This window comes from Coccinella septempunctata, chromosome 8 (genome assembly GCF_907165205.1).
Source record: "Coccinella septempunctata chromosome 8, icCocSept1.1, whole genome shotgun sequence".
NCBI lineage: Eukaryota > Metazoa > Arthropoda > Insecta > Coleoptera > Coccinellidae > Coccinella > Coccinella septempunctata.
The window spans coordinates 13,581,845-13,653,933 of NC_058196.1; the positions used below are offsets into that span (position 1 = coordinate 13,581,845).

The 72,089-nt window shown below is 40.6% G+C and overlaps 5 protein-coding genes and 1 non-coding gene across 6 annotated transcripts; 4 read left to right on the top strand and 2 right to left on the bottom strand.

Annotated features, from left to right (window-relative positions):
- The first annotated feature begins 12,592 nt into the window (after nt 1–12,592).
- On the top strand, nt 12,593–13,292 carry LOC123318330 (serine/threonine-protein kinase 4-like). The gene is made up of 3 exons (XM_044904940.1): nt 12,593–12,632; nt 12,702–13,019; nt 13,111–13,292. The coding sequence occupies exons 1-3, from the start codon at nt 12,593–12,595 to the stop codon at nt 13,290–13,292; spliced, it is 540 nt and encodes a 179-aa protein (XP_044760875.1).
- A 5,923-nt stretch (nt 13,293–19,215) lies between these two features.
- On the top strand, nt 19,216–21,356 carry LOC123318331 (uncharacterized protein K02A2.6-like). The gene is made up of 3 exons (XM_044904941.1): nt 19,216–20,401; nt 20,488–21,057; nt 21,124–21,356. The coding sequence occupies exons 1-3, from the start codon at nt 19,216–19,218 to the stop codon at nt 21,354–21,356; spliced, it is 1,989 nt and encodes a 662-aa protein (XP_044760876.1).
- A 1,970-nt stretch (nt 21,357–23,326) lies between these two features.
- On the top strand, nt 23,327–24,805 carry LOC123318332. Its single transcript, XM_044904942.1, has one exon. The coding sequence runs from the start codon at nt 23,327–23,329 to the stop codon at nt 24,803–24,805; it is 1,479 nt and encodes a 492-aa protein (XP_044760877.1).
- Nucleotides 24,806–25,224: 419 nt separating this feature from the next.
- LOC123318333 lies at nt 25,225–26,455 on the bottom strand. The gene is made up of 2 exons (XM_044904943.1): nt 26,423–26,455; nt 25,225–26,362 (listed from the first exon to the last, which is right to left on the bottom strand). Coding segments are annotated over exons 1-2 (1,140 nt in total). The 5' UTR covers nt 26,425–26,455.
- A 6,762-nt stretch (nt 26,456–33,217) lies between these two features.
- LOC123319360 lies at nt 33,218–34,781 on the top strand. Its single transcript, XM_044906278.1, has 2 exons — nt 33,218–33,250; nt 33,312–34,781. Coding segments are annotated over exons 1-2 (1,344 nt in total). The 5' UTR covers nt 33,218–33,248; the 3' UTR covers nt 34,654–34,781.
- An 18,977-nt stretch (nt 34,782–53,758) lies between these two features.
- On the bottom strand, nt 53,759–53,862 carry LOC123319643. Its single transcript, XR_006538596.1, has one exon. It is a non-coding gene; the product is annotated as a U6 spliceosomal RNA (small nuclear RNA).
- Between the last annotated feature and the right edge of the window lie 18,227 nt (nt 53,863–72,089).

The window sequence follows — 72,089 nt, forward strand, 5'->3', positions numbered from 1 at the left end:
GGATCGTAAAATGGATAAAAATATATACACATGGAGGAGCCAAAGTGAACATTTTCGTGGGAGGACCCAAACATAGTAAAATGCGAAGAAATTTTTTTTTTTCTTGACCAGTATTTGGGCGGATTCACATTCGAACCTTGCCAAATAACCAATATACGCAGAGAAATCTGATATATATTCATGGGTTCTGGTAGAGGACTTATTGCTGGATCATATGGTGAGGACCTATAGATGCCGGGATGTAAATATATATATATATATATATATATATATATATATATATATATATATATATATATATATATATATATATATATATATATATATATATATATATATATATATATATATATATATATATATATATATAGATAACATTTTTCCGTTCTGCAATTGTTAATGCCACATCTAATTAGGTTCTTCAAATCCAGCTTGGCAAGGAATTTCTTACCATCCAACTGAGGGTAGGTCTAAGACAGTGGCCGCATTCAGCGGACGAAACCGTTGGGCAACTGTTACTAAACACTATCGGAATCGTTCGGTGGCACATGCGCTACAAACTCAACACTTTCTGGAGCGGAAGCCATTTTTTGGAGCGCATTTGATTTGTGCTAGGTAGCAGTAGCGTAAAGAGCAGGCTGGACCAGCTAATTCCAAAACAAGTTGACCTTTAAATTACTCCCCATAATCTAATTTGCAATTATAATGTCCTCTTTTATGTTCACGTTAAAGTAGATAAGTGGTGATTACACGATATACCTGGTAATTCTTCTCAAAAAACTGAAATCGAACCACCTTATTTACCACACTACTTGAGTTCAAGAAAAATCTTTTTTTGGATGAACAAATCAAAAAACAACCAAAATAACCCTTACGTAAGAATATATCTGTCGAAAACTAACAATTGACAGAAAATAAAAACGGCTTTTCAGCGAACATGTTCCTGCGTGTTCCTCACCGCTACCGCTACCGAAATGTACCAGTAGCGCCTTGCGCTTCGTCTGCTGAATGCGACCAGTGTATAATCGCAAGGCGTGTAAAACCGACTCACAGCCTGAATCATTCCGACCGATTAGTCTGATTTTATTCGTAATGAAAACCTTGGCAAAGGTACTGGACGAACACATCATAGAGGTAATTCTGCGAGAATGTCCCCTGAATGCTCAACAGCATACATACCAGAAAGGCAAATCTACGGATCTTGCCCTCAACAACCTTGTCTCTCTCAATTCCAGAGAGGCTTAGGAGCTGCCTTTTTAGATATTGAGGGTGCCTTTAACGCTGTCCTCACTGAGTCCTTAATGAAGGCTGCAAAGGTTATTGGTATTCCTCTTACCATATCAAACTGGATCAGCAACAATGCTGCATAAGTACGCCCTGCAGTGAAACTCATAGATTTAAAGCAGTCCGAGGGTCCTGTAGGTTAGCACTCTGTCACCTCTTCTGGTTGACGATCTAATTGCTCCCATCATTGACATATACGTACAAGCGAATGATATAGTTGTTTTGCTGACGATGTAACTATCTCATCTGTCCAGAGAACGGCATGCCTCATTATCGCTCTTATTCAAACGCATCCATGTACATACTATTAGACCTCCCTTCTCTTCGCCTTCTTGTTGACGGATAGGCGAGACTAGTAATCACAGGCTTCATCATCAAACCGGAAATGATCCTAATAAACTCATTTTTGTGCCCAACCAGCTCTTATCCCGATTGAAGGCTGACGAGGTTATGGGCATGAGAACTGACCAGATAGTCGCAAGAACCAGCAGGGACGGAACCTTCAGTGCTCTGATTTCAAGCAGAGACGAATGTTTCTGTCATAAGGAACTCTATTTACAAGGACCTTTTTGGTTTACTGATGGCTCCAGAACCAAACATGACTCTATTCTAACATACTAAACACTTTTTAATTATAATAATTCTTGAGAACTCAATACGTAATTCATATTGTAATTTGGATATAAGATAATTTTTTTCATCTGAAGTCACTCTGCAGCATACCTATATTTATTCATTTATTTATTCAATAAACGCCACAAAAACTTTTTACAAAAAAAAATAAAATACCATGAAACATCTACCTACCATATAATAAAAACAAAAGTCACAGTGTCATATAATGCCTTAAATCTCCCCTTAATCTGGAAACCGATCGATGAAATATATCGACACCCAAGGAATCAACGACATTTCTCATCATTCTCGAAAGCGGAGAATGAAAACAGTAATTCGTTCTCGATAAGGCAGGCCTAAAAACATCGAACCTCCTGACAGATTTTGGAAGAACGTATACATTGAACTGAGATAAGAGTTCAGGAGAATACAAAAGTCCCTGAAAGAGTTTAGCGACAAAGATGACATCTGCATGGAATCTTCTAGTTCTCAAGGAAAATAGTCCAAGCTGGTCCCGCAACCAGCTCGCAGAGAAAGACCTATAAGAAAATGCGCCTCCTCTAATCGAAACGTATTTGAGAAATCTGTTCTGCACCCTCTCAAGAAAAAGGCTGTCCACCGAAGGGTAGGGAGACCAAACGACAGAGGAGAATTCTAAAATTTGTCTCACCAGAGCGACATAGAGGTAATGCAGTATCTCGATGTTGAAATCACTAGTGCTCTCGAGAACAAATCCCAAAATCCTAAGAGATCGCGCAGAAATGATCCGGATATGCGGCCTGAAAGATAACTCACTGTCATATGAAACTCTCAAGTCCTACAAGATGCTCTCCCAATCGGGCTACCCCTAATTCAATAGTGTACTGATATAGGAAATTCTATAAGCGAAATAGTCATATAACGAGCCTGCGGCTTTGTAAGCGTGCCTTTAACGTACTTCAAAACTTCGAATAACGGTCTTCCACAAGGATCAGTTTTAGCACCTCTTCTTTTCAATTTATATCTGTGTGATATCCCTACGACTTTTTCTGAGAAATTTATTTACGCTGATGATATTGCCCTCGCTTTCCGTCATTCTGATTTTAGATGCATAGAAAATAATTTATCTACGGATTTAGATTTAGATTTAGAAAAAAAGTAGTCTTCTTTATGGTTCGGAGACATGGCGGATAACAGAGAAGTATATGAGAAAGATCGAGGCAGTTGAGATGGACGCCATGAGAAGAGCATTGAGAATATCCAGAAGAGATGGAATCCGGAATGAGGAGGTGAAGGAACGAATGGGCATTGAAGGTGAGATACGTGAGGATGTGGAGAGAAGACAACTTAGGTGGTACGGACATGTGAATCGGATGGGGAACGAACGAATACCGAAGCAACTGATGGAATGGCAACCTGTGGAGAAGAGAAAAAGAGGACGCCCAAGAAAGAGCTGGGGGGAAGGAGTTAAAAAGGCAATTAGTGCAAGAGAACTGAACGAGGCACTGGTACACAACCGAGAGGAATGGAAGAGGGTTATCGGACAACGTCGCAAAACGTTATAAACCGACATATATATATATATATATATATACTTTTTCGAGTGGCGTTTGCGTCCCAAACCAAATAAAACCGAGCTTTCGTGTTTCCATTTGAATAATCATCAAAAATATAGAAAATTGAGTGTAGTTTTCGGTAATTCTTTTTTGGAACATAACTTCAATCCGAAATATCTAGGAGTTAAGCTGGATTCCTCGCTGAATTTCAAAGCCCATTTGGAAAGTTTGCGTCTAAAGTTAAAAACCAGGAATAATATTCTCCATAATCTAGCTGGCACTTCATGGGGTGCTGATGCAGCCACTCCTCGAACGGCAGCCCTAGCTTTGGTTTTTTCGGCTGCTGAATATTGTTGCCCCGTTTGGATTAATAGTGCTCATGTGCAGAAAATTGATGCACAACTGAATCTTTCCATGAGAACCATAACTGGAACTATTAGATCTTCACCTATTCAATGGTTACCAGTTCTTTCAAACATTTTACCGCCTCATATTCGTAGACAGACTGCGGTTATGAATTCCTGGAAAAAATTCCAATCCTATCCAGACTCGTTCCCAATTCTATCCTATATTCCCGAAAATACCATTCCAAGACTGAAGTCGCGTAAACCTTTATGGTCCAACTCTTTTCTTAATTCGAATATAAGGGACAAAGACCTTTGGCAGTCTGAATGGAATAGGTGCACTATTTTCAACAAAGAATTAGTAACTGATCCTTCGAATAGAGTTCCTGGTTTTGATCTTCCCAGGAAAATATGGTGTATTCTGAATCGTATAAGAACAGGTCACGGACGTTGCAATAGCATGCTTTTCAGGAGGAATTCAGTTGAAAGCCCTAGTTGTGAATGCGGAGAACCAGAAGAAACCATAAATCATTTAGTTGATCATTGTCCAATTTATAAATTTCAGGATGGTTTTAGAGCTGTACATGCAGTTTCCGAATCTTTTTTGAATTGGGTTGTCAATTTTAGGTCAATCTGACATATTGAATCAAATTTTATTATTTTACGTTTTTCTGCTTTTGTTTTCTCTTTATTTCAGATAAAAGTTTCTGGTATCTTGGAGAAGACTTTCTGGATTTTCCTTTTTGTTGGAGAAAGAATCAATTTTTGCAGTGCGAGATGCCCTTCAATATGGAATATTTCAGCTTATTTCGTGAACAATTACAATCCACTACACTCACGGGGAGAAAGGGTTTTTTTACTGAGGTTTTTCCCTAAGATCTTGTATCATACACCAATTTGTATGGTGCCCCGTTACGCTAACCTCTGCTAAAACTGTTTCTCATACACATGCTATAATTATTGTTTGCTGTTCAAGATTGTAATGCTCTATATCAAAAGAATATATATATATATATATATAATAAAGATATCTTTCAATTTAGTAAATCGTTCTCAAATTCCGTTTTATGAGAAAAAAAAATAATTTCCTCTCTTAAAATGAAGACATGCCATTAATAAAAGTAGGGCCTGGCACATAAAACTTAATTTTTTTGTTTTCGACATCAACTTCTGAACTGTCAACTGAATAAATAAAGAAACTGAAATGGAAGGAACCAATTATTTTGACTTTAGCAATTTATAATGAAGGGGCAGTTATCAAATACTCCTCATTTTAGAATAATCTTTATAGTTTCATTTTAGTAATTTTATTTTTTTGAAATAATTTCGAAAGAAATACTTTCAGTTTTCAATTCAGGATTCCGGCATCGTTCGGAATTGTAAATATTCCGCACCGTTTTTATTCCGTTTTCATTTCTGAAAAACGATGTCGCACCGTATAAAACATCCTGAATTGGAAGATAATCGTGTTTTCTGTTCGCCAGCACAGATAAGTCGAAATTAAGACGTCTTCATCGACAGTCGGGGCACATCTGATTTCCGCATCTCCCCCTGTGGGTATAAAATCAGATGTTTGCCAGCAGGTCACTTCACTTAGGATTGATTTACTTAAGCTTCACTTAGGCTTGACTTCCGATTAATTGCCGAATTTGAGAATCCGCCGAGTTGATTTCTTGGTTTTACTGAGAATTCACCATTTTTTTTTCATTTCTTTTACTGTGGGGATCGAGGTGGGGATTTTTTTAGAGAGAGCATTAGTTTATTTTTGTTTTGTTTTGTTTCTACTGTTCCGCTGTGAATGAATTAGAACCCAGAGGCAAGACGACTCTCCGTTTTTTTTTTTTATGTATTGTTGTGTTGGAACTTCAGCCTTCACCTACACCCCTCCTATACTAAAGTCTGAGTTCCACCCCTACTGTCAATAAAGTACCCTGCTGGTGTGGATACACGGGGGGTACAGAAGGCACTTTGGGGTGGCTACCCTTCCTAGAATTTTACCGTTCGTTCCCGTGTTCACCCCTACGGTTAGGGAAGCACTCTGCTGGTGTGGATACCCGGGGAGTGCCAAACGCGCCTAAGGGTGAGCCATCGTAATTCTGTGCCGTCGTATTTCATCCCCTAACCTGGCTGAGGTCCAATACCTGTCCCTCAAGTGTGCGTCTTAAGTTCTGGCTGGCGAAGACGTCCGTAAATCCCGTATCACGTTTGAGATCGGATACTGTTTCATTCCTTACGTTTTGCCCTGTAAATTCACTTATCTCGAGTCTTTCACTGTACGAATTTAATAAAAGTGTCATTTGTGTTTCCTTGTACGTGTCGACAAATATAATTTGTGTAAGTTGATTTTGACTTTCACTGGTTGTCGTTAACACCCCAGACACCAGGAACCTTGTCTTCGGCTTGTAGTTACCAGGGTAGGTTTGCTATTTTCCATTAAAAAATAGCTGGCGCTCGAGTACCTCGAGAAAAAAGGCGTCACAAAAATGGCGCACCGACCAGGGACTGTTCAAAATCTAGTAGGAAACAACAGAGGTGAGAGACATTAACCGGAGAGTGAGTGAATTCCCGAAACAGTGAGTAAAACCTCAGAACAGTGAGTAACTATTTCTTGAACGGAAAACTGTAAAAGATAAACTTCATCTGTGTTTTATTCCCTGCCACTCTGTATTGCACTGTTATACTGTGAATTGAATTGGACTATATTTTGGAAATGTTCCTATTGTAGAAAATCATTGAAAATAATTTGTGATTATTCTTTTTCTTTTTACCGCTTACTGTATTGAGTTGTTGAAAACTGAACTGTTATTACGCCGTTATATCAGTGAAAATTATTTCCGATTACTTATTATTTCTGATTTATTGAATTGAACTCTTTTAATTTCGCATTGAAGGTGAGTGAATTTCCGAACATTGAAAATTTATTCTCGCAATTGGTAAAAATTAATAGGTTAATCAAACCTTTACCAGGTAAATCATACCTATCGGGTTGATAGTGAATCACCTATTACCCTGTTGATAACTTATCTACCTGCTTTATATTTTCTTTTGACATGTACTGTTGAAACTTACCGATTATATTATTTCTGATTTTTTTAAAATTCTGTTGTGATTTATTTTCTGGCTGTTGAACTTGAAAAACTATTTGGTATTTCTGCGATCTGGTGAATTTAACCTGTGCTTTCCGGTGCTATTTCGGGAGATTTTTCGGACTTATACGTATCAACTTGCTATTGTGTGCGGTGTTTCTCGAACATTTTCGGACTTTAGTGGGACTGATTGAAATTTTTTCAAAGAACGTTGGAACTTGTGAATTTTTTTTGTGATACATCGGGAATTATATTGATTATGGTGCGCCGGGAATTAGACTTTTTTTTCTGATACACCGGGACTTTATTTTTGTTTTATTATGGGTACACCAGTACCCATTTCGAACGTGATTGAGTAGGTTGGCTAACGATTAACTTACCGGGTCAGACTTGAAACTTAAACGGATTATGAAAGACATATCACGTGTGAAATATTCGTGCGTTTTGAATAGCACATAGTGTTGAATATAATATGTCGAACATGGATGTGAACCGGTTACTCAGTGATGAACTTACATACAAATTACAACTGAGGGGACAATCGATACCAGGTACTGTGATGACTAAGCGGAGTCTGCTTTAACAAGTGCTCCAGTCTAATGAACCTCTACAACCCTTAACATCATTGAATCCCGCCTCGGAGATTGAGATTTGTCAAAAAAAACCCACTGATTTGGTGGAATCCCTTCAGAACTTCAATTATGATAATGCGGCTAACGAATTTTCGCGAATTTACACCAGAATAATACACATTCAAGGAAGGCTGGACTTTATTGTCACTGCAGACACAACACAGTTACAATTGATTGAACAAATGAAGGCGACTTAAGATAAGGCATTAGAAACACTTGAGGAGCTGCGTAGGAATAGTAATCGTGGACAGCCGCAGACATCAGACATGTTTTGTTAACAATTATTATTGGTGAATAAAGATATTCTATTCATCCAACCGGGATCAGAGGTCTCTTTTGGATGTGGAGGTGCTCAGGTTCAGTTCATAGGATGTCACCTATCCAACCGAAAAGGATTTCGAGGGTGGAGACATCACTGATCGACTTGGGAGATGGTGTCGATCCTTCTGTAGCAGTCAATGTCTCACGTACTGATACACCTGTAAGGAATCCAACATTAGAACAGATCATGAATGAGACAAGGCAGACATGTAGAGCATTACTGCGACAGTTACCAGCGATAACTGTCACACAGTCACAGGACTGTAGGACAACACCTGAAGGTCCGACACAAGGAAGATCAACAGTACCAACTGTCCCCGTACACAAGTGGAACATTTCCTTTGATGGCACTGGTAACACTACCAGAGAAATCCGGTTACACAACCGGGTTTCTTGAAGAGGTCGGTCGGCTGGTTGAGTCTCGTGAAGTGTCACTGAAACAAGTTTTCGAGTCAGTTTATGAATTACTACGAAGGGATGCTATGGATTGGTTTATTCCCAGGAGGGGAACTTACGAGGACTACGAAGATTTCAGCAACCAACTGAAAAAGCATTTCTGTCTGTCAACTACGAGGAGAATCTGTTGGAGAATATAAAAAAACACAGGGTCCTGAAGAAAAGTTGCTTCTGTATGTTACCCGGATGCAGAGCTTATTCCAGAAACTTACCTATGCAAAACCATCCGAGGTGGAACAGATCTGGCTCATCCGACCTAGGTTGATTCTGCCCTTACAGTAAGCCTTGGCCTTCCAGGAGACCAAGACGTATGATGAACTTCTCCGTAAGGGAAAAAATTTTGAACTGGTCCAGTGGCAGATGAGCCAGTACACCCGGCTACCCTCCAAACCCGGTTTCGGGGAGGAACCTCACCTGACGTACAGTCCCCGTCTACTGAACCGATATCAAGCAAGTTTTTTAATGGATACCGGAGAGCGGGTTTGCCCAACACCTGATCGAAGGGAATCATTCCCGCCGACACCAGCCAACCAGACACGACTTTCTCCGCCGGGGCAAAGCCGTCCAAAGTCACCCAGATCCAGAGAGTCAATAGTCCAGCAACAGGAATCACACCGCCACCCCGCCGTCAAGCCGAAAATAGCCACGCTGATCGAACCGAACCATCATCAGGGAGGAGAGTCTCCTTCCAGACACAGTGTTTCTGGTGTGGTGGATATGGCCACATGCGTCGAGAATGTCGAAGGACACTGAAAATCTTCTGTTGTCGATGCCAGTGGGAAAATATCCTCTCACGAGATCGTCCGCGTTCGGGAAACTGAACGGGAGATTGGAGGCGGAGTCGACCACATCTCCCGGAGTCCTGACTCCACTGGCACCGACTACCTGTAATGATAACCGTTCGTTAGTACAGGTCAGAATAGCCGGCAAACACTTCCGAGCACTGATAGATAGCGGGAGACCAGGAGTTTCTGCAGTCAGGCCGTATCCCACCAGTGTGAAAGTAAAGGAATTACAGGACAAACAATGCACAACAGTTTCGCAGTAATAGCGAACGGACAAACCACCGTCACACCGAAACTGTACACCACCACCGTGCAAATTTCCGATTACACACTGCCTGATTTGAAATTCTTACTGGTACCAAACTTACCGGTAGACATTATTCTGGGGATGGATATTCTGTCCACATTCAGGTTTTCCGTGAATCTCAGTACCGCCGAGTGCTTTCTGGAAGGCCGACTGATCTCGAAAACGATGACTCCCGTCGAAACCACCGCAGAAGTTCACACCGACGAAGAACACCTATTGGAACGGACGGAATCTCAGAAAAAGAAACTGGAGGCATTTCTGACAGAGGAATTGAAGAAGTTCGAAGACCTATATGGTACCACCGACCTGATTGAACATAAGATCAAACTGAAACCGGGCACCGAACCGATAAAACAACGATACCGACCCCTAAACCCGAAAATGCAGGATATCTTCAATCAGGAAGTGGACCGTATGCTGGCTGAGGGAGTGATTGAACCCTCCAAGTCACCATGGAGTTCACCAGTGGTATTGGTCAGGAAGAAAGACGGAAAATACCGTTTTTGCATCGACTTCCGTGCCGTCAACGAAGTGTCTGCAAAAGATGCATACCCGTTGCCGTACATTTCTGGGATTCTGGATAAACTGCGTAATGCCAAGTACATCTCCACACTGGATCTGAAACAAGGATACTGACAGATACCGTTAGCAAAGGAGAGCCGTCCGATTACTGCCTTCACAGTTCCGGGAAAGGGACTGTTTCAGTTCACCGTCATGACGTTCGGTCTTCACGCTAGTCCGGCCACATTCCAGAGATTCCTATACACCGTTATTGGCCCAGAAATGGAACCAGAGGCGTTCGCTTACCTGGACGATATAGTTGTCTTGGGGGAAACTTTTGAGGAGCACCTGAAGAACTTAAGAGAGGTATTCCAGAGGTTGAGAGAAGCCAATCTTCGTCTGAACCCCGACAAGTGTGACTTTATGCGTAAATCCCTGAAATACCTAGGACATGTCGCCACTTCCGAAGGAATCCGTACTGACACGGATAAAGTTTCCTCTATAGGAGCATTCCCAGCGCCGAAAACCATCCGTGAATTGCGCCGTTTTCTGGGAGTTGCTAGCTGGTATTGCCGTTTTATAGAGAATTTTTCCGATGTCGTTTCACTGTTGGTTCACTTGTTTATGAAGAAACCACGTTGGAAGTGAGGTGAGGATAAACAAAAAGCGTTCGACTTCCTGAAACAAAAACTGACCGAATCACCGATACTGGCCTGTCCGTTTGTCCTACAAACAGACGCCAATGACGTAGGCCTTGGAGGAGCCCTAACCCAAGTTCTGGATGGAGAGGAAAGGATGATCGCCTATGTCAGCCGTACCTTAAACACCGTCGAAAGAAATTACTCCGAATCTGAAAAGGAATGCCTCGCCATCGTTTTCTCGATGGAGAAACTGCCACCATACCTGGAAGGATTTCATTTCACCGTAATTTCCGAACAAATTAGTCTGAAATGGCTAAATTCCATCAAGTCACCGTCCGGAAGAATTGCTCGATGGGCCGTTTTCCTTCAGCAATTCGACTTTGAAGTCCAATACCGAAAAGGTGCCCTGAACAAAGTCGCCGACAGTCTGTCCCGAAACCCGTTACCATCTGTGGATTCCGTATGCCCGGCCGACGTCGAGGTTCGCTGCAGTTGGTACAACAAAAAGCTTCAGGAGGTACAAAGAGACCCAGAAGTTTTCCCTGGCTACGCCGTTGAGGATGGGAAGCTGTATCGTTACTTCTGGGACTCTTCCGACTTCACTGAAGTTGGATCCGGACAACCATGGAAGCTCTGTGTACCCACCGAACAACGACTAGAAGTCCTGAAAGAAAATCACGATTCCGAATTAGCTGGTCACCTGGGAATCTCCAAAACGATCTCTCGGCTAGCCCGGAATTATTACTGGCCAGGGATGTTCAGAGATGTCGCAAAATACGGGAGAAACTGTCCTGTCAAAGGTACTAAGTATCACAACAGAAGACGCCTGGAAAAATGCAACCACACAGAATGACTGATGCACCGTTCCAACAGGTCTGTACGGATGTGGTTAGGCCACTTTTCTGGTCCAAGAAGGGAAAGGGAAGGGATTCTTACGTGGTGGTGATACAAAATCGTTTCACGAAGTGGGTCGAATGCTGTCCGTTGCGGAAAGCCACTGCTAAAACCGTTTACTCAGCCCTATATGAACAGGTTATTCTGCGATATGGCTGTCCAAAACTGGTAATATTTGACAACGGGGTACAGTATGACAGTAGACTATTCAAAAGCAGTCTCCGACAGTTAAACATTGCTCACCGTTTCACCCCTCCGTATACACCCTTGTGCAACGCCGTATAACCGGCCAATCGTACGTTGAAGACTATGATAGGTCAGTTCTGTGAAGCCGACCACCGTACGTGAGATGAGAAATTCGGGGAACTAACTTTTGCCCAGGATTTACACCGGCATTCCTGAACTATGGAAGGGAATAAGCAGCTCCAAAGGCAATATATTCTTCAAACAGCCAAGACGATGACACCGAGGAGACAAACAGAAGCCCAGAATAAAGTAGAGTAAATCTTACTCACCGTACAGAACAAATCCGTAATCTTCAGGAGGTCTATGTATTTGTCAATACCAGGTTGTACCGTGCTTTTGAGCAGGATGCTCAGTTACAACCTCCGTCGACGGGAAGTTCGTTTTCATGTCGGCGACCGATTTCTGCGCCGTGCTAATCTGTTGTCATCCGACGTTGATAGCTTCGCAGCCAAGTTGGCTCCGAAATTCTCTGGTCCGTATACCGTTGTGAAGGTGATCTCACCCGTTGTTTATGAACTGAAAGAAGACAGTGGTAAGAAAATCCCCAATATTCATGTGAAAGATTTAAAACCGTTTCACCCGTCAGATCGTTAGTAAGTATACCGTATATAACCGTTTAGAATATCTATCGAACTCACCGTTTGGTCCCGGTCCCATTCGACGGGGTTTCCCGTTTCGTCCGCCATAACTCTCCGGCCGTCAGTGGGTGCTGACCGTGTTGAAAGTAAAATTAGTTTCAGATATCCGACTTGAGACCACCGTATCTGGGGCGTGCTGCCGTTGTGGCCTCCCCGGACCGAACTGGCTGACTAGGGGGCCGACGGCTCGAAGCTGTAACCGTTGTGGCCTGTGGGACACCCTGGAGGCCTGCGACTGTATCGAGGGTAGGGAGGATACCCCTTGGCCGCGCCGGATGCTGACGAGCGAAGAGCTCGCTCTTCGAGCATGCCCGAGGTTCTCCACAGACTTGCAGCACCTCCACTTGGTAAACTAGTTAAAATGTTTGTCGTTTTACCCCCCCCCCGGTGGATACTAATATTGGTTACCGTTACAGGATGGAGAAATTTCGAGGCCTTTCTGGGGGAAGGCGGCTTTGGCCGCGTTTATAGTGATAGTGCCAGGGAACGATGCCAAGAGGGCCAACGTCGATCCGTCAAAGAGGTCCGCCTGGATCCAGAAGCCGCCAGGGAAGCGGAATTAATGGACCTCTTTGACCACCGTAATGTCCTACCGCTCATCAAGACGTTGGTGGAGCCCCCGTACCTGTACTTCGCCTTGGCATTGTATGAGGAGGATTTTGGGGACCTGCCTCGCCTGAGAGGGTCCGAGGAGGGGCCCCTCGTCCTTCTTTCGGATGGTCCGCCAGATCGATGTGGGCCTCGCAGAATGCCATCGGCAAAGCGTGGTCCACCGCGATCTGAAACCCGGCAATGTGCTGAGACAGGGGGCTCTGTTTATGTTAGCCGGCTTTGGAGTGGCCGAGCAACTGGCACCGTGCCGACCACTCCTGAACGAGTTGGCTGGCACTCCAATGTACTGGAGCCCGGAACAACTCCGCCGGGAACCTTACGACACCGCGGTGGACCTGTGGGCCTTAGGACTTGTGGCCATGGACGTGGGCACGGGCCGGCCGATAGCCTACTAGAGTTAGAGGCCGGAATGTTGCTTGAAACTGCGACGTTGCCGTAATGACATCGGAGGGTCCATAGACAAACAGGGAGTGTTGTAAACATTACGACATTTGGAAACGCTACGGTATTCCGGTTGTTCACTTTAGAGTTTCTAAGGGAAACGCGGTAAAAAGTTTTTGTTTTTTAATTTTTCGGTTTGTTCGGTGTTGTTATCAGTGTTTTGAGTGAATAGCAGTGATACGAGAACAGTGTTAGTGTAGTGTGTTATCCGTAGATAGAGTGTTAGCAAAGAATATAATTTGGAGTTTCATTATCTGGAGTAATCAACAGGTAGGTTTAGGTTTAGTACCCATTTGGAAATCTTCGATTTGATATAATATGCCCCGTACTTATGCAGTACCTGGTTACAAATGCAATTATAAATCGTCTAATGAGAAGTTGTCGGTATTCAGATTTCCTAAAGACCCCGCGAGGAGATTAAAATGGCTTAACGCAATTCATAGGGAAAGCAGTTTTAAAGTAAACGAAGATACCGTAGTATGCATCAAACATTTTGCAGACTCACATGTTTTGAAAGAGAACTATTTTCCAACATCAATATACCGCGAAAAGTTCCTAAATTAACCGATGATGCATTTTCCTCAATTTTTCCGAATCAACCGAGATATATATCGTCTGCAATTGGTCCCAAAAGAATCGATCCAGAAGAACGTAGACAAAAATTAATTTTTCATTTTGATAACGTTTATAGCGACTGGGACAAACAAGATCAAATAAGTTGTTTTTCACATTTTTGTGATCATTTCAAAGACAAGGCAATTTCCAACTTCTTTTTCAATGTCAAAGAAAATGATTCCGTCCAATTTTATAAAATAAATTATAAGGTTCATTCCCGAAAATATCGTTAGGGCTTAAAATTCTTAGTTATTTGAGAATCGAAGTATTTAGAGACGAAATTAATGTACCCATTTCTGATTTCAAGTGGTTACTAGGTGACAGGTAGATATATTTGTGATAGGTGGTCGAAATTTGAAAACTTAGTTGCGCAGTCAAAAAGGACCGATGTAGAATCAGATATCTCTGCCAGTAATACTTCAGATCAATGTCTTTTCGATGAAGTTGAAGAAGACATCAAGAAAACTTATAGCGCCCTCAAAGGTTGTATCCAAAAATTAAAAAAAAAAAATGCTCAGACGAAATTGACACTTCTAAAATAATCAAAAATTTATCATTCTTAAGTCAACAACTAAAATTGATTAGTAGTTTAACTCGAAAAGGACACACAGGTAAGCTCACGCCAGATACATTTTTTTGCTCTAAAAAATACTAGCAGAGCAACCGTTCTTCTTGTGGATTATATGTTTTCAAAATTTACGGATATGAAATACGTTTTATTGGGAAAATTTCAAACTGACAAGCTCGAGGAACGGTTTGGTACTTACAGGCAATATAGCGGGACAAATTATCATGTATCTTTGAGTCAGATTCTTGAATCGGAAAAAAAGTTGAAAATTTTAAGTGTTCTCAAACTTAAATCAGCAAAATTTGGATCATTTTCGTTGAAAAATTTTCGTAATTTAGATTCTGAGGAAAACACTTCTTCCAATACTTCTGTTAGTGATATCGGTCAATTCGAAAATTTAAAAAATTTAAATACCTTCAGTAATTTTTCACTTGAAAGCAGCGAATTAACATCCCTATTTTATGTACCTGGGTACTGTACTCATAGTTTGATTAAGTTTTTGAATCATTGTCCACACTGTACTGATTTGGTGAGCTCAAACGAAGAATTTCAAGTGGAATTACCAGATCAAGATATCTCTGTAAGTGATTATCTTCTTAACTTAACAAGTGGTTCATTGAAGAGTCCTTCACAATTTTTATTTCAATGTAGAATAGATTGTTTCCAAATTTTCAATACAATTATCACTGCCGAATATGAAGAGAAGTTTAGTAAATCAGAGAGACATTTTGAAATCCTTGTTTATGAAATATTTCGAGGGTACTTGGGCATTTTATGACGATTATTCATCATTCATTATGTCAGCAGCCGTCTGAAAGTATTCTAAGAAAATTTTCTCAAATATTGTCTAATATCTTCCTCAATAATTATTCCAAAATGATAAGTGATAGAATCCCAAGAACTGCTCTTTCTGACAGAAAATTGCTAACTTTCAATCGTTAGTAATCAACTTTTTTTTATTTATTCAGAGTTGATTTTTTGTTCAATATAATCTATTTTAAGTTTGGTTCTACAGTTATTTATTTAGAGTTTATTGTTGTTGATTATCTGTTTTAAAGAATTTATTTCAAGTTTTGAGATGAGCAGTCAGTGCGTAATTAATCGTTTTCGAGGGCAAATCATATTCTATTTTTAGAAATGATTTTATTTTAATCGCATGTTTGATTCAGTTTTAATGCCCCAGAAAATCGAATAATACTTATATTCTGATTGTAATCTTGTGGAACTCAATACTACAGCTACCTCCTCGTGGTGAGTTCTGGATTATTTGCGATGAAACATTATGAAACTGATCGCAAATAAACTAAATGCTGTATTGTTTTCCTCCTCACAGTTCTTAATTTTGAATTGAATTGAAAGCAAATCGGAATTAAATCGAAAACTGTTGAAGTTGCCTATCAAATCCGTGCACTCTCTATCTCTATCTGCCCGTGCTTCGTGACCCTCTGATGGTAACAACGGCAACGTCTAACATTAAGGCCTCGAACTTCTAGTAGGCCATGGCCGGCCCTGCCATACCGACGACCAGGCTACGGAGCACTGGGCCTCTTTCCCGTGCGGAGAACGCCAAAGGGAGTTGGCCCTCCCGCACCCGTCCGTTGTCTGGTTTGTCGAAGGGCTTTTGATGGACGAGCCGTCCCTCCGCCGACCAGTGGGAGTGGCAGGCCATTCATCTTTCCACTGTGGTAGATTTGGAGAAAACCCTGTCACCGTCGTCCGATGGTCCGTGGATAGTCCGCTTACCACCGGACCTGGCACACCGCGCCACAACCCCCAGAATGAACAGGAATAAATGAAAGGTACCTGGACACTAAGGCTAGGATACAGAAGAGGGAACAAACACGAAAACACCAAACCAACCAAGATGAGTACTTACCACCGTCCACCAGAACCGTTGGGACTATGGGCCCCCAGGAGTACTTTAATCTCCGCCCGGGTTTGTGTTGGAGATATGGCCAAGGGGAGCATGCCAGAGCCACCTGTAACAGAACACCCATACCCTTCTGCAGCCGTTGCGGTCTACTGGTCACCCTCTCCCGGAATTGTCCATTTGGCGATGCGAAGAAGAAAGGTCCAGCACCGAACTTCGAACCGCTCCAGCCCAGAAGAAAGAACCACTCTCCCGGAAAGTGTCCAGGAAGCTTACCCAGGCCTGCCCAAGGTGCCATTATGTGGCCAAAACCTGTGACAAGAATTGAAGCCATACAGTAATATGTTTTTCCGCTGGCTTGTTTAACGTACACGAAATTAATTAATGGCCCTTTTAAAGGCTAATCCTATTAATGTATTATGTATAAAATGTATGATATAACCGTAGAAGATCTTAATTTTATCTTGAACGTTTTAGAACTATGAGACAAGTTGTTAAAAGAGATGTGTGTTCTGCATACTCTGAGTTCATAAAAAATCCAAAGATAGTTTGGTGTCAAATCCGCAAGATTTTTGGTTATATTTGAATTCTATAAAAATAAAACCCGTATTCCTGGAGTTATGTTTATGTTATGTGACAGTTTTTACTGTCATCCTGTGTCACTATTATTCAACATAATATTAAGAACCAAACAGTTTCCCGCAGTGTGGAAAACCTCACGCATCTGTCCCGTGTTCAAATCAGGCAAGGTTGCAGATGTCAAAAACTACAGACCCATCGCACTTATTCGCGAATCCAATTACCGTTGAGGGCGCTGCGAAATGAAAACAAACTTTGACGTTTGTCAGTACTCTTTTCGAGATTTGTGCGGCCTAACAGAGTTTTTCTAGAAAATCAAGATATTTATCGGAATTATCGGAAGTGAATTGATTGATTCAGTTTCGTGAAGAAAGATCAACATTCTTTGGAAATATTTCATTTGAAAAGGATGAATTGTGAAATAAAATCGAGCGATGATATTGGTGATCCACTGTACCTAGACACAAAATCCTATTATTTCACAGATTCTTTCTTGAATTAAACCTAGCTAATAATGTTGAGGCAGCATATACTGACTTTGTGACGTTTCTTTTTAAAGTATTTCAATTCCATGTTATGATATAGGTATTCCTCATACTGAAATCTCAAGAGACATAAATATGATTCAGCTCATGGAACGAGTTCTACAGATGAGAAAAAGCATTCATTTGGAAGTATGAAAATTATGAAATTGTATTTCTAAATCGTCAATTGAATTTAGCAGAAAACACTCACAAAGAAAAATCGTTTAACCTTACTCCTCCCAGTTGAAAGCACTGTTATGAATACCTTTTCCAATATTTTTTCGGAATCAATATTTCTATTCAGAAACCCAGACAATAATCCCAATATAACTTCTCCAAATAATAATTGTAATACTTAGTTGGACAACGTGAGATAAGAAAAAACATAAGAAACAAAACTTGTTTTGACTTCGCAGTACTGACAAAGTAGTTTCGTAATTCAGTCGGCAGAGGGCGTCTAGATTTTTGGATTCGCCAATATCCGTGTTTTCGAAGTAATTTGAGACTGTTCTCTACGATCTGATCTATGTATTCACATGTGCATAGCAGTTTATCAGAGTCCCAGCATGGCTTTATGCGGTCGAGGAGCGCTGTCTCGAATAGGTACCTTCACACTAACACTCTTTCGCGCGCGATCGAATCGCGAGTGCCAGTCACTCGTGTTTTCGCGCGGTATGGAGTGGCGCGTGTTAACTATTTTGTGTCTTGAGATCGCAACGGCTTTTCGCGCAGTCTTGCGTGTGCTTTGGAGCGTCCAATTCGAAATCTCTCATTATAAGCGAGAGGTTGGCTTGACTCGTGGCATGTTGAAATTTTCAACGGTTTTAGCGGCACTCCATAGCTTGAAATGAACAAATTGAATAAAAAACGCAAACTGAAAGTAGCTTTGTGCTTGGCAGTGTATCTGAATATTCCAAAGAAGAGAAACAGAAGATGTTGGGTGAAAGAATGGATGGAAAATCGTACATATGGACTCTCTTGATTGAGTTGCGTGAAAATTTTTCTATGGACTTCAGGAACTATTTGAGAATGGATGGCGAATCCTTAAAGTCCCTGCTTCAGAAGCTTGAATCTCCCATGTTCCTTATAAATTAAACACTTGTATGAATAATCATTAATTAATACATACCTACATGTACTTACGAATTTTGAACGTATATACTTCTTCAATTAGAAACCCGCGCGAATACACAATCGCCCCGAATCCACATACTCTGTCACTCGGGCTAGTCGCTCGCGAGCTTTTACACGTCCAAACACCGGGCAAATGATTTGCCCTTAAACTAGCATTCTTTCGCAAGCGATTGGCACGGGGCGTTCTAGTCGCGCAGGAAAGAGCGTTAGTGTAAAGGTGCCTAATCTCAGTCACTCGGGCTAGTCGCTCGCGAGTTTTTACACGTCCAAAAACCGGGCGAATGATTTGCCCTTACACTAGCATTCTTTCGCAAGTGATTGGCACGGGGCGTTCTAATCGCGCAGGAAAGAGCGTTAGTGTAAAGGAGCCTTATTAGCGGCACTCCTACTCAGTACATTTCGGGCTCGATGTATAATCACAGGCAAGTGAAGAGTTTAGTAAGCTTGATCTTTCTGATGCTTATCAGAAAATTTGCCTTGATGAAAAATCACAAGAATTACTCACTATATCGACACATAAAGGTTTATTTAGGTATAATCGATTGAATTTCGGCATAGCCTCAGCACCTGCTAAATTCCAAAAAATTATGGAATCTGTTTTGGGAGGTATGGATGGGGTGGTTGTCTTCCTGGATGACATTTTGATAACGGGTAAGAATAAAGAGAAACACTTACAAAGATTAAGACTTGTTTTGGAAACATTGAGAAATTCAGGTTTCAAAATTTCCTTAGATAAATGCGAATTTTTTCAAAGTAGGGTTAATTATCCGGGATACGTGATCGATAAGGAAGGGTTGCATACAAATGCTAGTAAAGTGTTAGCTATTAAACAAGCTCCGAGGCCGACAAATGTTACAAGTTTAAAGTCGTTTTTAGGTACGGTCAATTACTTTGCGAAATTTGTAAAGAACATTGCCACAGTTTTATATCCATTGTATAGGCTACTAAAGAAAGATGTAAAATGGAACTGGGATGATAATTGTGAAGCAGCTTATGTCAAAATTAAATCCCTGTTGATATCATCTGAGGTCCTGGTTCATTTTGATCCAAACTTAGAACTTAAATTAACTGTGGATGCGTCTGCCTATGGCGTTGGCGCAATTTTGAGTCACGTAGTAGCGCCAGGAATTGAAAAACCGGTAGCGTATGCTTCTCAAACTTTAACCAGAAGTGAACAGAATTATTCTCAGATTGAGAAAGAAGCACTAGCAATTATTTTCGGGGTATTTAAATTCAATCAGTACTTATTTGCTAAGAAGTTCACATTGGTCACGGATCATATGCCGTTGGTAGCAATTTTTGGTCATAAACGACAAATTCCGCAATTCTCGGCGAATAGATTACCGTTAGAAAATGAAGAAAATGAGAAGAAAGGGCTTGAAGATGTAGAAATAAACTATTCTTTGTTTTTTGCGGAAATTAGGGATATCAATGTGAACTTCAAATTGATTCAAGCGGAAACAATGAAAGATCTTGTTTTACAAAGGGTAATAGATCTGGTAAAAAATGGTTGGCCCAAACAGTGTTCGGATGTCTTAGTCAAACCGTATTATACGAAAAGATTCGAATACAATATATCAGATCAGTGCCTTTTTTGGAATCATAGAATTGTAATTCCAGAGGAATTGAGAATTGATGTCCTGAACCAACTGCACGAGTCCCATCAGGGTGTAGTAAAAATGAAAGCATTAGCTAGAGCGTATTTTTGGTGGTCAGGGCTAGATAAGAATATCGAGGAATTGGCAAATAGATGCGTATGTTGTTCAAGTTTAGGTAATAATCCTCCTAAAGTTGAACTGAATAAGTGGAAGTAGATTTCTTAGGACCATTGAACGGTCAGTTCTTTTTCATTATCACAGATGCGTATAGTAAATGGCTCGAAGTATTCATAACCTCGAGTACTTCCTCTCGTGTAACGATAAGGGCTCTGCGAAACACATTCGCAAGATATGGACTTCCTAGAGTCTTGGTTTTAGATAATGCGTTAGGTTTTGTATCGGAAGAATTCAAATCTTTCCTAATGAAGAATGGAATCCACCAGATAACCTCTCCCCCATATCTCCCTAGTTCGAATGGTGCAGCCGAAAATAGTGTCAAAACGGTAAAATTAGCCTTAAAGAAAAAATTTCATGAAAACCTTCCTGCAGACACAGAAACTATTCTTTGTAGATTTTTGCTTGATTATAGAAACACTCCTCATAGTACCACCGGAGTCACCCCCGATAAGTTAATGTTCGGCAGAAATTTAATTAATAGATTCGATCTCTTGTTACCCAACATTAGACAGTCGGATATCAAAAACGATAATTTGGATAGAAGGATAGAGTCAGAACAGGCTAGACAAAAGTATCATTATAACGGAAAGAAGGAAGTTAATTTTATAAATGGAGAGGAAGTATATGTGAAAGATTATAGGGACCGGAATCAAAGTAGGTGGATTAGAGGAAAAATTAACAGAAAAATTGGAAAATGTACGTTTCTGGTTGATGTTTCAGAATTGAATAAGATCTGGAAACGCCATGCGAAGCAGATTAAAAAAAGGTTCCCGGAAATTGTCTACCCAATAAAGATCCCTGATTCTGAGGCATCAACCCACGAAAGCAATAGTGATACAAATTCGATAACGACACAGGAATCACCTAAATGTAACGCTAGTGTAAGTTTACCTGTAAATACGAGAATGTTAAGAAAAGTTATTAAACCACCAGATAGATTAGTTTACACTTAATGAGTTGTATAATGCCATGTAATTATTGTAATTAAAGGTGGAGAAATATGTAATGTATTTGCGCACTTCCCTCTCATCAAATGGTGAAGTGTGGGAGAACTCATATGTTGTAAAAGTAATAAAAGTCAGTTTAAGGATGATTTCGTGTTTGATTAGACCTGTTGAAGATTAAATTTGGTTACATTATTTATTGTTTTGAATGTTCAAATCAAGTAATTTTTGAGTAGTTGACAGTAGAAATAAATATTGATTGAAACAAGTTGTCAGTCAAAATTGGGAATAAATAAAAAAGATTTTTACACAAAGGGTGTTTTTGTATAAACCCAAACATTAGTGGTCCTTCGGCATAAAATTAACTAAAATATGGAGCAGTACTGTGTAGTTACCAGAAGTAAAAGCAAATCTTTACAAGCTCTTCATACCCAACCTTGTTGTGTGGAGGGGAAAGAAGATGGAATAGTATTGGAATCCAGGGTCGCGCAGAATACTACAGAAAACAGGTCTGAAGTAATATCCAGAGCGATGGTTCCACCTCTTTCATCGACCAGTGTTGTGAGGAATATTTCGGAGCAGAAATCAGGAATATCAAGCCGATCAACAAAGAGGAAGCAGCACAAGGTAGCAGCTTCAACTGGTAAGTCCCACTCTAAACACTCTAAATGTACATCACGTAGAGAGCTTGAGAGTCAAATAGAGGCCAATAATGAATTGTTACAACTGGCAATAGAAGAACAAGAAATCGCTAGAAGGAAGATAGATTTAAAAAAGAAATTAATAGAAAGCAGATTAGAAAAATCTTTTTTATTTATTCCCAATTTTGACTGACAACTTGTTTCAATCAATATTTATTTCTACTGTCAACTACTCAAAAATTACTTGATTTGAACATTCAAAACAATAAATAATGTAACCAAATTTAATCTTCAACATTTTCTCCTCCTCGTGAAGAACCTATTTCTTCGCCCATCTCTAAACACTCTACCTTACATAGCTTGGATACTGGTCTACGATAAATACCACTTTTTAATTTAATGTCTACAACTCTAACTTTGCCATCCTTTCCTGGGTACGTCTTTTACACTACTCCTTTAGGCCAATTGTTTCTTGGCAACTTACTATCCATCAAAACTATTAAATCACCTTCTTTCAAATTTTGATTCTGTTCAAACCATTTCGTGCGTTTTGTCAAGGTAGGTATGTATTCCTTGACCCACCTGTTCCAAAAATGTTCGTTTAAATTTTCAGCTATGAGCCACTGTTTTCTAACGTTCCATTTTGTTCCATCGAAAAGTCCAGGTGGTTTCAAAATACTAGAAGTCCCAATTAGAAAATGATTGGGAGTAAGGCTTTCTTCGTCTTCCGGAGATGAAGATATGTAGGTGAGGGGGCGGCTATTCACTATGTGTTCAGCTTCTATCATAACTGTGTGAAAAACTTCTTGTCGTGGTGATCTATCCTTAAGAATTATATTTAAAGTGGTTTTCACAGATCGAACCATCCTCTCCCATGCTCCTCCCATATGTGGACTACCTGGAGGTATAAACTTCCACTCTATACTTTCAGCGCATAAACCTTGTCTTATTACTTCCAAATTCACATCTTCATAAGCTTTTTTAAGTTCCTTCTCTGCAGCGTGAAAATTCGTTCCATTGTCTGTAAGAAACATCTGCGGTTTTCCTCTCCTCGACATGAAACGTTTTATCGCCAGAAGAGTTGAATCAGTGTTTAGTGTCTCAGCGGACCACTAATGTTTGGGTTTATACAAAAACACCCTTTGTGTAAAAATCTTTTTTATTTATTCCCAATTTTGACTGAAAACTTGTTTCAATCAATATTTATTTCTACTGTCAACTACTCAAAAATTACTTGATTTGAACATTCAAAACAATAAATAATGTAACCAAATTTAATCTTCAACATTCCTACAGGAAAAGACCTCAGCAAATCAGTGGCGCTGGATACCAACAAAGATGAATGTTGCAGATGATCTAACAAGAGATCAAGACGACATCAAACTAACAACTTTGGATAGGTGGTACAAGGGTCCAGACTTTTTATATCTCAAAACTGAATATTGGCCAAAAGAAGACAGTCAGCAAACGAACCTAGACACTGCAGCATCACTGGAATTGAAAAAAGGGACAATATGTTTGATAACATCTTCAAAATCTATCGACGTATTACCAGAAGTTCAAAGATTCTCACGTTGGACATCATTAATGAAAAGTACAGCCATAGTGTTGAAATTCATCAGATTATGTGCGAGAAAGGAGGAAAATAAAGTAATAACATGTAAGGATATCGAAGAAGTAGAAAAAATATGGTTTAAGAGGATACAAAATGATTGTTTTAGGAAAGAAATCGCGATTATCGCAGGAGGAGGAACTTTACACAAAAAAAGCAAATTATATCAGTTAACACCGTATATGAAAAACGAATATTTATGTGTAGAAGGTCGAACAAATTATTCCACAGACTTACCTGATACAGCTAAAAGCCCATTAATTTTTGATAGCCGTCATTTTGCAGTGAAATTATTGATTCTACATTATCATGTGATAATGGGACACCAAGGTGTAGAAGTGATCCTCAATGAACTTCGTCAAAGATTTTGGATACTACAAGCAAGGAAGGCAATAAAAAGAGCGATGAGATATTGTCCAATTTGCAGCCTGAGGAGAGCAATTCCCAGAGTTACACAAATGGGACAGTTGCCTGATTTCAGGTTGAAGAAACCACAACCACAAAGAGCCTTTGTGTACACAGGTATAGATTTTTTCGGACATTTTGAAGTAACTATTGGTAGGCGAAGGGAAAAAAGGTATGGTGTACTATTTACCTGTATGTCAGTAAGAGCTATACACATTGAGATTGCTGAGACGCTAAACACTGATTCAACTCTTCTGGCGATAAAACGTTTCATGTCGAGGAGAGGAAAACCGCAGATGTTTCTTACAGACAATGGAACGAATTTTCACGCTGCAGAGAAGGAACTTAAAAAAGCTTATGAAGATGTGAATTTGGAAGTAATAAGACAAGGTTTATGCGCTGAAAGTATAGAGTGGAAGTTTATACCTCCAGGTAGTCCACATATGGGAGGAGCATGGGAGAGGATGGTTCGATCTGTGAAAACCACTTTGAGTATAATTCTTAAGGATAGATCACCACGACAAGAAGTTTTTCACACAGTTATGATAGAAGCTGAACACATAGTGAATAGCCGCCCCCTCACCTACATATCTTCATCTCCGGAAGACGAAGAAAGCCTTACTCCCAATCATTTTCTAATTGGGACTTCTAGTATTTTGAAACCACCTGGACTTTTCAATGGAACAAAATGGAACGTGAGAAAACAGTGGCTCATAGCTGAAAATTTAAACGAACATTTTTGGAACAGGTGGGTCAAGGAATACATACCTACCTTGACAAAACGCACGAAGGACCACTAATGTTTGGGTTTATACAAAAACACCCTTTGTGTAAAAATCTTTTTTATTTATTCCCAATTTTGACTGACAACTTGTTTTAATCAATATTTATTTCTACTGTCAACTACTCAAAAATTACTTGATTTGAACATTCAAAACAATAAATAATGTAACCAAATTTAATCTTCAACATTTTATTACTTGATTTGAACATTCAAAACGATAAATAATGTAACCAAATTTAATCTTCAACATTTTCTCCTCCTCGTGAAGAACCTATTTCTTCACCCATCTCTAAACACTCTACCTTACATAGCTTGGATACTGGTCTACGATAAATACCACTTTTTAATTTAATGTCTACAACTCTAACTTTGCCATCCTTTCCTGGGTACGTCTTGTACACTACTCCTTTAGGCCAATTGTTTCTTGGCAACTTACTATCCATCAAAACTATCACCTTCTTTCAAATTTTGATTCTGTTCGAACCATTTCGTGCGTTTTGTCAAGGTAGGTATGTATTCCTTGACCCACCTGTTCCAAAAATGTTCGTTTAAATTTTCAGCTATGAGCCACTGTTTTCTCACGTTCCATTTTGTTCCATCGAAAAGTCCAGGTGGTTTCAAAATACTAGAAGTCCCAATTAGAAAATGATTGGGAGTAAGGCTTTCTTCGTCTTCCGGAGATGAAGATATGTAGGTGAGAGGGCGGCTATTCACTATGTGTTCAGCTTCTATCATAACTGTGTGAAAAACTTCTTGTCGTGGTGATCTATCCTTAAGAATTATACTTAAAGTGGTTTTCACAGATCGAACCATCCTCTCCCATGCTCCTCCCATATGTGGACTACCTGGAGGTATAAACTTCCACTCTATACTTTCAGCGCATAAACCTTGTCTTATTACTTCCAAATTCACATCTTCATAAGCTTTTTTAAGTTCCTTCTCTGCAGCGTGAAAATTCGTTCCATTGTCTGTAAGAAACATCTGCGGTTTTCCTCTCTTCGACATGAAACGTTTTATCGCCAGAAGAGTTGAATCAGTGTTTAGTGTCTCAGCAATCTCAATGTGTATAGCTCTTACTGACATACAGGTAAATAGTACACCATACCTTTTTTCCCTTCGCCTACCAATAGTTACTTCAAAATGTCCGAAAAAATCTATACCTGTGTACACAAAGGCTCTTTGTGGTTGTGGTTTCTTCAACCTGAAATCAGGCAACTGTCCCATTTGTGTAACTCTGGGAATCGCTCTCCACAGGCTGCAAATTGGACAATATCTCATCGCTCTTTTTATTGCCTTCCTTGCTTGTAGTATCCAAAATCTTTGACGAAGCTCATTGAGGATCACTTCTACACCTTGGTGTCCTATTATCACATGATAATGTAGAATCAATAATTTCACGGCAAAATGACGGCTATCAAAAATTAATGGGCTTTTTGCTGTATCAGGTAAGTCTGTGGAATAATTTGTTCGACCTCCTACACATAAATATTCGTTTTTCATATACGGTGTTAACTGATATAATTTGCTTTTTTTGTGTAAAGTTCCTCCTCCTGCGATAATCGCGATTTCTTTCCTAAAACAATCATTTTGTATCCTCTTAAACCATTTTTTTCTACTTCTTCGATATCCTTACATGTTATTATTTTATTTTCCTCCTTTCTCGCACATAATCTGATGAACTTCAACACTATGGCTGTACTTTTCATTAATGATGTCCAACGTGAGAATCTTTGAACGTCTGGTAATACGTCGATAGATTTTGAAGATGTTATCAAACATATTGTCCCTTTTTTCAATTCCAGTGATGCTGCAGTGTCTAGGTTCGTTTGCTGACTGTCTTCTTTTGGCCAATATTCAGGTTTGAGATATAAAAAGTCTGGACCCTTGTACCACCTATCCAAAGTTGTTAGTTTGATGTCGTCTTGATCTCTTGTTAGATCATCTGCAACATTCATCTTTGTTGGTATCCAGCGCCACTGATTTGCTGAGGTCTTTTCCTGTATCTCTCCCACCCGATGAGCAACAAACATCTTGAAATTTCTCGTCTCTGATCTTAACCAACACAAAACTGTTTTCGAGTCACTCCAAAATACCGTCTTTTGAATTTTCAATGTGTGGCCTTTTCTTATAGATTCTCCGAGTCTGGAAGCCATCAACGCAGCTTGTAATTCTAGTCTCGGGATTGATAGAGATTTCAGAGGGCACACTTGTGTTTTCGACATAACCAAGCTCACATGTATTTTTTCTTGAGTTTCAAATCTAAAATAAGCTACTGTACCAAGTGCCTGCTCACTTGCATCACAAAATATATGCAATTCTAAATTGAGGTATTGGTAAGGAAAGTGACATCTATCGATTTTCAATTCTTTTATTTTCTCAAATTCTTTCAACCATTTAAACCATTTTCGTTCTGAAGATCCACTTATTTTTTCATCCCAGGAGATTCCAGATCTCCAGACATCTTGCAAAATGATCTTTCCTCTCACAACATAATGACCCAGCAATCCCAGGGGATCATATATCGACATAATGATTTTTAGTATTTCTCGTTTGGTAGGTGTTCTTTCTCGAGTTAAAATTTTTTTATTCACTTTATGGCAGTTCAAGGGAAAGCATAAATAGTCATCATTTGGATCCCATTTAAGGCCCAATATTCTTTCCGTTGGTAGAATATTTTCGGTGCTGGAATTACCATCTATGTTTCTCAATTCGTCAGGAATTTGATTTAGAATTTCCTTAGAATTACTAATCCAACCTCGTATTTCAAATCCTCCTTTTTTATGTATATGAATTACTTCTTTTGTCAGCTGAATTCCTTCTTCTACGGTATCTACACTATCTAAATAGTCGTCCATGTAATGAAGATATTTGATAGCATTAGCTGCTCGTGGATATTCATCTTGGAATTCAGAAGCATTTCTGTTTTTGATGTACTGAGCAGCAAATGGTGAGCATACTGCTCCGAAGATCATTGCCTCCATTGCATACTCTGCTATTGTATTGTTGATTTTGTCATACCATAAAAACCTTTGAGCTGATTGATCCTCTCTCCTTATTTTTATCTGGTGAAACATTTCTTTTATATCCGCACAAAAGGCAAATTTTCTTTCTCTAAATTTCATCAATATTTCAACCATAGAGTTATATAAATCAGGACCTCTCAGAAGGAGATCATTCAAACTTGTGCCATCAACTTTAGCAGCAGCATCTAAAACAAATCTCAATTTTCCTGGTTTGTTTTCATTAACAACTCCGAAATGAGGTAAATACCAAACCCTCTGTGTTTTTCCTTCAATTTCATCTAATTCCAATTTTCTCGCATAACCTTTATCAAGATATTCCTTTATTTTATTCTCGTATGCATCAGAAAAACTCTTATTTTTTGACATGCGTTCATTAATATAGCGTAAACGTTGAATTGCAAGTGGCTTCGAATTAGGAAAATATACTTCTGTTGTTTTCCAAATAAGGCCTGTTTCCCACCTTTCACCACTTCTATGGGAAATTTTTTCGATTAAATTTCGTGCTGCTTCGTCTTCCTTACACAAAATTTCATTTTTTGATACTTTTACACCTAGAGATTCAGTTGTGAAAAAATCTTTTACCAAATTGTGGAGTTCATCCAAAGGATCCAAATTTTGATGTCTGATATGTAAAATCGCTTCATCTACTCTACCCCTAAATTCTCTCAGGTTTCCATGTAGAATCCAACCCAGTTTAGTTCTGGACAGAGCCGGAGAATTTTTCGGACCTTCTATTATTTCTCTAGTAACAATCAGATCCCAGTTATCCTGACCTATGAGGAGTTGAGGTTTTACATTTAAATAATCAGCAAAATCAATGTTCCTAAGATGTTTCCACTTTTCTCTTAATTTCTTTGCATTCACAGATTGAACAGGAAGATCCATGTCAGGAAGAGTGTAAACATCATTCAATTTATGTACATTCTCATCTGCACCTATAATATCAAACGAAAGCTTTTTACTTAAGATTTCTTTTTTCGATTTCCTATCTGTCCATCTTATTCCTAAAACAGTATTCTCACCTCTGAGATCTAAACGGTCTACAAGAGATTCATCTATAAGTGTTATAGTAGATGCTTCATCAAAAAGTGCATATATCCTAGCAGACTTATTACCATTTTTAATTGTAACAGGTGTTACCCTTAGCAAAATCTCATTACTTGAACGTGAAGTGTGAGCAACGAGCCGATTCTCCAATGCATTGTGAGTATCAGAATATTCTTGCTCTTGATCATGCTCCTGATGAAGTTTTTGATTATGCAGTAAAGCATGATGAAATTTCTGACAAGTATTGATACCACATTGTTTCTTCTTCGAACATTTATTTATTCTGTGAGCAGACTTAATACATGAAAAACATAATTCCTTAGATTTAACAAATTTCCACCGGTCTTCTGGAGATAAATCTTTGAATTTCTGACAGTTTTCCAAACTATGTTCACCCTTGCATAAGCTACATAATTTCCTATTTTTGGCCATTGAAGTAACTAAAGTTGAATCAATTTTATTTTTGTTTACATAATTAGAGGAATTCGATGATTTGTAAGGAGTCAACGTTCGTACAAAATTAACTGCTTCTGCTTCACTAAAAATCCAACTTTGAAAATTTTCTAAATAATTTGTAGATTGCTTACTGACTAATCTCTTTCCCCAAGATACTTGCATAGCATATGGCAGTTTACACAAAAGATCTTCCAAAAGCTGTGGACACGTCAGATAATTTTTCATATTGAGATTCTTCAAAGTTGACACCAAATTTTGAAGTTTGTCTGAGAATAATGCCAATGCATTGAAATCGTGGGTTTTTATGAATGGCAAAGATTTAACCTCTTGGATTAATACCTTCACGATTAATTCAGGTCTGCCGAATCTATTTTGCAGAATACGCATTATTTCTTTAGTACCCGTGCAAGATACTAGTAATCCCTCTACGGAACGTCTAGCTTCACCAACCAAACATCTCCTTAAACGACAAATATTCTCGGAATCATTAAAACCTAATAAATCAGTGGTGTTACGAAACTGCATATAAAAATTAATCCATTCTTTTATATCTCCCGAAAACTTAGGTAAATCCTTATCAACACATTGTCGAGCCAAGAATATTTTGAGAGTATCAGCATCTCTATTTACTTCGTTTTCCTGAGGATTACTTTTTTTTTCCGAATGAGAATTCCTATTGAAAACTGCTACAGAATGGACAGAACTCACAGATTTAGATTTTACAGAAGTATTATCATCTAACCATTGCTCTACCTTTGCTTTTCCACCAATAGATTTTTGTAGAACATTCAAATCAATTGTACTCAAATCATTCGATTCATCAACACTCCTTTCCTCGAGATGAAGTTGCTGTAAGGCTAATCTGCTTTCTATTAATTTCTTTTTTAAATCTATCTTCCTTCTAGCGATTTCTTGTTCTTCTATTGCCAGTTGTAACAATTCATTATTGGCCTCTATTTGACTCTCAAGCTCTCTACGTGATGTACATTTAGAGTGTTTAGAGTGGGACTTACCAGTTGAAGCTGCTACCTTGTGCTGCTTCCTCTTTGTTGATCGGCTTGATATTCCTGATTTCTGCTCCGAAATATTCCTCACAACACTGGTCGATGAAAGAGGTGGAACCATCGCTCTGGATATTACTTCAGACCTGTTTTCTGTAGTATTCTGCGCGACCCTGGATTCCAATACTATTCCATCTTCTTTCCCCTCCACACAACAAGGTTGGGTATGAAGAGCTTGTAAAGATTTGCTTTTACTTCTGGTAACTACACCGTACTGCTCCATATTTTAGTTACTTTTATGCCGAAGGACCACTAATGTTTGGGTTTATACAAAAACACCCTTTGTGTAAAAATCTTTTATTTATTACCCGTTTTGACTGACAACTTGTTTCAATCAATAATTTTTTTCTCTACTGTCAACTACTCAAAAATTACTTGATTTGAACATTCAAAACGATAAATAATGTAACCAAATTTAATCTTCAACATTTTTGTTTAGAGATGGGTGAAGAAATAGGTTCTTCACGAGGAGGAGAAAATGTTGAAGATTAAATTTGGTTACATTATTTATTGTTTTGAATGTTCAAATCAAGTAATTTTTGAGTAGTTGACAGTAGAAATAAATATTGATTGAAACAAGTTGTCAGTCAAAATTGGGAATAAATAAAAAAGATTTTTACACAAAGGGTGTTTTTGTATAAACCCAAACATTAGTGATTTTCTCAAATTCTTTCAACCATTTAAACCATTTTCGTTCTGAAGATCCACTTATTTTTTCATCCCAGGAGATTCCAGATCTCCAGACATCTTGCAAAATGATCTTTATTCTCCGGCTCTGTCCAGAACTAAACTGGGTTGGATTCTACATGGAAACCTGAGAGAATTTAGGGGTAGAGTAGATGAAGCGATTTTACATATCAGACATCAAAATTTGGATCCTTTGGATGAACTCCACAATTTGGTAAAAGATTTTTTCACAACTGAATCTCTAGGTGTAAAAGTATCAAAAAATGAAATTTTGTGTAAGGAAGACGAAGCAGCACGAAATTTAATCGAAAAAATTTCCCATAGAAGTGGTGAAAGGTGGGAAACAGGCCTTATTTGGAAAACAACACAAGTATATTTTCCTAATTCGAAGCCACTTGCAATTCAACGTTTACGCTATATTAATGAACGCATGTCAAAAAATAAGAGTTTTTCTGATGCATACGAGAATAAAATAGAGCAATATCTTGATAAAGGTTATGCGAGAAAATTGGAATTGGATGAAATTGAAGAAAAAACACAGAGGGTTTGGTATTTACCTCATTTCGGAGTTGTTAATGAAAACAAACCAGGAAAATTGAGATTTGTTTTAGATGCTGCTGCTAAAGTTGATGGCACAAGTTTGAATGATCTCCTTCTGAGAGGTCCTGATTTATATAACTCTCTGGTTGAAATACTGATGAAATTTAGAGAAAGAAAATTTGCCTTTTGTGCGGATATAAAAGAAATGTTTCACCAAATAAAAATAAGGAGAGAGGATCAATCAGCTCAAAGGTTTTTTATGGTATGACAAAATCAACAATACAATAGCAGAGTATGCAATGGAGGCAATGATCTTCGGAGCAGTATGCTCACCATTTGCTGCTCAGTACATCAAAAACAGAAATGCTTCTGAATTCCAAGATGAATATCCACGAGCAGCTAATGCTATCAAATATCTTCATTACATGGACGACTATTTAGATAGTGTAGATACCGTAGAAGAAGGAATTCAGCTGACAAAAGAAGTAATTCATATACATAAAAAAGGAGGATTTGAAATACGAGGTTGGATTAGTAATTCTAAGGAAATTCTAAATCAAGTTCCTGACGAATTGAGAAACATAGATGGTAATTCTACCACCGAAAATATTCTACCAACGGAAAGAATATTGGGCCTTAAATGGGATCCAAATGATGACTATTTATGCTTTCCCTTGAACTGCCATAAAGTGAATAAAAAAATTTTAACTCGAGAAAGAACACCTACCAAACGAGAAATACTAAAAATCATTATGTCGATATATGATCCCCTGGGATTGCTGGGTCATTATGTTGTGAGAGGAAAGATCATTTTGCAAGATGTCTGGAGATCTGGAATCTCCTGGGATGAAAAAATAAGTGGATCTTCAGAACGAAAATGGTTTAAATGGTTGAAAGAATTTGAGAAAATAAAAGAATTGAAAATCGATAGATGTCACTTTCCTTACCAATACCTCAATTTAGAATTGCATATATTTTGTGATGCAAGTGAGCAGGCACTTGGTACAGTAGCTTATTTCAGATTTGAAACTCAAGAAAAAATACATGTGAGCTTGGTTATGTCGAAAACACAAGTGTGCCCTCTGAAATCTCTATCAATCCCGAGACTAGAATTACAAGCTGCGTTGATGGCTTCCAGACTCGGAGAATCTATAAGAAAAGGCCACACATTGAAAATTCAAAAGACGGTATTTTGGAGTGACTCGAAAACAGTTTTGTGTTGGTTAAGATCAGAGACGAGAAATTTCAAGATGTTTGTTGCTCATCGGGTGGGAGAGATACAGGAAAAGACCTCAGCAAATCAGTGGCGCTGGATACCAACAAAGATGAATGTTGCAGATGATATAACAAGAGATCAAGACGACATCAAACTAACAACTTTGGATAGGCGGTACAAGGGTCCAGACTTTTTATATCTCAAACCTGAATATTGGCCAAAAGAAGACAGTCAGCAAACGAACCTAGACACTGCAGCATCACTGGAATTGAAAAAAGGGACAATATGTTTGATAACATCTTCAAAATCTATCGACGTATTACCAGACGTTCAAAGATTCTCACGTTGGACATCATTAATGAAAAGTACAGCCATAGTGTTGAAGTTCATCAGATTATGTGCGAGAAAGGAGGAAAATAAAATAATAACATGTAAGGATATCGAAGAAGTAGAAAAAATATGGTTTAAGAGGATACAAAATGATTGTTTTAGGAAAGAAATCGCGATTATCGCAGGAGGAGGAACTTTACACAAAAAAAGCAAATTATATCAGTTAACACCGTATATGAAAAACGAATATTTATGTGTAGGAGGTCGAACAAATTATTCCACAGACTTACCTGATACAGCTAAAAGCCCATTAATTTTTGATAGCCGTCATTTTGCAGTGAAATTATTGATTCTACATTATCATGTGATAATGGGACACCAAGGTGTAGAAGTGATCCTCAATGAACTTCGTCAAAGATTTTGGATACTACAAGCAAGGAAGGCAATAAAAAGAGCGATGAGATATTGTCCAATTTGCAGCCTGAGGAGAGCAATTCCCAGAGTTACACAAATGGGACAGTTGCCTGATTTCAGGTTGAAGAAACCACAACCACAAAGAGCCTTTGTGTACACAGGTATAGATTTTTTCGGACATTTTGAAGTAACTATTGGTAGGCGAAGGGAAAAAAGGTATGGTGTACTATTTACCTGTATGTCAGTAAGAGCTATACACATTGAGATTGCTGAGACGCTAAACACTGATTCAACTCTTCTGGCGATAAAACGTTTCATGTCGAGGAGAGGAAAACCGCAGATGTTTCTTACAGACAATGGAACGAATTTTCACGCTGCAGAGAAGGAACTTAAAAAAGCTTATGAAGATGTGAATTTGGAAGTAATAAGACAAGGTTTATGCGCTGAAAGTATAGAGTGGAAGTTTATACCTCCAGGTAGTCCACATATGGGAGGAGCATGGGAGAGGATGGTTCGATCTGTGAAAACCACTTTAAATATAATTCTTAAGGATAGATCAACACGACAAGAAGTTTTTCACACAGTTATGATAGAAGCTGAACACATAGTGAATAGCCGCCCTCTCACCTACATATCTTCATCTCCGGAAGACGAAGAAAGCCTTACTCCCAATCATTTTCTAATTGGGACTTCTAGTATTTTGAAACCACCTGGACTTTTCGATGGAACAAAATGGAACGTTAGAAAACAGTGGCTCATAGCTGAAAATTTAAACGAACATTTTTGGAACAGGTGGGTCAAGGAATACATACCTACCTTGACAAAACGCACGAAATGGTTTGAACAGAATCAAAATTTGAAAGAAGGTGATTTAATAGTTTTGATGGATAGTAAGTTGCCAAGAAACAATTGGCCTAAAGGAGTAGTGTACAAGACGTACCCAGGAAAGGATGGCAAAGTTAGAGTTGTAGACATTAAATTAAAAAGTGGTATTTATCGTAGACCAGTATCCAAGCTATGTAAGGTAGAGTGTTTAGAGATGGGTGAAGAAATAGGTTCTTCACGAGGAGGAGAAAATGTTGAAGATTAAATTTGGTTACATTATTTATTGTTTTGAATGTTCAAATCAAGTAATTTTTGAGTAGTTGACAGTAGAAATAAATATTGATTGAAACAAGTTGTCAGTCAAAATTGGGAATAAATAAAAAAGATTTTTACACAAAGGGTGTTTTTGTATAAACCCAAACAAGACCCTTCCTAATATTAACGAGCAATAAGTGATTAGTAGAAACATTACAAGTCAATGTGAACTTCAAATTTAATATTATACATATTCAAAAAGTCTCTCTCTAATATTGGTGGCCCACCACTTTCCAAGACATATAATTCTAGTACTTGTTGCAAATTCTTAAAACTAACCTTAACTTCCAAAATTCCCTTCGGGTGTACTCTGGCACCATTATAAAAATACAAGTACTTATTGCAAGGTTTCAATGTATATTTATTGAATTTTTCTTTATATGTTTTATCGGATATAGCTGATATACTAGCACCAGAATCAATCTGAAAATTCATTTGAACATTTCCTACCCAAACTTTAATCCAATCATTTTTTTTAACTTCCGATAGGGAATACAAACAAAGGTCATCATAATTTTCAATATCATTCACTTCTGTTTCATCCTCCAGTACATCTACAAGAAAATTCTGTTCAAAATTACCTCTGTTGAAACAAATTTTTGCCAAATTACCCCTTTTTTTACAAATTCTGCATGCAAAAGATTTATAAACACACTTATCTTTCGAATGTCCGTTTTTCCCGCAACATTGGCAGCTCTGTAGTTTTTGCTTTGGTGGTGTTCTTGCTCTATCACGTGTCTGCTGACTCTGCTTCTGCGTGTAGCTTCTACTCTGGTCTCTGACGTCATCATTTCCATTTCTTCTTTCTGCGCGAATATGATTCACCATTTCTTCCTTCACGCCTGAAATCCGGTAGCTTTGTTGGGCGGCCATCTTGTTCTCTGCAACTCCAATGGCTTCTTCGAATGATATGGATGCTTTTTCTTCCAGCATTCTGTCTAGAATCGGCCCTTTCTCGAATCCACATATGAATTTGTCCCGAAGTATCACTCCCAATTCCATTCCAAACTCACAAGGCACCGCCAAACTTCGCACTCTGGCCGACCATTCCTTAATCGTCTCGCTCGCATTCTTCGTAGCATTATAAAATTTGTATCGTTCGGCTAGTACTGATTTTTGTGGTGTAAAATATTTATCCATAACAGTTACCAGCTCCACGAATGATTTTGTTTCAGGCAAGTGCGGACTGCACATGTTGAACATCAGCTTATACGCCTCTTCATCCAGCATATTTAATAAAATCGATCTTCTTTTCTTATCATCGGTCAATTCATTTGCATCGAAGTAATTCTGAAATCGGGCTTTGTATATATTCCAATCTGAAATATTCAGTTGAAATTCCCGTAGTTGACCAATGATGTTACGTGTAGATACGTCGGCGGCTACGCTTTCCGTCATCGTGATGGCACTTATTGTTATTCTACCTAATCTTGAACAATTATTGTCGTTTGTTCACTTCCACACTTTTTAATCGATTAATTCGTCGATTGACTTGATTTCCTCGTCGCCAAATGTAATGATTCTACTAATCACTTATTGCTCGTTAATATTAGGAAGGGTCTAATCAAACACGAAATCATCCTTAAACTGACTTTTATTACTTTTACAACATATGAGTTCTCCCACACTTCACCATTTGATGAGAGGGGAGTGCGCAAATACATTACAATGTAGTTTACGCTGATTTCAGCAAAGCGTTTGATAGAGTATCCCATAGACAGCTCTTGAAGAAGTTGTCGAGGTTCGGAATTTCTGTTGACCTTCGGTTGCTCTTATCTGGATGGTAGGCTATTGTATGTTCAATATGGGGAAGAGAAATCTTTCTATTTAAAAGCATGTTCTGGAGTTCCATAGGGTTCCAAGCTGGGGCCTCTACTGTTCCTCATGTTCATCGACGACGTTTGTAGTATTCTAGTATCGTTGAGGCTTCTCTTCGCAGATGATTTTGAATTCTTCAGAGAACTTGTCTGTATAGCTGATTGTCTTATCCTGCAGCACGATATCCAGCGCTTGTCTGATTGGTGCTCATCTAACAAATCACCCACGAATAAAGAGAAATGTAAAGTAATGAGTTACTTTCCCCTATTGAATTCTAGTATATAAGGTGGGCAAAATTCGTTGTCTACTGACACATTGTTGTGTGAGAACTCGACAAGAGCGGACGTGTTGTAAAAGAGAAAGTGGAAGAGAAAGTCGAAGTGAAATGTACACTAGCGAAGCTACGGAATTTTTTGCTTCCGTCCATGAAACTTCCGAAGTTTTTTGTGAGTAAAAGTAGGAGTAGAATTTTCGTAATTTTCTGTGGAGTATCATCAGATTGGTTCCGAAGTGTCCGTGAATTTTTATCCCTAAGTTTGAACTGAAAATACTACTTTAATTGTGTTGAATTAGTGGTGAGAGGGAAGTGCGTAAGAAACTGCCAGATAAGATATAACATCTGCATGCTATAAGTACAGTCGCGGATACAAACATCCTATAATTGTGATTGCGGAAATTGAGGAGCGTCAGATGAGAAAGAGAAATGTTATCGTGTATGGTGTCAAGGGGCTTGGTGGAAGAGGAACTACTGACGAAAGAATCAAACATGATCATTCCATGGTGAGCAAGTTGTTCGATGAAATTGCTCCTGACGTTTCCCGTATAGCTGAGAATATCAGGGTATTCCGATTGGGTAAATTCAATCCAAGGTCAGACAAACCAAGACCATTGAAGGTTTCCTTGAAAAGTTGGGATGAAGTTCTTAATATACTCAAAAAATCGAAAACACTCAAGTCTACAACAAATTTTTCAAACCTTACCATAACCTCCGACAAGACACCAAGACAATCAGCCCATTTTAAAAAAATGAAAGAAGAGGTGGAACGACATAAATCTCAGGGTGAAAATGTTGTTCTGAAGTTCAAAAGCGGAGTTCCCACCATCGATACAGTCGATGGTGGCGTTTCGTTAAACTACATGCACCCAATTGCAGACACAACCAATTTCACTGTTATTACCAAAACGTTAGAGGACTTAACTCGAAAGTGCGAGATTTTTTTGAGAACATTTTGAGTGGTGATTTTGATTTGGTGGCCATAAGTGAAACTTGGTTGCAGAATGAGACTTCGAATTCGGAGCTGTTTCCTGTGGATTATGATGTCTTTCGTTGTGATAGAGATCAAATAGCAACTGGAGCAAAGAGAGGTGGTGGTGTATTGCTGGCTGTACATAGTAGATATAATGCAACTCTTATTGACTTAAATAATGTGAGAAGGTGTGCTCCAACTGTTGATTTTGTCTGTTGTAAGGTAAAACTGAAGTATTCTACTTTGATTATAATTGTTTTATATATTCCTCCAAGTACTGAGAACCGTACATATGAGTTATTTTTTGATATTCTGCTCAGTGTTGGCTTATTAATTGTTGGCGACTTTAATGCCACACTGTATATCGAGGATTCATTGGACAGTAAAAATTTAGCTTTAAAATTGTTTTCCCAAATATTGGAATTCAGGCAGTTCAATAACATCTTGAATGTAAAGCGGAGACTGCTGGATCTTGTATTTTCTAACATAAAATGTAATATTCTGGAGGATACATTTTCGCTTGTAAATGTTGATCCCCACCATCCTCCTATTCATTTCGTTCTTGAGAATGTATCTGTGCGTCGTCGAGATATCGGAATTGATCACTATAATATTACTAATGAATTTAATTTTAGAAAAGCTGATTTCTTGACGATGTATAGGATGATTCTCGATGTTGACTGGTCAGGAATTTTGTTAAATCAGGTCAATTCAGAGGAGGCCTGCGAAGTTTTGTACTCTATGCTTCATGAAATTTTTAATAGAACAGTTCCTCGTAAGTCTTCTAGAAGGAGACGTTTTCCTATGTGGTACAATGCTGAGGTTGTCAGTCTTGTGTTCAGGAAAGAGAAAGCTTTGAAACGGTTCAAAAATACAAAAATGATTTCTTATTACAGTGAATATAAGCAACTAAGAAAATTGTTAAAATCTAGTATATCCATTGCTCATGCTAATTATGTTCAATCAACAGAACAGAAAATTATGTCGGACCCGGCTCAGTTTTGGACTTGGGTAATTCTCGTATTCCGGGTGAGTTGAGGGATACTGATGGAAATGTTAATAGCAGAGCGCGTAATATTGCAGACACGTATTTTGAGAGTGTTTATCGGAGTCCGCAGTCTGTGCCGTCTGAAGATTTTGCCCGCGTGGCTGACTCATCTCTTGTTCATATTGATTCCGTATGTGAAGATGATTTAATATCGGCGGCCAAGAAATTGAAAAACAAAAATACAGCTGGTCCCGATGGAATACCGAGTTTTCTTGTTAAGGATTGTATACGTGTATTGGCGGTACCACTCATGCACATTTTTAATTTATCCTTGAGAACGGGTGTATATCCTTCAATTTGGAAACTTCCAAAAATCATTCCAGTTTTGGAGAAGGGAGACAAATCTGACGTGACCAACTATAGACCCATCTCTATATTGTCAAACTTGTCTAAGATTTTCGAGATCATCTTGCACAGACGTATATTTCCGGAAATTAAAAACAAAATAATATGTGAACAGCATGGAGTCATGCCGCATCGCTCGAGTCTAACAAACTTGGCGGTGTTTTCACAGACACTGGTCGAGATCTTAGACCAGTCTGGGCAACTAGATGTTATCTACACTGACTTTAGTAGAGCATTTGATAGTGTGGATCATCGACGGCTTATTATGAAGTTGAAGTATATCTATGGATTTTCGGACAGTTTGTTGGGACTCATCACTTCATATCTCTCAAACAGGAGACAATATGTCAGGGTGGAGAATTCTAATTCATTTTTGTTTCTTGCATCATCCGGAGTTCCCCAGGGCTCAAATTTGGGCCCATTATTGTTTATACTGTTCATCAATGACTTACTGGATGAAATTAAAGTTTTGGGTTTAATATTTGCGGATGATTTCAAGTTTTATCTCAGGATAATATCTATTCTCAACTGTGCCACATTACAACTAGCAATTGATCAATTGTCTCGCTGGTGCAATCTCAATAACTTAGACTTAAATATAAATAGATGTCAGGTAATGTCTTATACTCGTAAAAAAAATGTTATTATGTATCCGTATAATATTGGAGGAAAAGAGCTGGCACGTGTTACACAGATTAGGGATTTAGGTGTGATATTTGATGAAAAATGTTCTTTTGTATCTCACATTGAAAATCTGATATCGTCAGCATTCAGAGTATACGGTTTTATAGTTCGTAACAGTGTGTATTTCGCAAGCACTAAAACTCTTCTATCCATTTTCAATTCGTTGATAAGAAGTAGACTCGAGTACGCCAGCCTTATTTGGCGACCTATATACCGGTGTCATGGGGATCAGTTGGAGAACGTTCAGCGTAAATTCTGTAAATTTCTAGTTTGGAGGGAAGACTCTGTATATCCTCCAATAGGGTGTAATCACAGACGTCTACTGGAAAGGTTCAATGGACAAACATTGGAGAACAGGAGGGCTGTATTAGCCCTTAAAACTGTTTACAATTTGCTGAATAACAGGATTGATTGCCCGGCATTGTTGGGGAAGTTACCAATTTTTATTCCACGGTTAGAAACTAGAAATAGACATTTGTTTTATTTGAACTCTGGTAGGACTAATCTGAACCTACAATCACCAATTAATTTTATGTGTAATATTTACAATACTCTGGCTGATAAGTGTGATGTAACTGTTGATTCTATAGATAAAATAGTTGACATATATGTTAATTCTATTGAGTAGAAATTTTTTGTTCGCAATATTCTGTACATTTTTTTTTCTCATGGGGGTCAGTTGATATTCGGCCGGATTTTTTTATGTTAATGGGTTTGGTCATTTTTCATGTTCAACATTACAAATTTTTGTTTCATGGCTATGCTGTCATACGTTAGTGTTCATTTCTGATGATTTATCACAATTTTCCTGTAATTGGGTGTTAACCTGTTGGAAATAAAGGACTTATTATTATTATTATTATGACTTTAGCCTTGCGGCTTTCACACTCCTCTCCAGAGGAAAATTCACTTATGCCAGATATCTCAGATATCAAAAGGATTAAGCTCTGTTGGAGCCCTTTCCAGGTTTTCGGGCTCGTGGTGTTGGTCGGGTTCGGGTCGCTCCTCGGCTCCCTGCTGTAGGTTGGATTCCTGCTCCGTCCGCACTTCCTGTCGGAGCAGACGGTGTTCCTCTGAATTTCCCATGTACTTGCGTACAGTTCTCGCCGTTCCCAGCAGTACCGCCTTCTGCATCACTCTATAGATATTTTCGTCCAGCTGAAGTTTCCTCAAGTTCTCTAGTAGTTTCTTCGGTATCAGGCCTGTAGATGATATGACAATAGGGATGGTCTTGACATCTTTCAGCTTCCACTGTCTCCTGGTTTGCTCCTCGAGATCTCTGTACTTTGAAATTTTTTCAGTGTGCCTATCTAGAAGATTGTTATTATTTGGAATCGCCACATCGATGAAAAGTGCTGTGTCCTCATCCTTATTGAGCAATATGAGGTCTGGTCTATTGTGGGTTATTTTCCGGTCTGTGAGAACCGTGCGATCCCAATAGAGCTTGTGATGTTCATTTTCCAATACAGCATCCGGATGGTAATTGTAATAAGAAACCTTTTTCGAACTTAGAAGTTGGTGTTTTAGTGCCAATTCTATTATTATGACTTTAGCCTTGCGGCTTTCACACTCCTCTCCAGAGGAAAATTCACTTATCCCAGATATCTCAGATATCAAAAGGATTAAGCTCTGTTGGAGCCCTTTCCAGGTTTTCGGGCTCGTGGTGGTGGTCGGGTCCGGGTCGCTCCTCGCCTCCCTGCTGTAGGTTGGATTCCTGCTCCACCCGCACTTCCTGTCGGAGCAGACGGTGTTCCTCTGAATTTCCCATGTACTTGCGTACAGTTCTCGCCGTTCCCAGCAGTACCGCCTTCTGCATGACTTTATAGATATTTTCGTCCAACTGAAGCTTCCTCAAGTTCTCTAGCAGTTTCTTCGGTATCAGGCCTGTAGATGATATGACAATAGGGATGGTCTTGATATCTTTCAGCTTCCACTGTCTCCTGGTTTGTTCCTCGAGATCTCTGTACTTTGAAATTTTTTCAGTGTGCCTATCTAGAAGATTGTTATTATTTGGAATCGCCACATCGATGAATAGTGCTCTGTCCTCATCCTTATTGAGCAATATGAGGTCTGGTCTATTGTGGGTTATTTTCCGGTCTGTGAGAACCGTGCGATCCCAGTAGAGCTTGTGATGTTCATTTTCCAATACAGCATCTGGATGGTAATTGTAATAAGGAACCTTTTTCGAACTCAGAAGTTGGTGTTTCAGTGCCAATTCTTGGAGAAGAATCTTGGCAACGGCATCATGTCTATTTTTGTACTCCGTGCCCGCGAACTTCTGACATCCCCCGGTGATGTGCTGGATAGTTTCATGTGTCGCACAGCCATAACGACAGCTATCGTCCGCCACTGAGGCATCCTTGGCGATGTATTTCATGTAATTTCTTGTTGGAATCACCTGATCCTGGATGGCGAGCATGAAGCCCTCTGTCTCAGGAAACAACCTTCCGGAAGTCAACCAGTAGTTCGACGCAGATATGTCGACGTAATCATGGTTGACCTCATTCTGGTGCCTCCCATGCAGAGGTTTGCCAATCAGTTTCTGCATTTTACTTTCTGCAGAGTGTTCGACGGTTTCCAAGTGATCCTGGTGTAGCTTTAACGGTGTGGAAGTATCAGCAACACAAACTACTCGATGGAGTTCTGACGAAGCTGCCTTGCTCAAGAAATAGTTTCGAAGTCCTTCAATTTCCTGGGACATACGGTTGGACAAATCAACAATTCCTCTACCCCCAAGATGTCGTGGCAGCTCTGTCCGTTCTATTGAGCTTTTGGGGTGATGTTTATTGTGTTTAGTCAGCATCGTCCGTATTTTTCTCTGTAAAGCTGCTAAATCGGTGGTCGTCCAAGAGATTATACCAAATGAATAGCTCAGCGCCGAGCAAGCGTAGGTGTTAATCGCTTTTATCAGGTTCTTGCTGTTAAGACCAGTTCTCATTATCCTCCTCAATCTTCGGGTGAACTCCTCCGTTAATTCTTTCTTCATCTGAGTCTGATTGATTTTTCTTGCCTGTTTTATGCCTAGATACTTGTATGTGTCTCCTTCCTTTAATGCTTCAATTTCTGCACCTTCCTTGAGTTTGAACGTACCATCTTCTATTTTCCCTCTCGTTATGTTTAGCAGTCGACATTTTTCTAGTCCAAACTTCATTTTGATGTCTTCCGAGAATCCTTCCACCATTTTCAGCATCAGTTGCATTTGTTTTTTGGTAGATGCGAAGAGTTTCAAATCGTCCATGTAAAGGAGATGATTCAGTTTCATCATAGTTCTACTGCCGCTCTTGATGGAGAATCCGTAGTCCGTAGAATTCAATCTATGAGACAAGGGATTCAGGGCCATGCAGAACCACAGAGGGCTCAGCGAGTCTCCTTGGAAAATTCCGCGTCTTATTGGAATAGGTCCTGTTGTAATGGAGCAATCTGCTGCTTTCATTTGAAGACTAGTACGCCAGGTTGACATGGCGTTTTTAAGGAACTTAACAATATTGGGATCCACCTTGTAAATCTTCAAGATCGTCAAGAGCCATTCGTGAGGTATAGAATCGAATGCTTTTTTGTAGTCTATGTACGCAGCGTAAAGATTCCTTCGCTTGGAGAACGCTTGATTGCAGATAACTGAATCTATTATTAGTTGTTCTTTGCACCCTCGGCTGTCTTTGGTGCATCCTTTCTGTTGCATGGCGATGATGTTATTCCTTTCGCAATGGTTGTAAATTCGGTTCGAAATGCACGATGTGATTAATTTGTACATCGTTGGAAGACATGTGATTGGTCGGTACTTGGATGGGTCTTCTGTATTCCTTTGGTCTTTAGGTAACAGGTATGTTGTGCCATGTGTAAGGAATACTGGCATTCTTTCAGGATTTTCAATGACATCATTTATTGCGGAAGTCAATTTGTCATGCATGATCCAAAGTTTCTTGATCCAGAAGTTCTGTAATCCATCAGGCCCAGGTGCTTTCCAGTTGTGCAGTCCTCTGATAGCTGATTTTACTTCTTCAATTGTGATCATGTCATGCTGCATCGGCTCATATTTTATAGCTTCAGATTTTTCATCTTCAATCCATCCGGTATTTCCATTGAACTGAGGTTTCGTTGATAATTGTTCGGTCCAGAATTGTTCAATGGCTTCCTTTGGTGGTAACTTTCCATTTTCGCCATCCGACGATGTGAGTGACCGGTAGAAAGATTCTTCGGACTTTTCGAATGAATTATTGTCTCTTTTCCGGCTATAATTGCTTTTATATCTCCTCAGGCGTTCTGCATACAGACTTAATTTTTGCTTCAGAGTGTCAAGGCAATGGTGTGCTGTAGCATTCTCCGTCTCTCGTTCGGTGTGTGTTCTGTTTCCATCGATGATTTCTTGGGCAGCTTTCACAACCTTCCTTCCGCGATTCCCGTTCAAGTACTCCGTCAGTCGTCCAATGTCTCTTCTTAGCCTTTCTGTTTTTTGTTGAAGACGTTTCTGCCATGCTGGCGCGTGTAATTTGTGTAATTTTGGACCATCGTTGTTCGTTCGGCGAATTTTTGCCCCCATGGTTTTCGCTGTCGTCAGCGCTGCACAGTGAAAAACTAGATGCAGATATTCCAATGAACTTCCGTTCTGTAGGTATTCAGGTAAAACGTCCTTATTCAAGATGTCGATTATAAGTGACAGTTTCTTGGATGTATTGAGTCGTGGAGGTGCTACTCGATGAAGAGGATCTGTTCCTTCCAGTTCGGCAAAGTATCTCCTCATGTCAGAGTCAACTTGTCGGTGGAGCTCTTCCCTATCGTCCTGGTGTTCAGGCTCACTTGCGTTGCAAGATGGACTTTCAGTATCAGTTTCTTCTGCCTGTTGTTGTCCCGGCATGTGAATTTCATCAGAGGTGTTGGTGTTATTCTCTATTGTAGGCGGACGCTGAAGTTCTCGTTTGATTGCGTCGATTCGGGCCGTTGGTATTAGTTCATTTCTCAGAATTACGCGGTACTGGTCTGCCACTCGTTGTTCAGTGACATTGAGATTTGGGTAGGCGTTGCAGAATTCCTCATGGAGCCTTTTTCTATAGTTGTTCGTGTTCTGCCCTAGTCCCGTGATGGAGTTATATATGCGCACAATAGTTTCATTCATGGACGTTGTCCACTTCATGCGCTTTCTAACTAACCCCGCTTGGGTGAGCACTGGCTGAATATCCTGCGCAGCACCTTCAGCGGTTCGAGTCGACAATTGAATTGGACTCGTTGGTTGCTGTTGTTGCTTTGGAGCTGTAGCTTCTTTTGCAGCAGGAGCCCGCTTCCTCAACATCCTGCCACCGACGTCCCGCATGCTGTCATGTCCAGCGCCGGCTCCAGACATGCCCTGACGATCCCCAGGCAGCGACTTGTTTCCGAGGCTTCTCGTTATCACCATTTTCATGGGTTTGTGCTCCCCTTTCTCGGTTTGGGTGAGGGGTAGAGAAATGAGAGCAGAAAGAGCACCCCTATAAAGGATGTGAAAGAGAGAGGAAAAAGGAATGGGACTGCGGACAGCAGGCGTGGCTGGCTGCACCGTCTACGTCGTTACGATGGCTACCTGGCAGGCCATCTACCAGATAGCTGCCAGGCAGGCCAGACATTATTATTATTTTTATTATTATTATTATTATTATTATTATTATTATTTTTTTCCTTCGTGTGAGGGGAAAACCCTTTATGGGCGCCCAGAGGGTCCGCAATCTAGGTAGTGTGAGACTCCGAGATCTTGTTTGGCTACTCACTAAAAACCCCTCACACATTCCACGGAGAAGTTCTTCGTCCAGCCCTTGCAGCGTCCCTCAACAAAAGAGATGAGCTGCAAGTGGCATCTAGAGTTCATGGGATCTGATGATATGCAGTGACCCAAGCAACACCGCCTTCTGCATTCTGTGCGCTAGTATCTCGGCCCAAGATCTGCAGGCCGGAATAATCTTCAATTCTTCCACGTAGTTGGCTCTCATTCCTCCGAGACATCCTATGATCAGTACAACCATCCTGACTTTATGACCTGGGTACATAGTTCCAAGCTCGAAAACAAGATCTTTGTATTTTTGCCTTTTCTGCTCTTCCTTCATCACCATGTTGTTTTCTGCAGGGGATGAGAATTCCACGACGAACAATTCCTTCAGCTCTTTGTCCAAAAGAAGTATGTCTGGCTTTATTGCATTGATCTGCCGTGTTATTGAGACAGGATAGTTCCAGTATATTCGAGCTTTCTCGTTCTGGACCACCGCTTCAATCTCCAGAGGCACATATGGTAGCACCGGTTCTTTGTCTATCTCATATGCCGCCCTCAGATGGAAGTAGAGAACTCTGAGTGCCGCGTTGTGTCTCTCTATATACCCCGATGGAGCATGGACTCTACAGGCGGAAAGAATGTGCATAATCGTTTCTTGTTGACTATGGCACGCTGTGCACGTTGTTGGGGTGTCCATTTTCATGATGTTCTTTTTATACCATCTGGTATTTATTACTCCATCCTGACACGCCATCACAAATCCCTCCGTCTCTGACTTAAGGCTAGCCGACTTTAGAAAGGCGAAAGACAATTCTTCCGACAGATCTTGGTCTTTTAAACTCCTGAAAAATATGGAGTGCAGGCTCTTACTCATATGATGTTCGAGTAATGTATTCGACTGAGACTTCCGGATCAGTCTTGCTAGCCTTCTTTGGTCCGCTTGAGTGATCGGTGCTCCAGCACGCTCAGGATCGATCGACATGCCGGTTATACCGAGCTTCTCCAAGGCTCTCTGTCCGGCTCGGAATAGGAAGGCTCCGTGGTTCGCGAGTTCATGCTGAGCTACAAACTTCAAAAGCGGATCTTCACTTCTTAGGACCCTTACTGCTGTTTCCAATGTTTGTTGATAGTGTTGATATTCCAAACATTGCAATCCTCTACCCCCCTGGCTTCGGGGAAGGTATATCCTCTGAATCGAGCTATTTGGGTGAAGGCTACGATTCATGTTCATCGTTTTTCTTGTTGACCTATCAAGATCGAGGAGTTCGTTCACCGTCCAGTTTACCCCCCGAAAGAGTAGGTAAGTATCGGGATGGCTAGCATATTTGTAGCTGATACTTTGTTCTTTCCTGACAACTGTGATTTCCAGATGTCTCTCAGCTTCTTCTTGTAGCTGGCTGATAAGGCGTCCTTTATCTGGGTTGTCTCCAGTACTCCCCTTTGTTTCATCCCGAGAAACTTGTAAGTTTCTCCCTCTTCCAGACGTCGAAAAGTCATTCCATCTTCCAGTTGGATATCTTCTCCTGGATCATCAACCCTTCCCCTGCGGAGATGAAAAACAGCACACTTGTCCAAACCAAATGACATTCCCATTGCAGAGGTGTAGTCGGAAACGATATTCAATAGTTGCTGTAGTGCGGTCCTGGAGGAGGCGTAGAGTTTCAAGTCGTCCACGTACATAAGGTGGGAGATCAGGTGGTTCCTTCTGCCTGGTTTACCAGCCTTGTATCCTATTTTGCTTGCCCTCAGCTCAATTGATAGTGGCATGAGTGTTATGCAGAATAATAACGGGCTTAGCGAATCTCCCTGGAACACTCCTCTTCTGTACCTCACCCATCCCGTTTAAACGGTTCGTCCCTCTGCTCGGATGGCAAACTTCGTTTTCCACAACGCAATGATGGCTTCTATCGCATGGATGATGTTAGGGTGGACTTTCAGCATTTTTAATAGCCGTATGATCAGGTCGTGCGGCGAGGTGTCAAATGCTTTCGCGTAGTCTAACCATGATGTATGTAGGTCGCGCTTGTAATGCCTGGCGTCTAGGTATACGCTCTTGTCGATCAGCAAGTTGTCCTTGCATCCTTGCACTCCTTTCTTTGCTCCCCTCTGTTTGTAGATACTGTCCCATACTGGTCCAATAACCCTCAGAATTCGATTCTGAATAACACTTGTGAGTATCTTGTACAGTGTATTGAGGCAAGTGATTGGGCGATAGTTCTTGGGTTGCCCTAAGTCCCCTGATTTTGGTATCAGCACTGTCCTACCCTCCACCAACCATGAAGGAATGGGCTCACGGCGAATCAGCATTCCGCTGAATAATCTTGCCAGGTGTTTATGTGTAGCCGGAAAGCTCTTCCACCAGTAGTTCTGAATACCGTCTGGTCCGGGTGCTGTGAAATCATTCTTGTTCTTAAGGGCTTGTGTAATATCTTCGGCTGATATTTCAGAAAGTTCGTCGTTCTGCTGTAGGGTTTGATCACACATCTGCTGGAATCTGGGAAGTGCTGGAGTATCCCTGGTTTTTGCTGGTTGTTCGTATAGGCTTTTCCAAAACTCTTCGACGTCCTGAGGTGATGGTGGGTTTTGCACCTCTTGCTGTTGAGGTTGAAATAATTTCGGTGGTTCCGCGGTGAAGGTGTTGTTATCTTCGATCCATCTTTTTCTCCTTATCAATTTCTTTCGTGCTGCTGCAAGTGATCTTATTTTATCTACAGCTTTCTGCTTCAGTAGATGGACTGTGGGCAAGTTAACGGTACCATGTGTAGCACGAAGCTCCTCAATCATCTCCTTCATTCTCTTGCTCGACTTAGTTTTTCCTTTCAGAACATCTATGACACATTGGTACCAAGATGCCTGCTGCCTCATTGATTTTAATTTTATGTCAAGTCGATTTAGCCTTTTCCTATGCTTATTATTATTATTCGCAGCTGTACTTTTCGGTGGACATAGTAGATAAGCGGCTGCTCTCACTGCAGCCTCCACCTCTTCCAGTGAGCAGGTCTCGTTAAGATGATCTTGAATGATGCTATTCAAAACGGCTAGATCTTCAGCCTTGTGTCTGGATTTTATCCGGGTGGGTTTGATCAGTGGGTCTCTAACGGCAGCCTCAAATGCCTCTTTCGTATTGTCGATTAACTCTGATGAATCTCTCACTGTCCTTGGCCTTTGTTGCTGTCGGTCTGGAGCATCTGTCACCTGCTCTCCAGCTAGTTCTATCTCTGGAACTTCTCTTACTTGTTCCGTTCTTGGCCTTGCTTCTAGGGCTACAGCTTCACCTCTGTGAGTCATCGCTTGGTGTTGTTGGCCTGGAGCATCTGTCACCTGCTCTTCAGCGCGTTCTATATCTGGAACATCTCTCACATGTTCCGTTATTGGCCTGTTGGAGCGTGTACCAGTCCTGGTTCGGCCCGCGATATCACTCAAAAGGGCTACAGCTTGTTCTTGAGTTATGTCAACCGTCAATTGCTGATGTTGGCTCAAAGCATCTGTCACCTGCTCCTCATCTTGTTGTTCCAACCTACCTTGCTCTCGAGACCGCTGCAAGATTCCTCTTCTTTTGAGATGACTGATCTGATCTCTCAGGTTTTGCTGCGTCATGTAGTTGAGGTCTGGACAATTTTCGCACCACAGACCATGCAGCCTATTCATGTATCCCCTTCTGTCGGGTCCTGATCTTCTGTATAGCGCAGACAGCAGGCTATGCTGCTCGGGCGTCCACTTGTGGCGTCCCCTTTGTGCTGTCCTGTTTCGGCTGCCGGTTCCGACTACGGGGTGCTCTTGCGAGCTTTGAATCCCTATGCGACCGACAACCTGAACTCTCTCCTCGTCGATGTCCGCCTCGTCTAGAGGCGTAGCTTTTTGTGTGGCAGGCGCCCGCCTTCTTAGCGTTCTGCCGTTGGTGTCCCGCATGCTGTCACGTCCAGCACCAACTCCAGACGTGCCCTGACGATCCCCAGGCAGCGACTGTTTTCCGAGGCTTAGCTGATTTCTTTCCGACATCGGCTGAGAGTGACCGGGGTCCGCGGGATTGTCACACCCGTATACTACTAAGTAGTACCCCCGTGCGGGGTTATTATCATTATTATCATTATTATTATGACTTTAGCCTTTCGGCTTTCACACTCCTCTCCAGAGGAAAATTCACTTATCCCAGATATCTCAGATATCAAAAGGATTAAGCTCTGTTGGAGCCCTTTCCAGGTTTTCGGGCTCGTGGTGGTGGTCGGGTCCGGGTCGCTCCTCGCCTCCCTGCTGTAGGTTGGATTCCTGCTCCACCCGCATTTCCTGTCGGAGCAGACGGTGTTCCTCTGCATTCCCCATGTACTTGCGTACAGTTCTCGCCGTTCCGAGCAGTACCGCTTTCTGCATGACTCTATAGATATTTTCGTCCAACTGAAGTTTCCTCAAGTTCTCTAGTAGTTTCTTCGGTATCAGGCCTGTAGATGAAATGACAATAGGGATGGTCTTGATATCTTTCAGCTTCCACTGTCTTCTGGTTTGTTCCTCGAGATCTCTGTATTTTGAAATTTTTTCAGTGTGCCTATCTAGAAGATTGGTATTATTTGGAATTGCCACGTCTATGAATAGTGCTCTGTCCTCATCCTTATTGAGCAATATGAGGTCTGGTCTATTGTGGGTTATTTTTCGGTCTGTGAGAACCGTGCGATCCCAGTAGAGCTTGTGATGTTCGTTTTCCAGCACAGCATCCGGATGGTAATTGTAATAAGGCACCTTTTTCGAAGCTAGAAGTTGGTGTTTTAGTGCCAATTCTTGGTGAAGAATCTTGGCAACAGCATCATGTCTATTTTTGTACTCCGTGCCCGCGAACTTCTGACATCCGCCGGTGATGTGCTGGATAGTTTCATGTGTCGCACAGCCATAACGACAGCTATCGTCCGCCACTGAGGCATCCTTGGCGATGTACTTCATGTAATTTCTTGTTGGAATCACCTGATCCTGGATGGCGAGCATGAAGCCCTCTGTCTCAGGAAACAACCTTCCGGAAGTCAACCAGTAGTTCGACGCAGATATGTCGACGTAATCATGGTTGACCTCGTTCTGGTGCCTCCCATGCAAAGGTTTGCCAATCAGTTTCTGCATTTTACTTTCTGCAGAGTGTTCGACGGTTTCCAAGTGATCCTGTTGTAGCTTTAATGGTGTAGAACTATCAGCAACACAAACTACTCGATGGAGTTCTGACGAAGCTGCCTTGCTCAAGAAATATTTTCGAAGTCCTTCAATTTCCTGGGACATACGGTTGGACAAATCAACAATTCCTCTACCCCCAAGATGTCGTGGCAGCTCTGTCCGTTCTATTGAGCTTTTGGGGTGATGTTTATTGTGTTTAGTCAGCATCGTCCTTATTTTTCTCTGTAAAGCTGCTAAATCGGTGGTCGTCCAAGAGATAATACCAAATGAATAGCTCAGCGCCGAGCAAGCGTAGGTGTTAATCGCTTTTATCAGATTCTTGCTGTTAAGACCAGTTCTCATTATCCTCCTCAATCTTCGGGTGAACTCCTCCGTTAATTCTTTCTTCATCTGGGTCTGATTGATTTTTCTTGCCTGTTTTATGCCTAGATACTTGTATGTGTCTCCTTCCTTTAATGCTTCAATTTCTGCAGCTTCCTTGAGTTTGAACGTACCATCTTCTATTTTCCCTCTCGTTATGTTAAGCAGTCGACATTTTTCTAGTCCAAACTTCATTTTGATGTCTTCCGAGAATCCTTCCACCATTTTCAGCATCAGTTGCATTTGTTTTTTGGTAGATGCGAAGAGTTTCAAGTCGTCCATGTAAAGGAGATGATTCAGTTTCATCATAGTTCTACTGCCGTTCTTGATGGAAAATCCGTAGTCCGTAGAATTCAATCTATGAGACAAGGGATTCAGGGCCATGCAGAACCACAGAGGGCTCAGCGAGTCTCCTTGGAAAATTCCGCGTCTTATTGGAATAGGTCCTGTCGTAATGGAGCCATCTGCTGCTTTCATTTGAAGACTAGTACGCCAGGTTGACATGGCGTTTTTGAGGAACTTAACAATATTGGGATCCACCTTGTAAATCTTCAAGATCGTCAAGAGCCATTCGTGAGGTATAGAATCGAATGCTTTTTTGTAGTCTATGTACGCAGCGTAAAGATTCCTTCGCTTGGAGAACGCTTGATTGCAGATAACTGAATCTATTATTAGTTGTTCTTTGCACCCTCGGCTGTCTTTGGTGCATCCTTTCTGTTGCATGGCGATGATGTTATTCCTTTCGCAATGGTTGTGAATTCGGTTTGAAATGCACGATGTGATTAATTTGTACATCGTTGGAAGACATGTGATTGGTCGGTACTTGGATGGGTCTTCTGTATTCCTTTGGTCTTTAGGTAACAAGTATGTTGTGCCATGTGTGAGGAATACTGGCATTCTTTCAGGATTTTCAATGACATCATTTATTGCGGAGGTCAATTTGTCATGCATGATCCAAAGTTTCTTGATCCAGAAGTTCTGTAATCCATCAGGCCCAGGAGCTTTCCAGTTGTGCAGTCCTCTGATAGCTGATTTTACTTCTTCAATTGTGATCATGTCATGCTGCATCGGCTCATATTTTATAGCTTCAGATTTTTCATCTTCAATCCAACCGGTATCTCCATTGAAGTGAGGTTTCGTTGATAATTGTTCGGTCCAGAATTGTTCAATGGCTTCCTCTGGTGGTAACTTTCCATTTTCTCCATCCGACGATGTGAGTGACCGGTAGAAAGATTCTTCCGACTTTTCGAATGAATTATTGTCTCTTTTCCGGCTATAATTGCTTTTATATCTCCTCAGGCGTTCTGCATACAGACTTAATTTTTGCTTCAGAGTGTCGAGGCAATGGTGAGCTGTAGCATTCTCCGTCTCTCGTTCTGTATGTGTCCTGTTTCTATCCATGATCTCTTTGACAGCTTTCACAACCTTTCTTCCTCGATTCCCGTTCAAGTACTCCGTCAGTCGTCCAATGTCTCTTCTTAGCCTTTCTGTTTTGTGTTGAAGACGTTTCTGCCATGCTGGCGCGTGTAATTTGTGTAATTTTGGACCATTGTTGTTCGTTCCGCGAATTTTTGCCCCTATGGTTTTGGCTGTCGTCAGCGCTGCACAGTAAAAAACTAGATGCAGATATTCCAATGAACTTCCGTTCTGTAGGTATTCAGGTAAAACGTCCTTATTCAAGATGTCGATTATAAGTGACAGCTTCTTGGATGTATTGAGTCGGGGAGGTGTTATTCGATGAAGAGGGTCTGTCCCTTCCAGTTCGGCGAAGTATCTCCTCATGTCAGAGTCAACTTGTCGGTGGAGCTCTTCCCTATCGTCCTGGTGTTCAGGCTCACTTGCGTTGCAAGATGGACTTTCAGTATCAGTTTCTTCTGCCTGTTGTTGTCCCGGCATGTGAATTTCATCAGAGGTGTTGGTGTTATTCTCTATTGTAGGCGGACGCTGAAGTTCTCGTTTGATTGCGTCGATTCGGGCCGTTGGTATTAGTTCATTTCTCAGAATTACGCGGTACTGGTCTGCCACTCGTTGTTCAGTGACATTGAGATTTGGGTAGGCGTTGCAGAATTCCTCATGGAGCCTTTTTCTATAGTTGTTCGTGTTCTGCCCTAGTCCCGTGATGGAGTTATATATGCGCACAATAGTTTCATTCATGGACGTTGTCCACTTCATGCGCTTTCTAACTAACCCCGCTTGGGTGAGCACTGGCTGAATATCCTGCGCAGCACCTTCAGCGGTTCGAGTCGACAATTGAATTGGACTCGTTGGTTGCTGTTGTTGCTTTGGAGCTGTAGCTTCTTTTGCAGCAGGAGCCCGCTTCCTCAACATCCTGCCACCGACGTCCCGCATGCTGTCATGTCCAGCGCCGGCTCCAGACATGCCCTGACGATCCCCAGGCAGCGACTTGTTTCCGAGGCTTCTCGTTATCACCATTTTCATGGGTTTGTGCTCCCCTTTCTCGGTTTGGGTGAGGGGTAGAGAAATGAGAGCAGAAAGAGCACCCCTATAAAGGATGTGAAAGAGAGAGGAAAAAGGAATGGGACTGCGGACAGCAGGCGTGGCTGGCTGCACCGTCTACGTCGTTACGATGGCTACCTGGCAGGCCATCTACCAGATTGCTGCCAGGCAGGCCAGACAATATTATTTTTTTTTTTTTTTTTTTTTTTTTTTTTTTTTAAATGTGGAACGCTTCACGATTTTGCGTGTCATCCTTGCGCATCCATGCTAATCTTCTCTGTATCGTTCCAATTTTAGTATATGTACCGCCAAAGCGAGTACTTATTATTATTATTATTATTAAGTTCTATAAGTGTATGTGTTATAGAGCGGCAATTCGTTCAAATTCAATGTATTCAGTGTCTGAGTCCAGATCATCTCCAAGATCGCTGGTTCCACGGTTATCACTGGTGAGTCGATTTATTTTTCTGATAGTATAGAAAATATATAACTTAGCCACATAGCTTAATAGTAACATATTAGTGAGGATTTCCAATATTCATTATTACACAGAAATACCTCATATAGTTCAATACGGACAAAAAGCCATGTCGGAGGTCTCAGACAATGAGAGCTCCTACATGGAAGCTACGGACACCGAAGAATTCAGCGATGGAGAAGCACAGGAGCTTGTAAGGCTCAAAGAAGAGAATGGGCAGTTGAAGGCTCAAATAAATAAATTAACTGAAACCGTGGCTCAGTTGGTCGGGGAGATACGCCTCTTGAGAGAGGAAGTTAATAAGAATAAAGCGCCTCAACCCCCTAGTTTTGCTGAAATTGCAAAACCGATTACGGCACAGAAATCCCCCACATTTGAAGAAATTGCAAAGCCGGTAGCAGTCCCCAAAAATTCCTCCAAACAGGAAGTAGCTCCAGAACCGGAAAAAAAGAAAAATTTTGCAACTCAAGTTGCGAAAACCCAGAACGCGCCTCCCACAAAACGCGCGCTTAAAGAAAGTTCAGACGAAGAGACCGCAAAAACGTACTCTACCGATCGTACCTTCTGGAAATTGGTCACTAAAAAGACCAAGAGATCGCCAAGATCGAACCAAACCAGCTCGGGGCCAACACAAAATACTCCGAAGCCAGCCCAAAACTCTTCGGAAGTGAAGAAACCCCAGGAAACTGCAACCAAAGTAGTCAAAGGGACGAAGAAACCAGAAAAAAAGACGGAAAAGGCAAAAACCGTCAAAAAAGCCGAAACCAGAGAAGAAATTTCTGGAATCACTGGGGAACTGGATAAGTGCACGAAAAACCTCCTCAGCACGATGATGCAGAATCTGGAGAAAGAGATTGAGAAATAGATGCAGCAAATTATTAAGAATATTTAATGGCTGATACGACGAAAAAAAAAAAAGAAAATATTTGATTCTCAAATATTCAGTACGTTCATTCTGATAGGCAGAGTAAATGTAAAAAACCGTTTATCTGTGTTTAACGTTGTTTTTCTTGCATGCCGTTGAAGATTTCGACGTTTTTCTGATGTTGATATGCGATAAACCGGAGCTTAACGTGTGGGGGGATTTGCCTATAAAAGCAGATTTTCCCTCCGCGACGGGCACTTCTACTTCAATCTTTCACTTGGTGACATCTACTTTTACTTTTGACTTTTGATTCTGTTACTTCAGTCGCTTTTACTGCTCTTTTACTTCAGTTAGTTTATGCTCCGTACTTTCTGCGATTCGACGATTGATTTTTAGTTTTTTTTTCATTTGATTTTCGCGAGTGCCTTTACCGTTCAGTTTCTTTGTTAGACCTATACCGGTTACTTCTTTGACATTGACACTGCTGTACTGCATCGCTTTCTGTTATATTTTATCGTTCTTTACCCTGTTTCGCGAGTTTGACTTTTCCCTTCGCTATCAGTCATGGCGCGTAAGCCCTTGGGGTACTGCAGGGAGAGTCCCGTCAACCCCCCTGTCCGCGTTCCGCGTCACAAGTGTTGAATCCGAAATCTCTTTCTTTTTCTATCAATCATGGCGCGTTATAGCCCTTGGGGTAGAGAATAAGAGATACCGCTCGTCGTCAGTGAACTGTGAACTGAACTGTTGTTGCGCCTTTATATCAGTGAAAATTATTTCCGATTTCTTATTGTTTCCGATTTATTGAATTAAACTGTTTTAATCTCGTATTGAAGGTGAGTGAATTTCCGAACATTGAAAATTTATTGTCGCAATTGGTAAAATTTTAGGTTTGATTTACCAATAATAGTGAATCACCTATTACCCTGTTGATAACTTGTCTACCTGCTTTTATTTTCTTTTGACCTGTACTGTTGAAACTTACCGATTATTTCTGATTTTTCTGAAAACTGAAATTCGATTATTGTGATTGATATTCTGACTATTGAACTTGAAAAACTGTTTGGAATTTAACCTGTGCGTTCTGGTGCTATTCGAATTTCGGGACATTTTCTGGACTATACGAAACGACTTGCAAGTGTGTGCGGCATTTCTAGAATAATTTCGGACTTTGGTGGGCCTGATTGAAATTTTTTCGAGTAACGTTGGACTTGTAAAATTTTTAGTGTGATACATCGGGACTTAGATTGCTTTTGGTGCGCCGGGACTCCGGGATTTTTTTTTTCTTCTTCTGGTCCACCGGGACTTAGACTTGATATCTTTTTTTTTGGGATACACCGATACCCGCTTCGAACTTGAGTGAATAGGTTGGCTAACGGTTAACTTACCGGGTCGGACTTGGAACTCAAACGGATTGTGAAAGACATACCGAGTGTGAATTATTGGTGCGTTCTGAATCGGACTTAGTTGAATATAATATGTCGAACATGGATGTGAACCGGATACTCAGTGATGAACTTAAATACGAATTACAACTGAGGGGACAGTCGATACCGGGTACTGTGATGACTAAACGGAGTCTACTACGACAAGTACTTCAGTCTAATGAACCTCTACTACCCTCAACATCACTGAATCCCGCCTCGGAGATTGAGATTTGCCAAAATAAACTCACCGATTTGGTGGAATCCCTTCAGAACTTCAATCATGAAAATGCGGCTAACGAATTTTCGCGAATTTACACCAGATTAATACACATTCAAGGAAGGCTGGACTTTATTGTCACTGCAGACACAGTTACAACTAGTTGAACAAATGAAGGCAACTACAAATAAGGCGTTGGAAACACTGGAGGAGCTACGCAAGAAGAGCAATCGTGAACAGCCGCAGCCATCCAGCCGAGATCAGAGGTCTCTTTTAGATGTGGAGGTGGCCAGTTCATCTAGGGTGCCGTCGATCCAACCGGAGAGGATGTCAAGGGTTGAGACATCACTGATCGACTTGGGGGATGGTGTTGATCCTCCTGTAGTAGTGGATGTCTCGCGTGCTGGTACACCTGTAAGGGGTCCAACATTAGAAGAGGTCATGAATGAGACAAGACAGACATGTAGAGCATTACTACGACATTTACCAGCGATACCTCTCACACAGTCACAGGACTGTGGGACAACAACACCTGAGGGTCCGACACAGGGTAGAGGGATTAATTCTACACGAAGGGTGTCTTTTCCACACTTACCTGCACCTTGGATAGGTCCTGACCGACCAATTGTCACAACACCTGCCAGATCAGAGCCGGAGTCCCGATCAACAATACCGACTGTCCCAATGCACAAATGGAACATTTCCTTTGATGGCACTGGAAGTGTGACAGGATTTCTTGAAGAAGTGGAGAGGCTGGCCGAATCCCGTAAAGTGTCCCTGGAACACGTTTTTGAATCAGTTTATGAATTACTATGAAAGGATGCAAGGGATTGGTTTATTCCCAGGAGAGGTACTTTCAACGACTGGGAGAACTTTAGCAACCAACTGAAAGAAGCATTTCTGCCTGTCAACTACGAGGAGAATCTGTTAGAGGAAATGAAAAGACGAACACAAGGCCCTGAAGAAAAGCTGCTTCTGTATGTTACCCGGATGAAGAACTTATTCCAGAAACTCACCTATACCGAACCATCCGAGGTGGAGCAGATCCGGCTTATCCGACAGAGGTTGATCCCTCCCTCAAGCAGGCCTTGGCCTTCCAGGAGACCAAGACGTATGATGAACTTCTCGGTAAGGGAAAAGATTTTGAACTGGTCCAGTGGCAGATGAGCCAGTACACCCGGCCACCCTCAAAACCAGGTTTCGTGGAGGAACCTCACCTAACGTACACTTCCCGTCAACTGAACCGATATCAGGCAAGTTTTTCTGTGGATACAAGAGAACAGGTTCACCAAACAACTGATCACGGGGAATCAGTCCTGCCGACACCACCCAACCAGACGCGACTTTCTCCGTCCAAAGCCGCCCAGGTCCAGAGAGTCAATAGTCCAGCAACCAGGGTCACACCTTCCGACTCCTGGAGACGGGTCCGAAGGTCGATCCGAAACTTCAACACCGCCACCCCGCCGTCAAGCCGAAAATAGTCACGCTGACCGGACCGAATCATCATCAGGGAGGAGAGTGTTCTTCCAGACACAGTGTTGTTTCCGGTGTGGTGGATATGGCCACATGCGTCGAGAATGTCGCAGGTCACCGAAAATCTTCTGTTCTCGATGCCAGAGGGAGAACATTCTCTCACGAGACTGCCCGTGTTCGGGAAACTGAAGGGGAGATTGGAGACGGAGTCGACCACATCTCCCAGAATCTTAACTCCACTGGCACCGACCACCTGTAATGATAACCGACCGTTAGTAGAGGTCAGAATAGCCGCCAAACACTTCCGAGCACTGATAGATACAGGAGCGACCAGGAGTTTTTGCAGTCAAGCCGTATCCCATCAGTGTGAAAGTAAAGGAATTACAGGACAAACAATGCACAACAGTTTCGCAGTAATAGCGAACGGAAAAACCACCGTCACACCGAAACTGTACACCACCACCGTGCAAATTTCCGATTACACACTGCCTGATTTGAAATTCTTACTGGTACCAAACTTACCGGTAGACATTATTCTGGGGATGGATATTCTGTCCACATTCAGGTTTTCCGTGAATCTCAGTACCGCCGAGTGCTTTCTGGAAGGCCGACTGATCTCGAAAACGATGACCCCCGTCGAAACCACCGCAGAAGAACACCTATTGGAACTGACGGAATCTCAGAAACAAGAACTGGAGGCATTTCTGACTGAGGAATTAAAGAAGTTTGAAGACCTATATGGTACAACCGACCTGATTGAACACAAGATCAAAGTGAAACCGGGCACCGAACCGATCAAACAACGATACCGACCCCTAAACCCGAAAATGCAAGATATCTTCAATCAGGAAGTGGACCGTATGCTGTCTGAGGGAGTGATTGAACCCTCCAAGTCACCGTGGAGTTCACCTGTTGTACTGGTCAGGAAGAAAGACGGAAAATACCGTTTCTGCATCGACTTCCGTGCTGTTAACTAAGTGTCTGTGAAAGATGCATACCCGTTGCCGTACATTTCTGGGATTCTGGATAAACTCCGAAAAGCGAAGTACATCTCCACGCTAGACCTAAAACAAGGATACTGGCAGATACCGTTAGCCAAAGAGAGTCGTCCGATTACCGCATTTACCGTCCCCGGAAGAGGGCTGTTCCAGTTCACCGTGATGCCGTTGGGTTTGCATGCAAGCCCAGCCACCTTCCAGAGATTCCTAGACACCGTCATTGGCCCAGAAATGGAACCGGAGGCGTTCGCTTACCTGGACGATATAGTTGTCCTGGGGGAAACTTTAGAGGAAGACCCAAACATACTATCCCTGCACGAGGCCATCATTGAGGCAGAATACCTTTTCATGGTGATGCCTCTCTGCGACGAGGACCTCAACGCATTCCTGCGTCGAGAGAGACCGAGAAGCCAGCCGTCTCGGTTCTTCCGGGTGATGAGGCAACTGGCAGCTGCCTTGACGGAGTGTCACCGTCAACGTATAGTGCATCGAGACATCAAGCCGGCCAACATCTTACGCCGTCGGTGCCGATTCCTGCTGGCAGATTTTTGGTTGGCCGAAAAGCTCACCACCGCCCAACCCCTGCTCACCGAGCCAGCAGGAACCATTGTATACTGGGCACCGGAACAACGAAGACTGGAGCCGTATGACACGTCCGTCGACCTGTGGGCGTTGGGGTGAGTGGCCTACCGACCGGCCTACCGTGCCGTCAGGGTGAGGAGGAGCAGCATTGGGCCTCATCCCTGGGCGAAAGATACCGGGCGGAGATGGAACGGTTGAGATTTCCCGTCCGATGGTACATCGAAGGCTTGCTCCAGGATAACCCATCCCACCGGAGACCTGCTGCACAGTGGGAGTGGCCCGGAACAAATACCGTACTGTTGGTTGAAACCGTAGCCCAGCCACCCCCACTGATATCCACACTAAGGCCAGCACCGCTTCCACCAGCATCTCCGTTAACGCCACCACCCCAACCGTCAATTGCCCCACAGGAACCGCCAGCTCCAGGGAAGACACTGGCTGGTATCCAAGATCCAGGCTAAACCCAATCCCCGTCTGTGGTAACCCAGTTTTCGGGCTGAGGTGATCGCACTACCACCAACCACCGTCGAGGGCAGACGCCGGATCCGACTGAAACTCTGGTTTCCCTCCGGCACTGCCCGCCGTCTTTTGGTGCCAGTAGACTGAATCCGTAAGAATTATCTTCCTGAAAAAAAAGAAAAAAATTTGCGCCAATCAAGCCGTGTGTTCACCGTTTTGAAATACATAATTGAGAAATACCAGGTATTAATGATCTTACCTCTTTTCAGACTCCCGTTAGACGGCTGCAACATGAGCGACTCAGAATTCCTGGACCGACTCGACGAGGAGCTGGGCTTTGTCGATCCGTTCAAAGACCAGGAACCGGAATCTCCTCCTCGTCACGTGCCGTTGCCGCTGTGAGCACTCAAAGCATTCGGTCGCCCCAAACCGATCCGCCATACACAGTTAAATTGGGTACTCACCGGGAAAATGGAGCACAGCACGTTTCCGACCAGCAATGAAAATGGATTTCCACATAGAGAAAGAAGATTTTCCACTATTATACACCCACACCATGTATCCACGGATACACGTTTCTGCGTGCGCATTGGAACTACCACTGCCAATCATAGAGAGGAATAGGAACTTCATTGATAAGGTTATTTCACTTGTAAGTCCGGTCACATGCACATACATAGATGGCGCGTGCGAAAGTAAGGTCATTATTTCTTGGGAAAGATAGAGTCGTGAAATTAAACTCACTATTTCATCGTAAGTTAATTTCTTCCGAGCTGCGAGGGGTGTAATGAATCCCAGTTTTCTGAGGAAAATTGGTATTCATTTTAGTGCATTCCTTTCGTTTTCATATTTCCGCCTTCGAAAATATTTAAATCTCAAATATTCAGTACGTTCATTCCGATAGGCAGAGTAAATGTAAAAAACCGTTTATCTGTGTTTAACCCATAATAACCTAGTGTTACACATATGTAACGCAAATTTCATTGGCAAATCTATTTTATTTCTCAGTAACTGTAGCTATTAGAGCTACATATATGTAACACCATTTTTCTCAAACAAAAACCATACAATTTTCAAACAGAAATTGAGTGGTTTTTGTCTTGTACACTCTATAAAGAATGTTTATTCAATTAGAATAGTGATCATAACTCAGGTTATTAAGGGTTAACGTTGTTTTCCTTGCATGCCGTTGAAGATTTCGACGTTTTTCTGATGTTGATATGCGATAAAATGTAGATGGCGACATTTTTCATTCTTGTCGCATTCTGGAATTTTCAGATTTCTAACGTGTGGGGGGATTTGCCTATAAAAGCAGATTTTCCCTCCGCGACGGGCACTTTTACTTCAGTCTTTCATTTGGTGACTTCTACTTCTACTTTTGACTTTTGATTCTGTTACTTCAGTCGCTTTTACTGCTCTTTCACTTCAGTTAGTTTATGCTCCGTACTTTCTGCGATTCGACGTTTAAGAATAATTTTGTGTTACTAGCATCAGTGATATTGAGAATTGATTTTCAGTTTTTTTTCATTTGATTTTCGCGAGTGCCTGAAACAAAGGAGGTAGGTCCCCGTCTTTACCGTTCAGTTTCTTTGTTAGACCTATACCGGTTACTTTTTTGACTTTGACACTTCTGTACTGTTTCGCTTTCTGTTATATTTTATCGTTCTTTACCCTGTTTCGCGAGTCTGACTTTTCCCTTCGCTATCAGTCATGGCGCGTAAGCCCTTGGGGTAGTGAAGGGAAAGTCCCGTCAACCCCCCTGTCCGCGTTCCGCGTCATAAGTGTTGAATCTGAAATCTCTTCTTTTCTATCAGTCATGGCGCGTTATAGCCCTTGGGGTAGAGAATAAGAAATACCGCTCGTCGTCAGTGAAATCCCGTAGTTGCGGTAAAAATAGACCTTTTCTTCGCTATCAGTCATGGAGCGTTATAGCCCTTGTGGTAGCGAATAAAAGTCTCGAATGGACCCGCCCTGGTTGTGTTTCATTTTTGGAGAAATACAATTACATCCCGATACCGTATAGCAAGTCATTTCACTTCGCGAGGTCATCCTTATTAATCATTTCGTCAGTTCTGGTTGGCGCATTTTATTGAACCTTTGATTTTTCACTGCACCCGGTAAAAACTTTATAAAGTGCTCGTGACCGGACAGAATTTACCGAATGTATGTTTGCTGATAGATTCGCTCATATTTCATACCTACACATATCTCCGTTGTACAAATAATCAGTTTCCGAAGGTGTGAATAAACTTTTAAATAATTTGATTTTGACTACTTCGTTATCGCTACCACCCTAGATAACAGCGAACTCTGTCTCCGACTAGCAGCTACTCTGGTAGGTTTGCTATTCTTCCTAGTGAAAAGAATAGCTGGCGCTCGAGATAAGTATTCTCCGAGGTAACCACGTCACAATATGACCTGATATACCGACCTACATACCAAGAGTAAATGGACTACCCGATGTACTGGACATTGTCGTAATGAAAGACATCACTGAAAAAATCAGTATTCATACAATAGAAGACGGAACTTCAGACCACAATCCCATAGAATTCATAGTGGGACATGGCCCAAGAAACGAAGAAGAGACAAACCAAGCATCGCACAGACTGGGAGAAATATACGAATTTACTTCAGGAGAAAATTACGGAAATTCCCCAAATAAACACCCGGGATGAATTAGATGAAGCAGTTGAAAAATTGGAAAATCAAATAAAAGAAGCCTATAAAGAAAGCACCAAGAGAATAAGGAAACCAATTCCGAAACATTCACATGGAGATACGCCAAAGGATATAAAGGAACTTATTAAAAAGAACAGAAGACTCAGAAAAATCTACAGAACAACAAAAAGAGAAGAAGACAAGAAGAAACTGAATAAGCATAGTCAGATATTGAAAAATGCTTCAACAGATTTTCGTAATTACAGATGGCACCAGAGATTGAGGGAACTAAATACAATAGATCACTCGGCTTGGAAAATGCAAAAACGCTCACGACGAGAACGGACAGTTATACCTCCACTGCATGGGGAAAACGGAATGGTATATACGAGACTTGAAAAAGCCGAAGCACTTGCCGACTCAATTGAGAGAGAAGCCAGAAAAAATTACAGAAATGATGATGACAATGAAGATCTAGAAGAAGAAGTGGGGGCAAACGAAGAACTGATGATGGAACCACCGGAAACCGAAATCATTCCAAAACCGGCTTCACCAACAGAGATCAAAGAGATCATAATGATATTGAAAAACAGGAAAACGCCGGGAGAAGATAGGATAACGAATTATATGTTGACGAAATTGCCTAGAAAAAGAATAGCAGCCTTGACGAATATAACAAACGGAGTGATGAGGACCGAATACTACCCAAAGAGATGGAAAACTGCAGAAATGATAGTTTTCAAAAAGGAACGGAAATTTCCTCAAAATTAAAGACCAATCAGCCTACTATCAGCACTAGGAGAAATCGTCGAGAGGGTTATCGCTAAAAAGCTGAATGAGGAAACAGAAATGTTGAAGATGATCAAGGATCGGTACTTGGACCTCTGCTTCACGTAATATACGTTTATGATATCCCTTGTACGCAGATGACACAGAAATAGCGTTCAGACATCGACGCCCAGAGATCATACACCGGAGACTGCAGGAAGCCATAGATGAATTACTCAAATGGTGCATCAAATGGAAAATCCAAATCAATGGAAGAAAGACTCAAGCAATATTTCTGCAAAAGAGAAAATTGAGGATGGAAGAAAACCTCGAAGTTGATGGAGAAGAGGTTGAATGGAAAAATGAAGCAACATACCTAGGAGTGACGCTTGACAGACGACTTACATGGAAAAACCACATCAAATGTGCAGTTGATAAAGCAAAAGCCGCAATGAGTAAACTTTATCCACTCATAGGCAGAAGAAGTCATATGAATTAGAACATCAAGTTGACGATGATTAAAACTATTGCGCGACCACAACTCACATATGGATCGGCGGCATGAGGCTTCGCAGCCAAGACCCACATCAAGAGAATACAGGCCACTGAGAATAAACTCCTTAGAATGGCGATGGACGTACCCTGGTTTGTTAGGAACAAACAAATCTACAAGGACTTGGAATGGGAACCAGTTACAGAATTTATGAAGAGAAAGGCGGAAAGGATATTCGACAAAGCCAAACAACATTTAAATGAGGAACTACGAAAATTAGTCGACTATGATCCAACAGAAGAAGCTAGAAGGTCAAAAACCTACCACCGAAGACCGAGAGATCAGTTAAGGATTTTAAGTAACCAAAGAAGAGCTCAACCTATAAAAGCTATAGGCAGCATACAACTATCAACGACTATGATCGTGTGAGAGTACAGAAACCATAAGACTCATAAGAGTCAACTGGTTAATAGGCAAAATGCCCGGAACCTATGAAGAAGCAGTTAAGGGTTTTTAGTGGGTCTCGAGCTCAGAGAGTGAGAATCCTCACACTGTTCCCCCTCAGGAGAGGGTGTTTTCGTCTGTTTTGCAGATTTTCCCCCTGCTACACTAAAAAAAAAAAATGTCTACTGAGGGGATATCGAGAACCATTGCAGCTGGAAGGAAGCAGAGGACACAATCTGGAGGTCTTTCTTTATGACTAATTTAAATTTGAAAACATAATCGGTCTATCATTTGTAGATTTCGAGTTATAAACAAAAATTGAGATTTTGACGATTCCGAAAATTTCTCATTACTTTTTGTCTTTGAAATTACAAATCTGAAACTTGAACCTTCTTAAGCACTTTCATACATAGAATCTACTAACAAAAGATTATTTTCCAATTCAAAAATATCAAATTCAAAAGTTTGCATTTAAAACAATTGTTCACCTTATGATTCAAAATGAACAAATATTATGAGCTCATCGGTGGATTTTACGTAAAAAAGTGCCTATACAAGGTTTCAGATTTGTAACTGCGAAGACAAAAAAGTTATGAGGACTTTTACGAAATTGTCAAACTCAAAAACGAAGTATCGTAGATGGCTGTGGTTTTCACCATTCTTTGTTTTTCCTAAAATGAGCTCGGGAATGTGTCTTTCGTTTTCTTCTAGCAGCTAAAGTTCTCGAGATCCTTTCAGTAGATAACGAATTTTGCTCACCCTGTACAATTGAGGGCAAAAGTTTGAGAAGAGTTGTTCAAACTGAAGACTTGGGCGTTTTGTTCGACCGCAAGCTCTCATTCAGTCTCTATATCGAAAACGTCATCTGCGCTACCAATAAGTCTTTGGGTTTTCTTCCTTGCAACTGCAAGGAATTCTCAAATTTTCGAGCTATACAATCACTGTAATTCTGCTTAGTGCGTAGTAAGCTTGAATACTACAGTGTGGTGTGGAATCCATTTCACAGTAAGTACATTTCAGCGTTGGACTCCATTCAAAGAAAGTTTTTGAAGTTTTTGTACTTTAAAAAACATAATATTTATCCTGTTCATCCCGACCATATCAGTCTTTGTTGAACGAGTTGAATAACACTAGTTTGAGGGAAAGAAGAGAAATTGCTGATGCTACTTTATATGATGCATATAAATTGATCAATAATCGTATTGACTCAGTATCTTTACTTTCTCTTCTGAATTTCAACGCGCCTAGACTTGCGTCAAGATCTAATGTAACGTCCACAGCACAAATTCCACAGACCTGTTTTGTCGATGTGTAGAAGCCTAAACAATATCCCTCCAGTGGATGTTTTTTCTGTCCATAAATGAATTTAAAAGACAATTGTATTTTCTGATTGATATTGATTTTCTGCCAAAGGCGAAAATGTTGTAATCAACTAGTTTATTAATTGAGCGCTTAATGATCTCGAACATTAAAATATCTCAATCCTTAATCGCTGCCATTTAACCTAGTTGATTGAATAACTATAATGTCCCTATTTGCCAAAAAAAAAACCATAGAATGTAGAAATAATGTCATCTTTAGATGTGCCAGCACATAACCATGCCATAACACAGCCAACGGGGACTTCCTTCCAAGTGGGACAAATGTCTCATTGTTGGCTACGATACGTGGCGTGAAAATAATTTCCTTGAATGTTTCCAAACCTGGACACATGATGTCCCAAATGATCTCGCTAGTACAAAATGCTAGCTCAAATTATCCTTACTGCATTTTGAAAGTGAAATCGGACTTTTTTTTCAGTATATGTGAGATCGGACAATTAATGTTAGTCAACATAGCTTCTCATTCAGCTAGAACAAAACATTAGAAAGATCACGAAAAATAAAAACGAATCCTGGGAAAAAAATGTACAACAATCGACGCATATTTAGGAGGAAGAAAAAGCACGGAAAGCTGGAAATTATTTATTTTATTTATTTATTCATTTATTATTATTATACGGGATCAACCCCATTACAACAGACAACATTACAGATAGATACTATCTTTGAATAGTATCTAGCCTTAATAATGAAAGAAAATACAATATAATGTGTACTGCCCGCACAAATCCAAGATTACAAAACTAAAAACTATCCTGGATCTGTCTCCTGAAGTGAGGCAAAGAAACACCCAAAATATCAAGATTCTTTGAATTAATCAATCTCAGCGTCCTCTCAATAGGCAAGTGCATTGCATAGTTGGTACCATGACGGGGCAGGAAAAATAATCGGTTTGCTCTCAGTAAACGTCCTGGAACATTGAAGGAGATTTTCGCAAGAAGTTCCGGACAGATCACCTGGCCATTCAGGAGTTTGTAGACAAACAATAAATCTCCACGCACACGCCTATCATGGAGACTCCTCATATTTGGCACTGATCTTGCTTCCTCATATACATGGTCAGCTTGAATTCTCAAGTGAAGCTTAAAAAGACAGAACCTTAAAAACTTACTTTGAATCCTCTCCAAAATTAAGCTGCTGTTTCCATAATATGGAGCCCATACCATAGAGAAGTACTCCAACAAGAACACAACGAGGGACATATATACCCTTTTGCAGGTTTCCACCGACAAATCTCTGCAATTCCGCATCACAACTCCCAGAACCTTGGAAGACTTGACCACTACCATATTTATATGGTGTCCAAAGTTCAAGTGCTCATCTAAATAAATTCCAAGGTCCCTTATTACCTCTAGATACCTGAGATCCACATTCCCAACATAGTAAGTAGATGAAACTTTCCTATTTCCTCTATAAAAGCTGGTATAACTACACTTGTCCACATTCAAGGTCAATCCATTTACTATGCACCACTCACACAATCTATTTAAATCATCCTGCAACGACAGCATATCCTCTTCTGAAGTGATCTCCTTGTAGAACTTCAAATCATCAGCAAATAGCAAATATTTACTACTCCAGAAACAAAGTACTATGTCATTTATAAAAATGAGGAAGAATAGAGGCGAACAGTGCCCACCCTGCAGTACACCCGAAGCTACATTTATAAGACGGGAGGGAGCAGACGCCACCCAAACGGATCTGTTGAGTTCTACCGTATAAGAAACTCCCAAACCAAGACACCATAATCTCTAAATAAGCCTTAGCTTATTTAGCAGTAAAGAGATATTAACTTTATCAAACGCCTTACAGAAATCCGTATAGATAACATCCGTCTGCCGCCCACTCTCCATTGCACCGACTAGATCATCCTAGAACACCAACAAGTTAGTCAAAGTAGATTTTCCTTGGATAAAACCATGCTGTTCATTGACCAGCATCTCCTTACAATTAAAGTAGATCTGGTCATAAATTAGGCTGTCCAGAAGACTGATTGGTCACACTTCTGTAGTTCACAACTTTACTCCGATCACCAGACTTGAATATTGGTATAATAAAGCTATGCTTCCATTGTGTTGGAAATTCTGCTGATTCAATAGATCTTTTAAACAAGTCAAAAAGAGGGTAGCAGAGAGCACACACACAATTCTGGAGGTTAATAGGCAAAATGCCCGGAACCTATGAAGAAGCAGTTAAGGGTTTTTAGTGGGTCTCGAGCTCAGAGAGTGAGAATCCTCACACTGTTCCCCCTCAGGAGAGGGTGTTTTCGTCTGTTTTGCAGATTTTCCCCCTGCTACACTAAAAAAAAAAAATGTCTACTGAGGGGATATCGAGAACCATTGCAGCTGGAAGGAAGCAGAGGACACAATCTGGAGGTCTTTCTTTATGACTAATTTAAATTTGAAAACATAATCGGTCTATCATTTGTAGATTTCGAGTTATAAACAAAAATTGAGATTTTGACGATTCCGAAAATTTCTCATTACTTTTTGTCTTTGAAATTACAAATCTGAAACTTGAACCTTCTTAAGCACTTTCATACATAGAATCTACTAACAAAAGATTATTTTCCAATTCAAAAATATCAAATTCAAAAGTTTGCATTTAAAACAATTGTTCACCTTATGATTCAAAATGAACAAATATTATGAGCTCATCGGTGGATTTTACGTAAAAAAGTGCCTATACAAGGTTTCAGATTTGTAACTGCGAAGACAAAAAAGTTATGAGGACTTTTACGAAATTGTCAAACTCAAAAACGAAGTATCGTAGATGGCTGTGGTTTTCACCATTCTTTGTTTTTCCTAAAATGAGCTCGGGAATGTGTCTTTCGTTTTCTTCTAGCAGCTAAAGTTCTCGAGATCCTTTCAGTAGATAACGAATTTTGCTCACCCTGTACAATTGAGGGCAAAAGTTTGAGAAGAGTTGTTCAAACTGAAGACTTGGGCGTTTTGTTCGACCGCAAGCTCTCATTCAGTCTCTATATCGAAAACGTCATCTGCGCTACCAATAAGTCTTTGGGTTTTCTTCCTTGCAACTGCAAGGAATTCTCAAATTTTCGAGCTATACAATCACTGTAATTCTGCTTAGTGCGTAGTAAGCTTGAATACTACAGTGTGGTGTGGAATCCATTTCACAGTAAGTACATTTCAGCGTTGGACTCCATTCAAAGAAAGTTTTTGAAGTTTTTGTACTTTAAAAAACATAATATTTATCCTGTTCATCCCGACCATATCAGTCTTTGTTGAACGAGTTGAATAACACTAGTTTGAGGGAAAGAAGAGAAATTGCTGATGCTACTTTATATGATGCATATAAATTGATCAATAATCGTATTGACTCAGTATCTTTACTTTCTCTTCTGAATTTCAACGCGCCTAGACTTGCGTCAAGATCTAATGTAACGTCCACAGCACAAATTCCACAGACCTGTTTTGTCGATGTGTAGAAGCCTAAACAATATCCCTCCAGTGGATGTTTTTTCTGTCCATAAATGAATTTAAAAGACAATTGTATTTTCTGATTGATATTGATTTTCTGCCAAAGGCGAAAATGTTGTAATCAACTAGTTTATTAATTGAGCGCTTAATGATCTCGAACATTAAAATATCTCAATCCTTAATCGCTGCCATTTAACCTAGTTGATTGAATAACTATAATGTCCCTATTTGCCAAAAAAAAAACCATAGAATGTAGAAATAATGTCATCTTTAGATGTGCCAGCACATAACCATGCCATAACACAGCCAACGGGGACTTCCTTCCAAGTGGGACAAATGTCTCATTGTTGGCTACGATACGTGGCGTGAAAATAATTTCCTTGAATGTTTCCAAACCTGGACACATGATGTCCCAAATGATCTCGCTAGTACAAAATGCTAGCTCAAATTATCCTTACTGCATTTTGAAAGTGAAATCGGACTTTTTTTTCAGTATATGTGAGATCGGACAATTAATGTTAGTCAACATAGCTTCTCATTCAGCTAGAACAAAACATTAGAAAGATCACGAAAAATAAAAACGAATCCTGGGAAAAAAATGTACAACAATCGACGCATATTTAGGAGGAAGAAAAAGCACGGAAAGCTGGAAATTATTTATTTTATTTATTTATTCATTTATTATTATTATACGGGATCAACCCCATTACAACAGACAACATTACAGATAGATACTATCTTTGAATAGTATCTAGCCTTAATAATGAAAGAAAATACAATATAATGTGTACTGCCCGCACAAATCCAAGATTACAAAACTAAAAACTATCCTGGATCTGTCTCCTGAAGTGAGGCAAAGAAACACCCAAAATATCAAGATTCTTTGAATTAATCAATCTCAGCGTCCTCTCAATAGGCAAGTGCATTGCATAGTTGGTACCATGACGGGGCAGGAAAAATAATCGGTTTGCTCTCAGTAAACGTCCTGGAACATTGAAGGAGATTTTCGCAAGAAGTTCCGGACAGATCACCTGGCCATTCAGGAGTTTGTAGACAAACAATAAATCTCCACGCACACGCCTATCATGGAGACTCCTCATATTTGGCACTGATCTTGCTTCCTCATATACATGGTCAGCTTGAATTCTCAAGTGAAGCTTAAAAAGACAGAACCTTAAAAACTTACTTTGAATCCTCTCCAAAATTAAGCTGCTGTTTCCATAATATGGAGCCCATACCATAGAGAAGTACTCCAACAAGAACACAACGAGGGACATATATACCCTTTTGCAGGTTTCCACCGACAAATCTCTGCAATTCCGCATCACAACTCCCAGAACCTTGGAAGACTTGACCACTACCATATTTATATGGTGTCCAAAGTTCAAGTGCTCATCTAAATAAATTCCAAGGTCCCTTATTACCTCTAGATACCTGAGATCCACATTCCCAACATAGTAAGTAGATGAAACTTTCCTATTTCCTCTATAAAAGCTGGTATAACTACACTTGTCCACATTCAAGGTCAATCCATTTACTATGCACCACTCACACAATCTATTTAAATCATCCTGCAACGACAGCATATCCTCTTCTGAAGTGATCTCCTTGTAGAACTTCAAATCATCAGCAAATAGCAAATATTTACTACTCCAGAAACAAAGTACTATGTCATTTATAAAAATGAGGAAGAATAGAGGCGAACAGTGCCCACCCTGCAGTACACCCGAAGCTACATTTATAAGACGGGAGGGAGCAGACGCCACCCAAACGGATCTGTTGAGTTCTACCGTATAAGAAACTCCCAAACCAAGACACCATAATCTCTAAATAAGCCTTAGCTTATTTAGCAGTAAAGAGATATTAACTTTATCAAACGCCTTACAGAAATCCGTATAGATAACATCCGTCTGCCGCCCACTCTCCATTGCACCGACTAGATCATCCTAGAACACCAACAAGTTAGTCAAAGTAGATTTTCCTTGGATAAAACCATGCTGTTCATTGACCAGCATCTCCTTACAATTAAAGTAGATCTGGTCATAAATTAGGCTGTCCAGAAGACTGATTGGTCACACTTCTGTAGTTCACAACTTTACTCCGATCACCAGACTTGAATATTGGTATAATAAAGCTATGCTTCCATTGTGTTGGAAATTCTGCTGATTCAATAGATCTTTTAAACAAGTCAAAAAGAGGGTAGCAGAGAGCACACACACAATTCTTTAAAAAATAATTAGGTATACCATCCGGGTATACCACCGGTGGCAGGTGAGCTATCTTATCAAAGATTAACTATACAGATAGCTTTGGATCAGGAATTGACGAGTTGCCACTCGTCTGGCCAAGGGATGAATCTTCAAAAGGTCCATCGTCACTATTATATACAGATTCAAAATATTGGGCAAAGCCCTCACAAACCCCCACGGAACCCATAAATTCACGATCATCAAGACACATCAAGTTGGGAATCTTATCCGATACTCGCCTATTATCATAGTTCCTCCAGAAGCTTCTGGGATTAGTATAAAGTTCTTGGTCTAATCTTGATACAAAATCCTGGTATCAAATATTCACTAGGGCTTTGCACTCAGACCTCAACGTTGAAAAGGTGTTATAGTTATTAGTAGTCTGGTTCAGTTTATATTTTTTGTGGGCCATTTTCTTCCGATAAATTAACGATCATAGTTCCGCCGAGTACCATCTGGGAAAATTAGAAGTTCTGAATCTCTTTAGGGGGACAAATAAAGCCAAAGCCATATATATTATATGATAAAATGACGCGACGGCCCCGCCTATGCAAAGAGAATTCAAAAAAAGATCCCAATCGATTCCACATAAGTAGTCATTCAAACCCATATAGT

Coding starts and splice junctions, on each gene's coding strand:
- LOC123318330 (XM_044904940.1), top strand. CDS start 12,593: ATGCCCGAGGTTCTCCACAGACTTGCAGCACCTCCACTTG. Junction 12,633..12,701: donor ACTTGCAGCACCTCCACTTG/GTAAACTAGTTA, acceptor TTACCGTTACAG/GATGGAGAAATTTCGAGGCC. Junction 13,020..13,110: donor GGATGGTCCGCCAGATCGAT/GTGGGCCTCGCA, acceptor TGTTTATGTTAG/CCGGCTTTGGAGTGGCCGAG.
- LOC123318331 (XM_044904941.1), top strand. CDS start 19,216: ATGGAATCTGTTTTGGGAGGTATGGATGGGGTGGTTGTCTTCCTGGAT. Junction 20,402..20,487: donor CGTATGTTGTTCAAGTTTAG/GTAATAATCCTC, acceptor TCATTATCACAG/ATGCGTATAGTAAATGGCTC. Junction 21,058..21,123: donor TTATAGGGACCGGAATCAAA/GTAGGTGGATTA, acceptor TTGATGTTTCAG/AATTGAATAAGATCTGGAAA.
- LOC123318332 (XM_044904942.1), top strand. CDS start 23,327: ATGAATGTTGCAGATGATCTAACAAGAGATCAAGACGACATCAAACTA.